The following is a 72089-nucleotide window of genomic DNA, read 5'->3' on the forward strand; positions in this document are numbered from 1 at the left end:
CTGTTCGGACCGAGAGTCGTAAGTTCAACTGCCACGCAATAGATGGCGGTGGTGGCATCTACATCTACAGAACATAGAGAATCAGTGGCATCTACCAGAGGTGGGACAAAGTCATTGTTATGCAAGTCCAAGTCGAGTCGCAAGTCATCAAATTCATGACTCGAGTCTGACTCGAGTCCAAGTCACATGACTCGAGTCCACATCTCATAGGTGGGACAAAGTCATTGTTATGCAAGTCCAAGTCGAGTCGCAAGTCATCAAATTCATGACTCGAGTCTGACTCGAGTCCAAGTCACATGACTCGAGTCCACACCTCTGGCATCTACATTGCAGAACGTGAAGAGCCAGTGGCATCTACATCTACAGGCGATTATACAACGTTTAAAGCCATTCCCCGTATTTAGTGTACACGCCTTATAACATGTTTGGAATCGACAGGAGTAAAGTTGGACTTGCGAACACATCGACTTACGAACAGACCTCTGGAGCCTCACTCGTTCGTAAGTAGAGGAGTCCCTGTATTCTGATTCTGTAATAATTATCCTGATTTGAAGCTTTCGTGACTGCAGGAATCCATGCTCTTTGGTTCTTTCGGTAAAGTCACGTAGGTAGAAAAATAAAACAAAATACAAATAATACATCACATTATTTAGTTTTATTTTTCTACCCACGTGACTTTACCGAAAGAACCGAAGAGAATTCTAGATTTGAAGCTTTCGTGACTGCAATGATTCATACTCTTAAGTTTTTTCGGTAAAGTCACGTAGACAAAAAAAAAGTAAATAATAAAATAATAGAAATAATAATAGTAATAAAAAATACATTATTTCTATGATTACCGCTATTATTTTATTATTTACTTATTTTTTCCCTACGTGACTTTACCGAAAAAACCTAAGAGAACCGAAGAGTATGTCTGAAATTATGTTGAATCAGATGCTGCTGAGGATGGGGGTGGGGCCAGTTAAGGGGGGCGGGGCCAGTGGAGGAGGGGGGCGGGGCCAGTAGAGGAGGCGGGTCCAGTGGAGGGGGCGGGGCCAGTGGAGGAGGGGGCGGGGCCAGTGGATGTGGGGGGCGGGGCTAACGACGAGGCGGGGCTTATAGGGGGGGAGGCGCGCGTGGGGCGGCCGCGACTCCACCATGGCCGCCTACTCGGCGCGCGTGGGCCCCTCCATCCTCAACAGCGACCTCGGCTGCCTGGCGGCCGAATGCCGGCGCATGCTCGAGTGCGGCGCCGACTACCTGCACCTGGACGTCATGGACGGGTGGGTTCGTGGCGATGGTGGTGAGGCGAGCGTGGGAAGAGGTGGCGGTGCCCTCGTTGTTGACGGTGGTCGTGGTTGGTGGTGGTGATGGAGTATGGTGATGATGTCATCTGTGATGGTGGAGTATGGTGATGATGGTGATTGTGGAGTATGGTGATGGTGGTTGATGATTTGAGTGAAGATGGTTGTGACGAGGAGGATGTAGTTGTGGTAGTCTTGAGTGGTTTATAACGGCCAGTTGTTTGAGGTATGTACTATAAGTTGTTTGAGGTATGTACTATAAGTTGAACTTCTTTCGCACCGTACGTAGCCAACTGTGCCAATCGGAGGTGCGGGGGAAGCACGAAACTGTGGTGATTGGCGGCGATGATGCTGATGATGGTGGTGGCGATGATGATGATGATGGTGGTGGCGATGATGATGATGATGGTGGTGGCGATGATGATGATGATGGTGGTGGCGATGATGATGATGGTGGTGGCGGCGATGATGATGATGGTGGCGATGATCATGGTGGTGGTGGTGACGATGATGGTGGTGGTGGTGGTGGGAGCTGTTCGCAGCCCGCGCGGCCTTCACTGACAATGACCGGAGCGCCATTTGCCCAGTCCGCCTTCGTTGGCCCACATCTGAGGATCACCACATCGCACTTGTTCAGTGCGTGGTGGGTTTAGAAGCGAGCTCTGTGTACAATGCGTTACTTAACAATGTTGCAAATGGCATCGGAGTTCATGCCAACATTGCTGAGCCTGTGCAGAACTCAAGCCAACGGCAGTCCGCTTGTTACTCCTCTCCAAGCTCTCCGCTTCGAGCCTGCGTGCTGTTTGGATGGGTGACCACAGGCTTGCCAGGTGCTGTAGGTCTGCCGGCCACGAGGCGGCAGTGTTGAGAACGACATGTGGCTGAGAATCCAGATTACAGTGAAAATTGTTCTGCTTTAGACCCATAACACAGTCAAACGTTTAGTTTTGCTTGCAATTACACGTTTTTTTTTTATTTATAAGGCAGTTTGGTTGTAGAATGTCAGCTGTGTTGTTTGAGTAATTTTGCTGTGGCTGTTCCACCTAATTACGGAAGCTTGTGTTGCCTCCGAAACGTCGTGATTTAATTTAGTTATTTTCATTTTTTTTTCATGTACGTGACTTTACCGAAAGAACCAAAGAGTATTGAATTGGTGATCAACATTGGTTTCTCCTAAATACCTTTTTTAGAATTTATGGAGAATTCCTCGCTGTGTATATGATTGTTGTATTTGATTTGTAAATAATACGTGTTGTCATTGAAATGCAAATCTCGAAAACATTATCCATATCTATCGCTGCAATGCCAGCAACCACAACATACTATATGGGTGTTTTGTGGACATTGGATAAATATTATCATTTTAAATGTCACAAATTATTTTACTTTGATTTTAATAACTGGGTTATTGACTGATTTAGCAAAGGGGTTCATATTGGATCAAGATGCATATTATTTGGTGTCAATATCCATCCTCATCGACGTTGACATGAACTGTACTTTGTTTATATTATAGTTGTACGAGACTTGGTATAACTCGTTTATATTCTGCTTGCTTAAGCCTGCTACATTATTGCACCCTGTGAATGGTGATCCTTTCATGCGCCCACAATGTGTCTTCATAATTAAAGGTGTGTGTGTGTGCTGGCACTCCTTATCTGCTCAAAGCAGGAGTGCTGTGGGCCAGCATGTGAGAGCTCTCGTGTCTTGTTTACCCCCTACCATCTCACTTGCAGGCATTTCGTGCCCAACCTGACGTTTGGCCACCCTGTGGTGGAGAGTCTACGCAAGTCGCTGGGAACAGAGCCCTTCTTTGGTAGGTGGCAGCAGCTTATGCCTTTTGATCCCCACATGGAGTCCCCCCTCGCCTGCCTGCACTCTCGTGACCTGAATCGGGCCCTCTCACCCGCTGACCTTAACTGGAACAAGGGCGGCGTTTAAACAATACGTGTCATTGATTTTTTTTGGCTCGCCACTGGAATACGAGGGAAGCGTACGACTGGAAATTATAACATCACGCGGTGATGTCAAAACCGAGTCTGCGAAGCATGCAATGGACAAAAGGCCTACAGAGGCCACCACGATCAATGGTTTTCTTCGTAATTCCACAGTCACTCAATCTATTTTGTACTATCTTTGAACGTTTCCATTGGTTTGTTCAACTGAGACTTTGTTTTTCCCATAGTTATTTTTCTCACATGCTGTAGATGTTTTGTTCGTATAGTTTATCCTCCCTGGGTAATACCATGTACCGCCTGTAACCGGGTGTTTTTGGGGAAACATGAAGATTAAAACCAGTTTAAAAATCCCATTTCTCAAAGCTCAAAAAACTGCTTACAGAGCCATGCCAACTCGTTGGCCGCATCTGCATGCTGCGTAGAAACATCACATGCCAGGCTGTTCCAATTTACTTGTTTGCTGTAGGGTAAATACTGTGGCATTGGATTGTGACTTGTAATGTAGCAAAAAGCAGTTCTGTGTAAATCATATTGCAAGCTGTGAATTGGCAAAATTTTATCTTTTTGGAAATAATGGGCTTTATTAAGAAAACTGATGCACCGGGTCAGCCCATCTCCGCATAAGCTTGGAAGGTAACACTGTGCTGGAATTAAAGTTATTCATTTAGGTAATGTAAATGTTTAATTTTTTGTATTTTTTTTGGAAAGATGCAATTGGAAAACACAGCAGAAAATATACAAATAGGGCAATTGTTGAAGGCAGGTTAGGATTGTTCTCGTGAAAAAAAGAGAACAAGAAGGGAATGGAGTGCTTTGCGAAAAACTGAATTGATTAATGAAAGTTACATACCAATGTGTGCTTTCGTTGCATGGTATCTACAATGATATGCACCAAAGGCATGGACTCTGACAAATAAAATCAAGCATACATGCTTCAAAGAATCGTAGAGAAGCGCATGCTTGGAATTACACTGAGAAAGAAAGTAGAACACACGGTGCAGGCAACGAACACAAATCCGGGACATCGTATTGACTGGTAAGACAAGTAAGTAGGCTTGGCTCAGGACAAGGGATGATGGCCACAAGCAAGGAGACTGGTGGAATATAATGGCAGCCAGAGCAGAGAAGAACACCAGATAGGACCGGCACCATGGAGAATGAGTGATGACATCAGCTCACAAGTGTTTGGTGAGATATACTGTGGCAATGCAGGCCTGTGAGTGATAGCGATAGTGTGGCTGTCTAGAATGTGTCCTTCTGGACTGCAGTCCAGGCATACTTCTGACGCAGGCACCACAAAAAAAATGATTGGGCTACATCGGCCTGTGTAGGCTATGTAATGAGAGATCCTTGTCCTTGATTACACTCATGGCGGTGTGTGCATGTTTTTGGTGTCTGATTTGTGTGTGCGTTATGTTGAACTTCTTTCGCCCCGTACGTTGCCAACGATGCTAATCGATTGGCTATGTATGGTGCAGGGAGACAAAGGTGGTCAGGCATGGTCCTGGCTACCCACCACCTCATGTGCTGTGCCGGCCTTCATAGGTGCTTGCTAACAGCATTTGCCCCAAAATTCTGTTGAGGCTATATTTGTTCTGTTGAGGCTATATTTGTCTTTGTGTTGTTTGTGTGTGTGTGGCATGTTTAGACATGCACATGATGGTGGCCCGGCCAGAGCAGTGGGTAAAGCCCATGGCCGCAGCAGGAGCAAACCAGTACACTTTCCACTTGGAGGCCATTCAGGGCCCTGGGCCACTCATCAAGGTCATCCGTGACAATGGCATGAAGGTACCCTGCTCATCCACACTTGTAGCTGGTCATGCTGACCCATGTTCACGCACTCAACTTTCAACAAAATGTCCCCTAACTACAGCCAAAAATCTTCACTTTGAACAATTTCAAAACGGATGAAAGGATTGTAAATAACCATTTCCACCTTGGTGGATGTCTGCTACGAGAGTTCGGTAATAAAGGGTTATTTACTTAAAAAGCGTAAGTTGTTATTTTGTACCGGGCAGACGCCCAGCGCATATGGCACAAACCAAATTAATGGGATGGAGCGTGATGAGTAAGGGGTTGTGCAGCTTTATCAGATCTGTGCTGTGTGCATTTCTGCGAGACTAAAGTTGGCATAATTATGATTCTGCTAAATGTGTCTGGTTTTTTTGGCAAAGTGTTTCATTTGTAAATGATTTACTGTTTAAACCAATACTTTAACCACGATGGTCCACACATGGGCAGTGTGTTCTTTTTTTGATGCGCAGCCCAGATGTTTTTGTTGTTGCAGAATCACGTACAAATCCTCTAACCAATTTTGCAAATTGCTAACGACTTTCAATGTGCATGGGCAGCAAAACAAACCCCAGTGAAAGTGGTACCCAAATTACCAGGGTGACTTGATGAGTCTAAATGTTCCTATAATCATCTCCGGAATCAATTGGTTGCACACTGGCTGCTGAGCCCTGTTCAGACAAAGGGCTTGCAGTAAACTGGCCTGCAACCAACCCGCCCCTATAGCCTTAACAGACTGTAGGGGCAAGTGCTGTTAGCGAGCACCTATAAAGGCCGGCACGACACACGAGGGGGTGGGTGGCCAACACCACGCCCGGCCGACTAGTGGCAATGTTTACACATTGCACCAGGTATTTATTTGAGGCTGAGTCGACCTAGGGGAGACCCAGGACCGGTTCAGATAATCGTCACCGGTGTTGGCCGTGAGCAGGATACGAACCCGGGTCGCCAGGTTCGTAGCGCAGTGCGCTAACCGCTACACTCCTGTTCCCCATACACACATACGCAGTCATGCCTATCAGCGTTGGTTGCTTTGCCTTGCAGGGAATTGGATGTTCACATTTTTCAGACCACTCCCAACATTTTTTTTTTGTACCTAGGTCCAAAAGTACGACGTCACGAAGTGGCCTCGCAAATATTAAATCACTTCTGTGCTTTTCCTACCGAACGTGGTCTCACATGGCATCGGGTAATATCACTTTTGTGAGCATGAAGACTTAATGTATATCATCCGAAAATTGGAAAAAGAACCAAAATTGGCAATTAAAAAATCTACATTTTTATCTGAAAGTCTTTGCTAGGAGGTGCAATTTGCATGTAATGTCGAGGCTACCATACGAAATGTTGTATGGGCTACTTCACAGGCGGGTCTGGCCATCAAGCCAGGCACCACTGTGCAGCAGCTGGCACCCTGGGCTTCCCAGGTGGATATGGTGCTGGTGATGACTGTGGAGCCTGGCTTTGGAGGGCAGTCGTTCATGGAAGATATGATGCCCAAGGTGAGCAGCATCTGCACACCCTGCACCCTCCAGATAACAACATCACTTGTATGTTTGCATTTGGAAGTTCCCCAAAGTGTATTCATAAGTAGAATGTAATTTTAAGAACTTTAGATGTAACAATCTTGCGAGAAGTGCAGGCTTTCTTTATTCTTCCCGCGAGGAAGATAGGCTAAATGAACTGGTGATTGCCAGTTATCTTACAATGTTCCGATTATTATGCCATCTGACAACCTATTATTGCCTTGTTGACGTTTGTTTATGAATAATAATACCACTTGAGAGCAGTAATGCATGAGTGCAAATACAACACATGGCCTGGGTGCAGTACGTTGTTTTCGTTTCAAAATGTAATACATGACGTTTGCTTTATGTAGCCTCCGGAGTTTGTAAAATATAGAGGTAGAGATTTGTATTATCATTGACACTTCTTTACCTAGGATAGCCTCACAGAGTGTGAAGACTTTTTTTAGGGGGTCCTGCCAAGTGTTCGCAGTACGGGGGGGGGGGGGGGGGCGGTGTTACGTTTGATGCAAGTTAATAATCGGCTGGTAACTTTCTGCATTGGCATGTTCCAGCTACATTGTCCGGTTTAGCACGGGGGAGGAATTCGAAGAACTCTGTGGTAACTCTTGCAGAACAGGGGGGTGACGTGCAAACTCCACACCGAATGGGGCCCAGAGTCGGGAATCAAAACCCAAGGGCTTGTTGCTGCGAGGCACGAGTGTGTTAACGCTGCGCCACCGCCCTGCCGCAGCGAGTAGATTTAGTTGGCAGGGGACTCGCGCTCTCTCTCATTTAGTGGGCGTGCTTCCCTTGGTCCGCAGGTGCAGTGGCTTCGCTCCCAGTTCCCGTCTCTTGACATCGAGGTGGATGGTGGCGTGGGGCCCGACACAATCCACAAGTGTGCAGAGGTACATGGTGGCGTGTGTGCGCCTGTGTGTGCGCCTGTGCGTGCGCCTGTGCGTGTGTTTGTGTGCGTGCACACGATTGCATGTTGCTTTGGTGTACTGTGCTACGAACCTGCTGACTTGTGTCTGAATATCTGAACTGTCCTGGGCCTCCTCTTGATTGACTTGGCCTTAAATGAGTACTTATTGCAGTGTATAAACGTCAATGTTGAGGAGGCAAAGGTGGCTGGGCTTGGCGCTTTCCACAAACAGCCTTTCTTGTGCTGTGGTGGCTTTCATAGGTGCTCGTTATAACAGCATTTGCTTCCAACAGTCCTTTACAGGCTGTGGGAGATTTTTGTATTTGTGCATGAATATGGCTAGAAGTGCCTTTTTTTTATTTGTACAATTTCAGGTGTGGTTATATATTGGCTACGTACGATGCGAAAGCAGTTGTACATACCTAGTAATTAGTACTTTGCACTACATTCTGTGCAACTCTAGTTCAATATTTTAAATCGATATCTGAACCTTACTTTGGCCTCGGCTTAACTCGGCCTACGAATGGGTACCAGGTACTGCACATGGTTAACAGTAATCATCGTGTACCTTACCACGCATCATCAGGCCATGGAATTGTAACTTCACGGAATCCCGAGCGCTGCTGACAGGCTGCCGCAATTGTGACTTGAAGCTCAAGCGGCAGACTTGGTTTCGTCGTGCCACAATCAGCCGTCGCACCTCAAGTTGGTCCTCATGGTCATTTTGGGTACCCAATTTGCACACGTTGTATTCCTCCTGTACGGATGTCTTCTGTACCACATGGGTGCCAATTTGCAATTCGGCGTAAACTGCCCGGTTCAGCCTTTGTCACTTTCTTCACTCGCTGTGTAATGATATTGGGATTACGACCATGTTTGGTCTGACCGTAGGTGATGTCCGTTTCTTCTTCCTTGAGATATCTTGATCCACTTCCTGACTTGGCATTCACTAGGCAGTCTAACAATTCGCCAATTATTTACAATCGATACATTTTAACTAATGGAGCCACAAGGCTGTACAAATTAAACCATGGCAGCATCCCTGAATATATTGTTCTTGGATATAAAGTATTAAAGACAAATGTGTGACGTTGGGCTGCGATGAGCACCTGCATGCGCTACGTGTGCACATGTGTGCATCTTGCAGGCTGGAGCAAACATGATTGTGTCGGGCAGTGCGATCATGAAGAGCGACGACCCGCGCTCCGTCATCAGGAACCTGAGGGACGTGGTGAACGAGGCCATCGTGAAGCACATGCTCGACCGATGAGTGGCAAGTCGCGCGATGACCCGGGCCATGCGCCGGGCTTCCTCTTGGGCTGCCAAACGCGATTTATCGAGTCATTCCTAATTGATACGTGAAAATAAATTTACTTTAGTTCTTAAATTTAATCGAACTGAATTTGCAAATGTACATTCCTTTCGGCTTGGAGCATAGTGGCAGATATTGTAGAAATATAAAAGTATTAAATATTGATTTTCGGGATTGATGTGACGCAAACTTGACTAAAGGAATTTGAAGCTATTTGAGTCTTTCAATGAGTGATTTTCTTTATTTAACTACATTCTTTGTTTTTTAGCCAATGTTCATTTAATTGTCCAATGGAATCTAAATTCAGCTTGTCTGAATGAATACACATACAGCCTCTGTCGTGTGCCAGTCTGCTACTTGCCTAATATTTGCTTGACCTGGAAAACACTTGTCATGGTCATCAGAATTAAAATCGGATACATTTTTACTCCTTCAGTAACAAATCACCCGTGATAACTGCTAATTTCCAAAGTTGAAGGGATTTTTTTTAGTTCGATGATATCCTCTTCCGTGGGTTGTTCTCCAACGTGAAGAGTTGTGCTGCTGTTCGTTTCATAAAATATTGAAAAATTACAACCACACCAGGTGCCAGCAACCTGAATTCTGTAATTTTATTTTGGCTTCATATTCTTGGTTCTTTCGGTAAAGTCATGTAGAAGGGAAATAATAAAAAGAAAACAATAAAATTCTCACGTTTTGATTGCAACACAAGCAATGGTCATCAGGTGTGAAAACCACAGCACTTTTTTTAAATTTTCTTGCTGTGATTTTCACACCTGATGATGATTGCTTGAGTTGCAATCGAAACGTGAATTTTATAGTTATATTTTTATTATTTTATTATTTCCATTCTACGTGACTTTACCGAAAGAACCAAGAATATGAATCCCTGCAGTCTAGAAAGGCAAAAATTTCGATTTAAAGCTATCAAGATGCAAATTTTTTTTCCATCCCGATGGAATTAATACAACAGTGTGGGGAAAAATGAACCCATTATTCCAGATCCTGCCACTTGTTACTGCTCTAAAAACCAGCAATCTGCCAATGCCGTGGTGTAGATATCTGTACCCCCAACACCTGTGATCACCTGTTTTGTATGAAGCCTCCAGCACAGTTGTCAGGTCTTTTCAGATGGGCAGTGAATTCTCCAAGCCAATTCGATGTTCATCTGCCGACACCAGATGAGAAATCTATGAACCTAATAAGTACAGCTGGTGTGACTAATCAATAAAAATGTTGATGAAAAAATTGGTTTTTCCAAAACTGCTTGCGTTAGGCCCAAAGAGATGCCATTCGTGGTGCTGCAAATACATTCCTGTGGAGGGAGCTGGTAGGAACGTTGGGTTGCTCGGTCAATGGCCAGGGTCAACGGCGGCGTGGTGTATCCCGCAAATATGCCCGACTGTGAGGGCGGGCACAAGCTGGCGTGAGTAGGTTAAACATTGAGTTTTATAAGGGCACCACGGGGTGACCAGCCCCTCCCCACCCAGCCCCTCACCACCCATTTTGGGATGCACGACGGACTGACACAATAATCCCCTGTGGGCTGGTGGAACCAGGAGGTCCCTACCAGTATAATCAGGGATGCTATGGAGCAACCTGCTATGGATCATCCTTGAGTATTGCTATGGAGAGCTCTGAAAAATGACTGTTGGAGAATGGGTCTTAGAGCAAATATAACAATGCTCTCTTTAGGCTAACCGGATCATGTTCACTCATCAATGCATCTTGATCTAAAACGCTAGTTTCCTGAACAATAAGCTTAGGTTGAAGAATTTAAATTTCACTGGGTGACAGAAGTCTTGGTACAAGGTGGAGTTGTATTAAGCTGTGGATGGGAGAGGCTGACTGTTCTCAAGGCTTTAGAGATCTCTTATGGGCACACCCACACTTGTCTGCAGGCGTAAGCTCGAAGCTCAATAACAGAGTAGTTTGAGACTCGTGCTCCTCTTGAGTGGGCTGCAGCCAAGTAGAATGGCAGGAGGGCCATGTGGTATTGGATGTCCTGTGTGCAGGCGTGTTCTAAATACTTCCATGTCAATGTCAGCATTTTGAGTCCACGTGTATAGTTTGTATATAAAACTGCACATCCCTACATTGGAATATCTACATTTTTTAAAACATTACCATGTAAGCACAAACATGGCAAAATGCTGATCAATGTAAGCCTGGGATACCTAAAGTCCTCGTGGGTAAACTACGGTGCTGTTTGCTGCTCCAATTGTGTTTCTGCAAAGCTTTGCATATTTACTTTACAGGAGTGTGTGTGCCCATTGCTAATCGAATGCATGCAGAAAAACTGTAAGAACAACTCCAACAAGAGATGGCTTTAAGAGTCGTGGTGTTTTTAATTATTTTTGTAAGCACAGTACTGTATACTGAACATTCAGGTGGTGTAAAGTCACAGAAGTTACAATGCCAGGCTCCCTGAGAGAACAGGGAGGTTATAATATATACATAACAATTACATATCCTACATATCTAATGTGGGTACAAATGCAAACTCCATATGTACAAAGGCAATGATTTTTCTACAACAAGTGACAATTTTTAAAAAATATCTTCCAAAAGATTACCAATTCTTGCACCTATTGAGTAAAATAAGAAAGATTATTCTACGTATTATACAAAAGGGCAGATATCCCTGTTGTGATATATGCAGAGCAAGGCGGACAGACGCTGTGGTAAATAGATCATTAACACACTTAGTGCACATTTCAAACCCCCTTAACACCCATCATCCCACCAGTCCCAACAACGATGGAAGGAGACAGACAACACGTGAAATACTTGGTCTAAACAAAAGTTTGGCAAGTAAGAGCTATTCAAAAGTTCGTCCAAGCAATTCAAACTGGATGAGAAACGTTTATTTTTATACTTCTCGTTTTTATTTGCACAGTATTGACATTTATATTTTTTCAAATGTACATTTTTCTTTTCATACATGGAAACAATCCTAAAATTGTGCATCGCGTCGGCTTCATTACAAACGTGATAGCCCCATCATTCCAGAGAAACAGCAGCAGCAGCAGCATACGCCGACATCATTGTCATTGAACAGGAGAGCCATGCACAGGCCTGCTGTGTACAGGTGCTGCTCGGTCGCTCCCTTGCAGGCCGGTTACAACCCAACAGAAAGAGACACAAGCGAGGCCGGCGTCAGTGCGAGTTTGTTCGTCTCCCCGCCCTCAGCACAATGGAGTTCCGTGACTTCCCATCGCCCGCTCTCGTGCGGCCGCTTGGCGTGTGGTAATTATTATCGTCGCCGCTCGTCGAGCCCAAGGAGCCTGCCGCGCTGCGACTCCTCGGCTCCGTGGCTTTGCCGTCGTGCAGCGGCTCCGAGGGGTCGTGCGGTTGCCGCGCGGAGGCGGAGCGCAAGCTGCGCTTCGCCGGCCTCCGCTCCTCCCTGGGTGGTGGCGCAGCGCCGTCCCGCTCCGTGTCGCACGGAGGTGGCGCTGCAGCGGAGGGCTCCTCGGAGTTGCCGGTGGGCGGCGGTGGCGGATGGCGATCGAACTGCTGTGTAGGCGCGGGCGAGGCAGAGCGCCGCTCGTCTCTGTGGTTGCAATCGCTCTCTGCCAGGGCGATCTCTTCTTGTTCGCGCAACGGGAAGGCTCTCTTCTCCCAAGGCTGCACCACCTGCAAGCAGACGCAGACACGCCAGCCCATTAGTGCCGATGTACTGGGCTTGTTTACCTTACCAATGTATGTGCCTTAATACTAGTGGCAAGAAAATCGCTAAAGGAGGACAAATGACTTTCTCGCACCGCTGGTAACGGAAAGGCCTCCGCTAGATGGAAAATGAGATGGCTCGTGTGTCACTGGATGTTGTCCAAAGTCCTTATGGCGAGACAGAGCCAAACAGGAGTCAAATAGTCATCCCTCGCCTCTTCGCAGTCCAACACTGCAAAGTGCTGGGCGTGTCCCTGGCTAGGATTACCCAGTGGGGTGCAGCTACAGGACAACCAGTGGACACTTGCTGCAAATGAACCTAACTGAATGAGGTTCAATCAGGGAGAGCAAATTCAGTGATATTTCATCCAGGCAAGCCAACCAAGATACACCTGTTACACAGGCAAGGCACACGCCGCAGGCTAAATGCTAGTCACCGGCACGCCACGCTCTCGTGCTTGCGCACACGTACCAAGAAGACTTCTTCGGAGCACATATCCGGCGTGGAGGAGCGCGTGGACTCGCAGAAGGAATCGCGGAGGCTCCGATCGGCGGAGCGGTGCTGCTCTGCGTTGAGCCCAGTGTGGTGGTTGCTGCCGCCTCCCGACACGGACACATCGGGTGACGGGGGCTGGGGCGTGCAGCGCCCCTCCGACGTACTCTTGTTGAAAGATCTGTGGGTGTGGAGCGGCAGAGAGGCACGCATTGGCAAGGCGTCGGGCCGTGGCAGCGTGGGTGAGAGCATGTCACCCTCGCAGCAAGGCCAACGTTTAATACGCGATCGTGCAACCAGGTTTCTGGCAACTGGCTGATGATGCTAATTGTAACTATAAAAAGCCCCCCATGATGCACTGCTGTCAATGAGGATATGAAATGCACACCATTGTATTGTGACCAGACTCCAGTACAGTAGGTGAGATATAATCAATGACGGTTTAAACATTTTCACAAATGTACTTTTTTTTACTTGTATTATTTGTGCGGAGATAAAACACGATGGGGGTAGTGAGGTTACGTGACAGGGTGAGCATTAATTGTTTTTTTTACTTAACAAACCTTCTTTGGGATGACTTTCCCCACAAGTTTATACAAGTGCAATGCACGCACAATGTACGAAGAACTTCCTTTGCACCGTACGTAGCCAACCGCGCCAATGGGATGTGCACAGACGTGACTGTGAGTTAAGAATGTTATAGCTATTTATTAACAGAGATAACAAGTTGCCGGTCACAATGGCAGCGCTCGCGATCGAGTCTCTACCGAGTGCGGCGGTGGATGGCGGGCGACCAGAAGCACCATCGCGTCTTCTCCATCTGCTCAAACCGGGCATGGCGATCGGCAAACGACTCGTCCGAAACGTCCTCCACCTGGCAGGTGACAGCACGAAGCAGCGTGTTTCTCTCTGCACATGACGCCGAGCCGGGCACGGGCTGACCGGCGGTTCTTGTACGGCCATCCCGACGGCTCTTTACAAGAAAGGTGTTGCTGGCGTTGCGCAATGTCTACAAATGAAATAGTTTAAACCATCGTAATGATCGAAAAGAGGTTATTTGGGTTAAATATTGAGTGAGTGGGTGGCCGGAGTGTTTGAGGGAATATTGTAGCAAAAATGTATTTAAAAAATATAATCCCCAAAAATAATTGCCCTCTGCTCCAACCTTAGCACCTGAAATGGGAATGGCTTGGCAAGAGGTCCACAACAGCCGATAGATAGTTGCTGTCACCACAGCCGGGTGATCAAATTACGTAAGATGCACAAGTACCTACGATTTTTACATGTGATTGCCTAAAATCAATGACATGTTCAAAATGTATCAATTTTTTCAAACATCATAACCAATCTGGGTACAACTCATAGAGCAATGGGAATGGTCACTCGACTGCATTTTGGTTGGAATGACAGCACAATTGACTTGAATGAGAAACATTCTTATGAAATTAGCATTAGCTCCGGAAATTGGCCTCTTGAAAAACTTCAGAGTAAATACATAATTTATTATTATTAATAAATCAAAAAAGAAAGCTGAAATAATTTGAGAGCTTCAATGTGTGATACCTCTTCAACTTCCTCAATGTCTGGCCCCTCATTCTCAAATCCCAGCTCACGCCACCTGCAACACACGACAGAGTGCTCGGGATCCACGACCAACGACCGCAATCCGCTCCCAGAAGCACTCCGCCACGGAGAGATGTGCCACCGTTTCGTGCGCTGACAAGCCCATCGCACAGACCGCTTCAGGAGGAATACTTTTCATTCGGAGACACCGCTATTACTGGCCGTCTGCACTCTAACGACGTCACAACGTGTTCCTGTAAACCTCGGACCCTGTTTTCCCATAGACAGTAGAAACGGGAGAAACATCACTTGCCGATGCGTTTTTCCTTTCATCGGCCGTATTTAACAGACTTTATTAGGTAAAAAAAATTCCACAAAAAACTCCTGAGAATAACAAAAGCTCCACGCCAAGTCACATCAAAAACCAGACTGACTCGGTTCAAATGCGTTCGGAATCATATCAGAAGATGCTTCGTAAATCAATTTTCTGCATCATAAATCGTTCTTGGTGGCATTGCATGAACGTCGTAAATGTGGACTGTTGTAAATCTGACCGTCGTGAATCCGGAGACCGCCTGTATATAACGTTACTTTTGAAAGCGGCCGCTTGCTGGAAATCAATAATTCTGCTCGCAGGATGTAAAAGAAAAGTCCTACTTTAAAGCGGACCCGTTAGGGGTGCTAATGATGGACACAGAAGGACTCACCCAGGAGTGAGAATCTCCTTGTACTGGATCTTCTCCACGTGGGCAAACGCAGCCATGGACAGCGGGATGACGATGTTGTTGATATCGAAGGAGTTCTCCACCCTCCGTCGCCGAGCAGAAGCCTGGCCACGCCAAAGTGAAACTTTAAGTACTTTCTCCCAGAGGGAGAGAGTCTCATAATATCAGTCACATTGAGAAACACGGCAAATGTTAACATCTCAATTCATGTTACTAACTGGCGACCTGTTGCACCTCCTGGAATAAATTAATCAGGCATAACAATCGTTTTAAAAAATAACCAAAAAATTGTTAATATTTAAGTGACCTGATGGCTCAGGGGGCAAACGTTTGTTTCGGGGAATGAAACTGATTTAAAAAGTGTTTAATTATGTTGAGAACTCTTTAGCCGCTATTGCAAATACAATACCACCTCACACTTTGCTCACTATTCTCACGGTGTGCACAAGGCAAATAAGAGTTCAAACCTGGCGGATATATATTGTCATCTGGGGGTCACGATTCAATTCTTCAACTAATAATTGTGTAGCCTGTATTAGCATAACGGTGTATTCACATACAATTTGCATAGGTTGTAAATGCTTTATGAGATTCACAATTTGACACGCGTGCCACGAGCACAAGACTTGAATCGATAAATCGTTGCATACCTACTCGTCTATATACGATCAACAGCACAATATTGTGCTTTTATAAAAGCCACAGTGTGCCGCAAGCTTTCCCATGGTCAAGAAAAGCCACATTTGGGATCGTTGTTGACCGCGTCCGAGACTGCCAGATGAAGGCAGCCGAGCGAGCGCCAGAGGCCTGGTGAGCGATGGCCACTGGCACGAGCAGGGCGCGGCACGGCGCCACGGTGCCAGCGCCGCGGCACCGTGCTGGACGTGGTCCCGGTGAGAGGGCCACAGATCCTCCCCCTTTATATCGCCTCGCAACCTACCGCGGCCATCTTCGCCCCACACGTAATTATGCCCTATACTGCTGGCACACTCCAAATGATTAAAACAGCCTCAAGGAAATGAGCACCGAGTGGCTCAGGAGGGGTTTATAATTGACTAGTGATGCCGATACAGCGCACTGCATTCGTGTTGCCCAACAAGGCCGAACTCAAACTTTAAACGTTGCGGATTTACTCTCTAACACACCGGTGTGCTGGAGTAGTAATTCATTAGCAGGTTTTGTTTATGTGAAAAAATCCTTACGAATTGGCTGTGTCGGGTGGCGGTGATCCAACCCAAAAAATGTTTACGTACTCTCCGGAGCATCTTCTAAATCGAAGAGGCGGGGCGGGGATACGATACAAGTGGCGTGCACGCCAGGGCGCTACCTGCGTGGACGTGGGCGTGGCGGCGGACGTGTGGGCGTACGCGCTGGCCAAGGGCAGCGTGGGTGGCGCGGGCGACGCGTCGGCCGGCACGGGCGTGTAGGCCTGGCGCAGCGGCGGCGCCGTCACCACCGCCGCCGTGCCCTCGGGCGACTCCCCCAGGGTGAGGCTCCGACTCCGCACCCCGCCACGCTGCCTCTTGCTGCCCGCTGCTGCGGAAAAAAACAGAATCATAGAAATGTTTATTTAGACTGCAGGAGGAATCCGATGAGCTGTAAAGCTCTTTCACAGATACCCAGTATGGGGCGGGTTAGCGAGTTACAACGGCACACGATACAAAAATACGATAAGAGTGCAGAATAGAAAAAATGGTAAGCAAGTCACTAAATAAAAGTAAATAAATTAATGCTAAATTTATTATACAAAAGTGCAGCGTCGCTCACCGGCTTGCCATCAACACCTCTACTACCCACTCTGTGTCCGCAAGGCAGTGACATTCTGGTGACCTGGACTCAGATGGAATTAATATTATTTAAAAGTAATTGCCTGATCCATATGATCCATATTTGTGTGTTGGGTTAGGCCATGTGGTAGTTTTGGGCAAAGTGGTAGTTTGATGCCATAATTGTCAATAACCCTCCACCACCCTACAAGATTTTTACGTTTACAAAGGTATTAGTCATGTGCCAATGCATTGATCAATCGTTTCTTAGGACTTTCCATGATCGAATTTATCATCGACATAGGGTATTGTCGGCTAAACATTTCATATGAAGCTGCGAAATATGTTGTCATTGGGTACGATCATTTTAAGTGAGCCACTATTTTAGCCATAATTTGTAATGACTGCACCCGCGGCAGCCAAGGATGGAAGACGTCGGAGAGTAGCACCACCGAGGAGATGGAGCGGTGAAATCAGCTTGTATGTCCGCGTGATAGGTGGACTGCTGCATGGGGATCGTGAGAGACGGCCGTAACTTGGGGAGGCCTTCATTCAGCAGTGGACCGACCAGGGATGATGATGATGGTGATGAATTATAATTTACTTACAGAGCTTAAGTATGCATAAAGGAAAAGGAGCCAATATTTGTTAGTCTAAATAACTGATGTGTAAATGTGTGTGAAACGTTGGAGCAAAGTTAGAGTGAACAGTATTGTTTAATGTGTCCACAACTAAAGGCAATAAGATGACAATCAAATAAACTTTTCCCAATGTAACCCTAACCATATGCAAAGATGCGTCAAGGACAACTCCATCTGTTCATATTTTGTCTCCTTGTTCTGTGCATCCAACACTCTTATCCGAGTTCATAACGGAGCCAGTTGGCAGATCACAGGAACACAATTATGGATGTTGATTCCCATAAAAAACGTAATACTGACATCGGTCCCACTCTGTGAGTCACTGGGTTTAAATGTCACTCCGATCCCCTAGCGCGCCAGGTGTGATGGCAAAAAAAAAAGCCACAGTGAACACAAACACAAAACCTACGCGGCCAGTGACATACCAGCGGCTGCAAGGGCTGGTTTAGGGGCAGCTACATGCCTCTTATAAAAGGGGGCTTCTGTACTCGGCCCTTTTTTGGGTGGTTTAGATTTACGACGGCGTGTGTGGGGCACGGCTCTACAAATCCCCACGCACCCCCCCCCCCTCAGTGGTGAGTCAAGGTTTTTATGACGTGCGAAAGCGTGGGCACACCTGGGGAGATTGTGCTCCGAGTGATGCCAACAATGTACAGTGTTTGCTGCATTGCAGCTTTCTGCAAAGAGGAGAGCGTTATACGATCAGGGTTTGAACCAGGATTGCGACATTCAATGTTTTGCATTGAACATAAATTCTGGGTCGAGAATTTTCAGCCGTCGCCCTGAAATTGTACCGAACAAAATGGGGTTTTAGACCGAGTATATTGCTACCGCTCTCGCACGTTCTGGTTGTACCCAGCGTCGTTGGGCACGATGTTCGACACTTCACTCGGCGCGCTGGGAGCTTCTACAGGACCTGAGCAGCTCGCGTTCCCCCCACGGTTACGTAACGCTGCCTCAATACTACGACGGAGGGCCACGCAGCGCAACCGCAGACACCTACGCGGCAGTCACCGATCCCCGTTATTTCAGAGGCACGCCGACATAAAGGCACCGCGGTGTCAATAGAAGATTTCCCCTGGGTGACCACACTGGTGATGTGTAGTTTTATCACGTGGAGAGGCAGACTAGCAGCGGATGTAAATGGATCGAGATGCAATACCCACCGAGGGGGCTGTGCCCAGAGCGCCTCCTTTTCTTGAAGTGGCCACCGTCCTCCCCGTCTGTATCCAAGGAGTCCAGCGGTGAAGGCCCTCGCTCCACACTGTCCAGGTATTGCCACAGCGATGGATCCACACATGCTTTACTCCAGTCGCACTCTGCAACGTGGGAAAGAGCAACCTTGGTAAACATAACTCTTTATCATTAAGTCAACACGTTTACTGAATAATTGTATTTAGTATGGTGTAAATCGTGCAAAATGCATCACCAAACAAGGTTGTATTTGACAACAAGATAAGCAGGAAGGCAGCCAGACTTGGTGCCAAGCAGTGCAAACTCTGTGGCCCTGTATTGGGACATTAAGACAACTCCAGAAAATGAGTGTGTATACGTGTAGGAGGAAATAAAGTGCCTGGAGAAACCCCACAGAACAAGAGAGGGGGATAACACAATCCCTGTACAGGTGAAAATTAACCCACTTGCTGTACTGCCAAACCCTGTCAAGCCAGGAGATTGTGACCTTGACGCCCACGGCCAGGAAACGTCACACATGCGAGACAAAGCACTTGTTGTGCTTCTCATACCAAGACACAATTCTCCCGTGGTGGCTGTCAAGACATTCCCTGTGGCTTGTCTATCAGACTGGCTCTACGACTCTTGAGCTAAGACACTGAACACTACGAGACCGTGGGCAACACCCATCTCCACGGGCGAACTGCTGCAGCTGCAACGACCATGGCGCGACACAAGTTCAGCAAGTGCCGAAAATGTACATGGAGCCACGGGACAAGAGTGCACGCACGTGCGGACACCCTGCTGGCAAACACGGCGGGACTGGCGAGCAGCTGAGCAGGGGACCGTGGTTGTAGTCTCGCCACCGTCGTGTCCATAATAAAGGGGTTTTTTTGGTTAGATCGCGTGAGTAAAAATGCCTGTCACTAACCCACCACTATCTGACGCAGCCAATTGGTAAGTTTGTCATGTAAACAAAACGTGGCAGTTAGTTATTGCTTCAGCACACCGATGCATTGCAGAGTAAACCCACAACATTTACAATTGGAGTATGTGACATTTCGCTGGCGATTGCAACCAGCTTTATCAGGCGAATTTGCAACGACACCTATCGTGCCGAGCGATAACGACCCAACACTTTGCCCGCCCCCCCAGCTCACTGGTGGTCAGCAGGGAGGCGTCAGCCTTGTGGCGCTGCTTGCGCTCGGCAGGGCTGCCTGGCGAGGCTGTCCACGCTCGTGGGACGCCGGTTGGCCTCTTGTTGTTGCTACTGCTGCTGGCTGGAACTTTGGGTTTGGGGTTCATCCGCTCGTGCCACTCGGCACGCTTCATCATACTCTGGAAGTGCAGGTGTAGAGGGATATCTGCAAAGGAGAAGTTAAGTTGCCTTCGGTCAATTATTTGCACTTCCGCCAAGTAGAACAGAACATAAAATAATAAATGTCAAGGGTTGAATTAAATGAAAAAGAACCAGGAATTGTCTTGGATGTCGTGCACAAGCAATAAAACATACATTTCACCACCATCATCACAATATGAAGCGCTGTATTGGCAGTGTGTTCAAACAGCATGCAATTGTAAAAACATTGCTCTTGAAGGCCGACTGGCTGATTGCCCTGAGATTATTATGTCATATTTTTGGGGATAAAACAGAACTTGTTTCATCATGGGACCTCCTTATATTTTGGTACTGGCAAAGGAGGTCCCATGATGTAGCTGCTCACCCCGAGCTCTCAATGTCCTGATAGTGCATTGTCTTTGTGCTGTTCACCGTTTGGCGTCCTCTGGTCTAACACCGTTTGAGACTAGGCTCTAAAGAAAGCTGCCTCTAGTGTGGACCAATCAGTTTCAAAGACAATGCATAAACTGTCAGAGCATGTTTTTTGTTTGTATTTTCACCACAAGTATATGTGGTTAATGCGGATGTGATTCCTTGCAAAAGGTTTAAGTTGGGTGTTTTAACTTCTTACAGAACTTGTTTGTTTATAAAAGAAAAATACAGAGCAGGCGGAGAGGTGTTCCGTGGCTAAGAGATCGGAGCTGCACCGCTGAATCAACGCAATTCTGCGTTCAGATCCAGGCAGCCACCTCAAGCTGGGTTCGAGGGTTGCGAGTTGGTTGCTTTCAGCCCCATCACCAATAACAGCACGTAAAATAGATTTCGTGGAACGCTTGATTTGGCTAAATTCCAACTTGTGAGAAACTAAAATCTCGATTTGACTGCCACGTAACAAACACGTGTCTCTGGAGCAGGGTGGTGGCGGTGCTGCCTCCCACTGTGAAGGTCAATTGAAGAGATTTTGGCCAAGCGGTTTAGCGAGCGAAGCGACAGGCGGACAATCGAAATGTTGCAAACTCTTAAATCCTCGTTGGGGGTTCACTCAGCCCATCATCCCTATGGGGCACATATACAGCAGTTTGATAAAAAAAACCGAGGAACCCTTTTAAACAATGGTTATCATATTAAACTACTTACCCCCCCTGCTATAGAAATGTAGAATTTCCACCACTAACTCACGGCTTTTAACAGAAGATGTACACCGACTCAATGCCCATTTCAACATTCAAACATTGCCTTGTAAGATTTTAGAAGAATTCTGCATATCCCAGTCTGTTCTTGAACACGTGGTGGGTAGCACAATCGGTATATCATTGGGGGGGAAAAACAGAGATTTTAGAAAGTAAAATTACACAGCGGGTTTTAATATCTGCCAGAGTAAACTTTTTTTTCAAACCAAAAATCAGCTTCCACCACGTACGTCAGATCTGTGAAGCAGACGGCGTGTAGTATTATAACGGATGTTACACCTGCAGTAATAACCAGGGCGGCCGCTGGATTCGAACCGCGAACCTACGGAACAAGTGGTGAGCGCCCTACCGAAGCCCCCACAGATACGTCCCACGTAAATCAAAACAGTACCAACCCAGAGCAATGCGGCAGCTGCAATCTCCTGTGATAATCGACCGCTAATATCCCAGTATACAGCTGGTAGACATTAAGCAGCCACCATTGATTTCAAGCCGTCCTCGTCGTTGTTAAGTTACGTGCACAGCTATGGAGTTCCCACGGTGTACGTGTTCCACAACAGATGAAGTTACGGGTCCCCTTTGTGGACAGGGGTGCGCGCATGTACTTCGGGCCTGGATCGGCGTTGCATAAACCCCCTCGTGCATTTCATGTGGATGACAGAAGCGTGTGAACGTAACGGAGAGCTCGTTGGTCGTGTCCGCTTCAAAGCTTCCCCAACTACGCACATCGGGGCAGTGCGATTCAGAATCGCGTCGTGATGGTGCCCTTGAATGTCACAAATTCAAAACTATATTCTCTGTTTTCTCATGAAAGACCATCCAAGCTTGCGCAAAACCCAAGACACGCCAAAGCAAACCTTCACAAGCCAGTAAATAATTGTAAAATGTTTCTGTAATAATGGAACCTCTGCTTCAAGCAAAATGAGAAATAACCTAGTAAATATTTTGCATGTACTCAATCTGTAAAACATAACTTAAAGTTGTCCAAGCCTGTACACAAGCACACGAATCACGACATTTGTAAAGAACAGTGCCTGAAACAGAAACATACATGAATGGCTGACATTTCCGGCAATGGGCACCCTTCAGAGCAGAAGGACTAGTTTTCAAAGCAGAAGGCTAGTGGCCAAAACGTCAGATTTCTGTGCTCTGTTACAAGGCAGCATTAATAATGCATGTGGCCAGTTGTTTTTAACTCTCCGTGTGCACCACTGTCGGAGTCCTTGCATATGAATCATTGCCCTGCCCAGCCTTTTCTCCAGCACGGCAGAGCAAGTATAAATGTTGTTGTTACTACTGCAATGGATAATAAATGAGGGGAGGCACGTTTGACAAGTGAGTAAATGGGGATGGAATAACAATTCTTGAAAGCGGCTTAATAATGTAAATGAGTTATTTTTTGTTACAGGAAATCAATGGCGAAAATTACAACGGCGGTAATTCATGTAGCGAATGGCAGTGGCAAAGCATCTGTTGCAAGGGACAATAAAGAAGCTGTGGTCTGCTTTCATGTTCAGCAAACGTGTTCTTTACCACATCAGAAGAGATGGAGTTAGGGTGCAGACACCAGGCAGAAGGGTGGAGAACAAGCACAATTGCCGATTGAAGGAACACATTTTGATATTATTGGTGACAATTGCCATCGAGTTCTACTGTATCACAGTGGATCCATTATAATCATCAACCATTAGTACTCAAGGTGTTGGTGTAACTCTTAGAGAGCGCAGGGCCATCACGGAGGTGCTATTTTCAGAGGCAGGAGTGACGAGGCGATGATTGCGCTGTTCTCCCAATTGAGTGATTTGCAGGTTGATTTTTAGCGAGTTGGCACATTTGGCCGATGGCGTCGGCACACACGTGGCCTAACTCTCTCTTTCTAACCGCGTCACGAAATCTCGTTTATAAAACCATGACATATTACTTTGTCTATTTAATGTACAACGGTGCTTACCAAGTGAAACATGCCGGCCAGATACGTAACATTTGCCCACCGCATTGCAAGGATCAAACCAACCGATGAAGCAGGGAGGCCACACTGCCCGGATTTTATTGACGTGAGCGGGAACCGTAAAGGACCACATCAATGCCAAGGTCGGAGTAAAAAATTGTCAATTTGCAGAATGACAACAACTGCAGACGAATTGCAGTCCGAGTAATGATGTATTGTTGCACTCTAACATCCGAAAAGCTGAAAACATCACTCAAGGGAGTGAATTGTGTTCTTTATCAATGGAAAGTACCCTGAAATGATGGTACTGGATAGTGGCCTCTATTTACAACAGCCAGACAAGATCACACTGAGATGAGCAGTCTTCGAGGGAGACCTGGGGTGACCACGAAGAGAAACTAAACGTAACGAGGAACAAACACGCGTGCAAATGACAGTGGAAGTTCGTAAGTGTGTAACGTACAAAACTACTTTCAATATTTGATTAATGATCTTTGTTTCAGAAAAAGAATAATTCAGTATGGAATGCCAAAAAAACATAGCATACTTTTCATAATCCAGCAAAAGTGGCATTTGGTTAATCAATTGAACACTTGGGAGTGACTTCTGCTTCCTCCATTTCAAATCACACGATGCTCCATGAAAGATGACGCAAGTGAAGCAAAATTTGATTGAGTGCAGAAAATACACAGCAAGAAGGGCAACAGGTGAAGAAAGGCTGGAATGTAAGCAAACTATTGCACACGCAAGATGCTTGGCCAAATTCTGTACGCACATTACAACATTAGAGACACACACCGGATCACATCTCAAGCGTCAAAGGATTTCCTTGTGAAACGGATCCGAGTTGGGTGTGACATTGTGCACACCCTGTAAATCACCAATGGACCCAGAGCACCAAGCCCGCTGACCTATTGACCCCGTGGCTCCTACTGCTGCGCGACCCCTAATGCAGCCCTGCACGGTGCGGACGCTGGGGCAAGACGGAGCGACGCACCGTTTGGGAGAGAGAGCACAGGGTGGGTGGATGGGCTGAGCACTGCTGCCCTCTCAGGCAGGGTCATGGTGTCCAGGTTCATGGGCTGCTGCTGCTGCGTGGTGTACGGTGACACGCACACCATGCAGCTGAGTGGCTGCTCACAGCTGCACCTCACAGTCACCGGCCGCTGCGCCTGCACACCCGTGGCATGGCACAACAGCAGCACAGCAATGTGTGACGAGTCAACTGGGACGCGCTACGTGTGTGTGTGTATTACATGTACAGCTTTCAAGAGAGTTGGCATCTCCTTACTCAATCGAGTGTAGACATCTGCTCATCGATGTTGGTAGCCCTGAGTGAGGGGTGTAAAGAACACATGGCAGCTTCCAGTCCCTCCATAGAACAACCACTTCTGCCTTCCAAAGTGGTGCTCATTTTATCAGCCCGAGGGTTGATAGGTTTAGTTGACCCCCCCCCCCGCCCGCCCCACTCCAACTCTCTGACTTGGATGTGAACTACCAACCATCTGCTTGTGAGTTGGGTGCACTGTGCCACCGGGCACTCATCATTGCTCAAGCAAGACGCGAGACCCAAGATGCACGTGCCAACTGAAGAATCGGCGTAGGTGCTGCCACAAGGGGAACACTGATGCACGATGATTCAGAAATTAGAATTCGAAGTTGCTTATCGACATGAACTTTGGCTTAACACGATGGTGGCAAGATAAATGTGCCGACTGCCTCACGATGTGATGAACCCACAGAGAGCATGCAAACTAGAAGTAATCAGTGCTTCAAATGGATTCTGCATACTTTGTCAAATATCAGCATTAATCTGGCCTTACTTCAGATGAGAAAGTTGTTTGTTTACGGGACATTGCTAGGGGTGCATGGGTCAGGTCGGATTGGACTTCATTCATATTCTTGTGTAATCAGGCCACATCTTCATCTCCTTGCACCTGGTCACATGACAGCAACATCCCAACACTACAGTACGACGACACAAAAAATGATGTTTTTTTTTACTATTATTTAGGTAACACAGTTATGATGAGAAATAAACTGCTTTCACAATATTTATTAATAAAATAAATGTGAATATAATGCCTTAAACTAACAGATGGCCAATTCCACTCTCAGATGCCCCTTGTTCTATTTAGCTTTTAAGTAATTAAACCGAATAATAAACACATTTAAACAGGTATTAATAAAAAAAATAAGGATTGTTTTTGTTAAACAAATTAAAATTAGCACACCCGCTTCGTTCTCTGCAATTGTAACCCACTTCACGATAATAACACTGGACATGCATTTGGCTCTTTTTTTAAGGTACTTAGCATCGCAATATCGATCCTTTTAGTGCATTATGGATTAACTTTTTAACACCACTACAAAGAATACTTGTAAGCCAAGAAGCTGATCAGCTATGGTCAGCCATAGTCTGATTAGCTGATTAGGATGTGACAATCTTGATTGCGTCATTCTGAGTTTCAGTTTATTTTATTCTGCTACACGGATGGTCCCGTTCGACTCGTTTCCGGGCTATTTTACGCGGGAGCTCCGTGGTGCTGTGAGCACAACAACAACAACAACGACGACAAAAATCTGTGAATATTGCACAACTGATTCTTTGTTCATCCGACCTGACCCCAGACAATACCATTTGAAATAGAATAGAACAATCAGATTATCACCCCATTGTTTTAGGAGCTTTGGTTAGGTTTGCTCACGATGGTTTTTTTTTCCAGACACACATTTGCCATTCGCACTTTTATCTACGAATTAGAAATGAACCTGCTTAGCCTCAGAGGGGCCTGTATTTGCAAGATCACAAGCTACAAGAGATGCAGGCACGTCCCGACACACAGAAAACGTTGACGATCGTCCAACCACACGGCAACCAAAGCTGACCACGGCAATACGGCTCGCTTTTAGAAGTGGCACAGTTCCGCTCACACAACTCGCAGCAGTTCATCACATCCGCACCAGCCCTGCATCCAGCTACACATACAAAGATCCCCCATATAGCCTTAACAGGCTGTTGGGGCAAGTGCTGTTAAGAGAGCACCTGTGAAGGCCGGAACGGCACACGAGGGGGTGGGTGGCCAGCACCATGCCCGGCGGACTTTGTCTACTTAGTGGCGATGTTTACACAGCACCAGGTAGTCATTTGAGGCTGAGTCGATCTAGGAGAGGCTCAGGCCCAGTTCAGATAATCGTTACTGGTTTTAGCCGTGAGCAGGAATGGAACTCAGGTCACCGGATTCGTAGCGCAGCGCGCTAACCGCTACTCTACCGCTCCCCACTAAGGCTTTACCACCACCACCACCACCTGTTTACAACTTTCCTCCACAAACTCCACAAGCTAGTTAATAACCGCGTAGGGTTTTGTTTCAGCGATGTTTGGGAACGCGCATCCCATCCCCGCCTCCTGCATCTGCACCACAAACCTTGCGGCTCAGGAAGTACGCGTCGCTGGCTCGCAGCACTCGCCGACGGCGCAGTTCCCGCAGGGGCCGTGTCCGTGCCGCCACGCACGAGGAGTTGCCGGGCGGGGACGGCGGCGCGGGGGCCCCACGGGACACCACGGCGGGGCGGCGCTTGGCGGCGTCGAAGCCGTCAGGCGGAGCATCTCCTCCTCGCGTGCAGCTCGACGAGCTACACGCGCACACACACGCGAGCACACACACACGCACACAGACGCACACACACACGCACACAGACACACGTACACATGTGCGTGCACACACACACGCACACAGACGCACACACACACGCACACAGACACACGCACACACGCGCGTGCACACACACACGCACACAGACGCACACACACACAGACACACGCACACACGCGCGTGCACACACACACGCACACAGACGCACAAATAAGCACACGCGCAGGTCCACCGGCCAGCGCAAGAGTGCAGATGTTAGCGGTTTGCATTCAAATCACAAACGAGCGAATTTAATCTCCTGCGTAATCACTGCAACAGGCATCTTCAGGTAAGAAGCGCCCTGACGGCCTCACGTTTTGATTCAAAACGATATACAACGCCCATGTAACGTCACCCACTCATTCTGTTTATCAGTCTACTCTCACATTAATTCCACCCGCTCGTGGCTAAATCCATTCTTATTTCTACACGGTACTTAATGGACGAACAAAATCGGAGCCAAATTGTGTCCAGAGATGTCTGCTTCCTCTGCTCACCGTCCTCACCAGTTTACCCAAACGTGTGAACACGCGTGCTGGCCAGATATTCAAAGGTTCTATTTGACGACTGCCCCGAACGTTTAAGCGCATCAACTCGGTCACCCTCGTTCAACCGCTGGAGGTGTGTTTAGCAGTGGGCATCCTCAGGGCCTCCCGACGTGTTCAGCATCCCTCCATAAAAACGGTGTGCAGAGCGGCCGAGGTGACGTGGAAATGCCAGGAGCCCCCCGTACGAGCAGAGCACGGGACGACAGGCCCTTCCATGCGGCGTCTCTACAACACCTGAGCTACAACAATGCCAGGCTAGTCCTTATGTTTTTACACACTTTTATTGAACTTGTCTGTTGCATAAAGAAAATGAAACATATTGAAAAGAAACCACCCACTGTCATTCCGCACATCAAATATGTTTAATTCTGGAGTCAAAATATTTGTTTTCTGCTTTTGAGTGCAAATAAAAGTGCGTGCTTGGAAAAACTATTTTTTTGCCAAGTTTGTCGTACTTAGTTTGTTGTCCTTCCCCCGCACCTCTGATTAGCATGGTTGGCTACGTACGGTGCAAAAGAAGATCAACATACAGTACGTACAAAAACTCAGGGGAGATTTGATAAAGTAATCAACGGACAGATATATCGTTTACTTGAGCCTGCCAATAAAGAAACTGTACGAAGACATTGGATCTTCAGCACACGTCACCTTGCGCGCGTGTCTTCTTGCGCAAACTGCCTCTGTAGTTTCACGTCCCAGTATTGCGTGGCCTAGAGACGCCGCGACACCGCGCACCATGCGCCTCGTACGTGTGCGTGAGTGCGTGGGGCTGCAGACAGCAGTGGGAGGCGTACCCGGCCAGAACACCGTTGAGCTGCGGTGGAGAAGGTTTGGGTTGTGGAGACGAGGCTGGGCTGAGAGGACAGGCCATGCCGCCCAGACTTTGCTTAAGGCGTGAGCTCTGTCAACACACAGCATTGGAGCACAAGTCAGAAGAAAAGTTACTTTGTCACTTGAACAAACAGAGACAAAGGTCCCCGTATAGCCTTAAACAGACTGTTGGGGTAAGTGTTGTTAGCGAGCAGCCCGGCCACCTTTGTCTCCCCAGTGCTGATGTTTACACACACTGCACCAGGTACTGATTTTAGACTGAGACCACCTAAGGGAAGCAAGGTACCGGTTCAGATATTCACCACTCTTACTTGGTCACGAGTGGGTCGCTGTATTAGTAGTGCAGTGCACTAACCACTCACTACCGCTCCCCACACCCACACACGTGCGGTGACTGTGCCATGCAGGTGGGGCCAGTGTGACATGCACCGTTGCGAAACATGGCTTTTACCAGCTCGTAAAAAACTAATCCACAGAGCCACGCAACTACAGCTCCACAGAGAGATTGACAAAAAACAATGGGCGACGGAAGAGAAGCACGCCACATTCGACTGACTGCGGGGTGGAGCGCGGGAAGCCCTGCCTGGAGCGCATCGGCCCATGGGGACCACACAGGACCCTGCGGAGCGAGCAGCAAATGCCCTAAGGGCAAGCATCATTGGTGTCGACGGAGACAGAGATACATTCCAACGAGTGGGAAGCCTTTCGTCAACACATTTATAGTGATGCAAATATAGTTGGTCCCATAAGTCCATTCTTCCCTGTACCATCCATCAAACGCACAGCAGTGCCACGCGTTAGCAACAGAGGTACTGACACAATGAGCCGTGTTCATATTTAGGCTTTCTGTAATCTGCTCTGCAAAGACCACAGCCGAGCTTGTGTGTGACAAAAATGCGGTGCCATCTGCTACGTAATAAGCCGAGGAGATGAAATGAGCAGATGTGCAACTTCGCTGACGCATCCCAAACGCCTTTGATGCAGCAGTATTACTCCTACAGATCACAGACTATGATTCACTCATGAAACACATTTAAATAAGTTACACATTTTACGTACTAAAAGGTTGTAAATTAATAAAACGCTGTATATGTTAAGGTGTAACCATCCCGCTTATATGCACCAGTAGCCTGATGTGCAATTTTTTACAGAAACATCATAACAAATAGGAATACAGTGAACCCATGAAAAGCAATACTGAAATTATAGAGCATATGTACGTAATACTAAATAGTTGCTTTATTTAGATGCTTAGAACAATCACGTGCTAATTAAGGCCCAGCAATTAATTAATTAATGAATTATCTAGTTACAATTTTACTTTAAACTTTCGTGACTACAGAAATTCATATTCTTTGTTTTTTTTCGGTAAAGTCACAGAGTTAGAAAAAATTCTAAAAATAAAGTGAATAAAAATAATTTTTAAAACAAAAAACACTAATGTAGACTGCAAATATGCTCACCAACTTAAAAACCAGACTACAGTCTACATTATAGACTGCCAGTACACTCACCCAGCTTAATAACCATTGCTACAGTCTACATTATAGATTGCCAGTACACTCACTCCGTTTAAGAACCAGGCTACAGTCTACATTAGTGGCTTTTCGTTTTCATTTATTAATATTTTTCTAACGAATATTCATCAAGATATTCATCTTTTTTTTGTCATTACCTGAGAAAGCATCGTTGAGGCTTCAACAGATTACGATTAAAGTGAGAATTGCCTGGAATTCTAAGGAAAATATATTTTAAATAAATGTTGAGGGTGAGAGGAAACATGTTTCCCAAGGGAATGCAACACAGGCTGGAACACCAACTCCCCACAAACCAGAATGCCTTGCACTCGCTTGCCCACGAGAACACCGCCGAGAGTCTCAACATTATATTTCAGGAGGGTCCTGCCAAGTTTTTTGTAGGGGGCATGGTGCCATGTGCAATCACTATTGAGTCATTTGCAGGTAATTTTTTTCAGCACTGGGATGCTTGACCGTTACACCAGTAATTTTGGTTTGTTTTGGCCATAGGAGGAAACCAAAGCATCCAGAGAAAAACCATGCAACACAGGGGACGGACAGAGAAACTCCACGCGAAAAGGCACCCGAGTCAGCAATCAAACCCAGGCACTTCTTGCTGCGAGGCACGAGTGTTACCACAGCGCGAGCAGCCTGCCACCCAAACTGGGCTACAATACCCCCACGACTCTCACACATGGGGTCTGAGTGCATGTTTGCTGTACATATTCCTCCAGAGGGTCTGTTTCCAGGGCGCACGCTAACAAGCCCTCAGGTGACTACCTGCTTGTGGAGGTTGCTAAGCAGCAGAGCGGGGCTGCCCCTCATTTCACCAGCGAGCGGCAAAGCGGGGGCGGCGCCAGTACCGGGCAGCCTCCGGTGCGGTCTCGTCACGTCCTCGGGGGCCTGGAGGTCTCCGAGCACCACGGGGCCCTGCAAGGAAAGCGTGCGCTGAGCGCCGAGCGGCCGCCCTGGCTCGACGAAGCCACCGGCCCGTCGCTGCGGGTCACCCGACGCACGTCCGTTCCGAACACAGCGGTGGCACCGTGCGCGGCGCGCCTCCGCGTTACGAAGGAAGGCGCCCGCGACCAAATCGCCCGGAATGCGCCCAATCTCGTCGGATGTCGGAAGCCGCGCGGCGTTGAGGCTGGAGAGAGCGTTAAGGGGGCGGCCACCATGCGCAAAAGGCCGTCGGCGGTGGTGTGGCAGGCGTTTGCCTTCGTAGGGCGCTGGCATAAAAGCCTCGGCAACTCTCGGCGCCTTACACGGCGTCTCATCTCGGGTGCGAATGCCGTCTCATTGTCGCGTTCTGACACCATGCTCCTACTGGACGTCTGTGAAAAAGAGCTTTAGAGCTCATCGGATTCCTCCAGGATAAATATTTGATATTAATCATTCCAATGCCCTGCTACAGTCATGCAAAGCGACCCCCCCCCCCCCCAAGTGGCAACTGTCCCTACACAGCACCAGCATATCAAGGGGCATTAGTCTGCCGGTAGGGGACAGACATTGCCACATACACACGCACACACACACGCACACACACACACGCACATACCTTGCCGATGCGGATCTGGCGGTAGAGCTCGTTGTGCTGCCGGATGCGGTACTCCAGGTCGGACACCTGCGCCGTGAGCCACGTCCAACGGCTCGCCACCATCGCGCGCTCCCGCGCCCACAGCCACGCGGTGCTCCGCCGCCTGCGACAGAGGGAGCCGCTCAGTGGTCTAGCCCGCTCCGAGGTACCCCACCACGCCGTGGCGCCCCACCACGCCGCGCGTTGCGACCGCACTGCACTGGCCAGACCCCAGCGTTGCCGTCGTCATCAGCAAAACATTATAAAGCTCGCTAGTTGTTTTCAGAGGCTGTGGTGTGCAGTATTCGGTCACTTGCTTTTAATTAGGATTTTCTGAATGTGTTATGTTTATTATATCTTTTCTAGAAATTTGTTACGTGATTTTATTTTGCCTACAAGCTCAATTTTATTGTTCATGCCTGTAAAGCACTACGTATTGCATTTTTTTGCACGAATAGTGCTATAGAAATAAAGTTTGATTGCTCATTCAATCAATGTTTTATTTGTTACGTAGAAAATCACAGTGTCGCCAGCCACCCAGCGAGTTCGCAAGGGACATCCGTGGTGCTGTCAGCACGGGAACACGGACCGTGACATCGGAGTGATCCGTACGGGAGAACAGGCAACGACGTAACAGAACGCGGTAGACGTTCAGACGAAAAGAGTGCTTAAAGGACAAAACATTACAATGTGAACAAACTAACCAGGCATATTGCACCAAAAACAAGGATGAGGTCATGATTGGGAGAGGAGTGGTGGTGGTATTTGGGGAGACTCAAAAGGTGCACATTTTGGGGAATGAGATGAGGAAATGAAAACCAAAGAGATTCACTTTTCTTGAGAACTCGTAACATAAACAATCGTTTTATTTTCAGATGGCCCTCTACAGCTACTGTGTGTTATATAAACAACGTCTCAGCGATGATGGTGGTGGTGACATCATATAGGGCAAACACTCCGACATACAGTCCACTTAGATGTTTGTGAACAAATAAAATAATTTAAATATTGGTATTGAAGCCTTGAATTTTTTTCACAATCCCATTATTTCCGAAAGATCTCTTGCACCACCATGCAATCAGCTGAAGTCATGTGCTTCCTTGTTATGAGTTTTTAATACACTAAGCAAATGCACAGCAAAAATAAAAAAAAGTTATATTTTGGAAAGTTGCCAACAGTGTAAGAAGACATATTGCTTGATCTGTGAAACAACATAACAATTATTTATATCAATTGTCTGTGAAACAACATAACAATTATTTATATCAATTGTCTGTGAAACAACATAACAATTATTTATATCAATTGTCTGTGAAACAACATAACAATTATTTATATCAATTGTCTGTGAAACAACATAACAATTATTTATATCAATTGGTTAATTGCGATGGAATCATACTGTTGCCAGTTTACAGTGCGAGTCGATTGTGCAGAACTCGCACATTCTGCCAGGGAACCGGTAATCTGCACCAACGCCGCTGGACATTTTACAGCACTGAAATCTAAGAAATACGTTCTGTAATTTGTAAAACAAAATTGCCGTAAAATAAATCATTAACCTATGCAACAACCTTATAATCAGCGCAAAGTTGAATAAAACAGCAAACTATCGCGATGAAGATGTTGCTTACATATGCGGTGAAAGCCGATCAACTTGAACAACGTCGGGAAAAAGCTAAATGTTTGTTAACTTTATTTTCAATAAAATGGTACAGATAACAAGAACATGATTCTGGGTGGGGGTGGCAGTCGATGTTGCGTCGCCAGCGGGGGACGCAACCACGTGGGGACAGCCCCCCCTCACCCCCCTGAGAAATCACATTATAGAGCCCTTCATTTATTTAATCCCAAAGCTTCAATTCACAGCCGTATAATTATCATGATTGTTCATCGGCCATCCTGTGCACGTGTCTAGGAAGTGCGCAGCACAAACCGTGTTGGTTGTGCGGCGTGACAGCCGAACACGCTGTGATGCCGTCAGAACGTCGCATCAGGCGGAGTCGCCCCCTGGTGGTGGCCCATCAGCCACAGCGGCCTCGCTCGCAGGCCCACGACGACGGCAAGAGGTGGTGACGAAAATATTTGTCGATGTTCATTTGATTTCGATTTAAAGCTTCTTTCGTGGCTGCAGGGATTCATCTTCTTGGTTCTTTCGGTAAAGTCACGTAGAAGGGAAGTAATAAAATAATAAAAATAAAACATAATAAAATAATTCTCACGTTTCGGCCACAACGCAAGCAGCCGTCCTCAGGTCTGAATGGGAAAGACAGCGCCATTCAGAGGCTGTCTTTCCGACAGACCTGTTCTTCACCCGAGGACGGCTGCTTGCGTTGTGGCCGAAACGTCGTGAGAATAATTTTATTATGGTTTAGTTTATTATTTTATTACTTCCCTTCTACGTGACTTTACCGAAAGAACCAAGAAGATGTTGATTTGTTTTTATTTGCCTGTTGGTCAACGATGACTGCGAGTGGACGAAGTTCACCGAGAATTTGGAACGGCAGTGCACTTGTGCACTGCCGTTGCAGTGCACAAGTGCAATAACAAAAGCGTGTCTGACTAAACGCTTGACTGTTTTAGTCGACTGGACCAAGAGAGTGGGCTACGTGAAATCTCCCGGCGATGACTCGACTACATCTCCACAGGTTGCCGTCGACTCAACTGGAACGACGATGAAACATGCCGACCGAATTAACACAAGAAGAGTCCCGTTCGCCTCTGCTTTCAACAACGAATGTACTGTCGCGGGAAATGATAGTGTCGCTGGTATACACACATGGCACTCACTTCCACACAGGTTCAGCAACGGGGCTATATTCGGATCTGTTAACGACAGGAAGAGGCTTCAACATAAGGCACCAAGTCACAAACGGGTACACACTTCCAGCGGCAAGTCAGACGTTTAAATATTCAATGTCGTTCATATAACGATAGCCACTTGAACATCTTAGACCTCTCGTCTCTCATGAAACGAACTCAATGATCCCCACAGGCATTGAGCACAGTCTCGGCAACACAGAACTGTACTACTGGGCAGTAAAAATAAAATAGTCCACTGCTGCTAAATATATCACTTCCACTAATCTGCAGCGCTGCCTTGGTTATTTCAAATAGCCAACTGTAGTTTGATTCCAAACAGACTTGAATATGCTGCTGCACAACTTACTGGAATCAAAACGAGTCCGTTTAACAGCAAACACTTATATTAGCCATTACATTTGGCAATAGGCAGGCTTGCACAATTATTCTCAAACATATATTTAGAAAGCCCTTTAAATTAAAGGCCAGGCATGAAGAACCGTGACATGTTTATGAACGCAAGTGCACATGCGGCTAACAAAGAGTCTTTAACGAATGAGAAAGGTTGTAAAAGTTACCAAACTACAGTAGTTTTACTGTTCGTTATAAATTAACTGCCGAAAAGAAAATAATAATAAAAGTTGGCCAGATAGTTACCGTTCTCAGTGGAAATAAATTAAAAGACGCTGCCCACATTTCCAGTGCGCTTTTTTATGAACAGTGTAGGGCACACGTGATGAGAAGTACTATTTTTAAATCCGAATTCTACCAAATACCTGGAGTGCTGTACCACATGCATCCCAATTAAATGGCGCTACCACCCGTGTAAGGCGACGTTTCCACGGCAATTTGACTTTATACCAATCCCATGCTGAGCCAGTCTGCATTAGTCTACGCTGTACTATCCCAAAGTTAGTTTATTTTTTTACGAGTACAACATTTTCCACCGTGGCTTCCCACCCTCAACTCCCCCGTGCCCCCCCAAACACAGCTCTGAAGTTGATTGTCAGTACAAGAGGCTCCAATGGCCGTGTTACCATGTTTCTGCGTTGACCCTGTGACTTCATGACTGTCTGAGGGTGGTACGGAAAAAATGTTGTGGCTCCCCGAGGAAGGCTAGTCGAGCGGTCCCAGTTGAAGTGTGCCGCATGGCCCACTTGGAGCCGTTGGGGTCTAGTACGGACGGACGGCTGCTGATATTGACCTGCTGGACATCTGTGAAAAAAGCTTAATAGCTCAATGGATTCCTCCACTATAAATGAATATTATTACGTAAAGGTGTTTACAATACTGTTTATGAATTCCCTGCTTGTCCATCTTATCAGAAACAGTTTTCTCAAGCGTCTGCCATCTGTCAAAATTATTCCTGGACACTTTAACTGTCTTACCTGTTCTAGCTATGTTCTTGGTTCTTTCGGTAAAGTCACGTAAAAAAATTTTTATGTAACATTTTAAATAATAAAAATAAAATTATGAATTGAAAATAATAAAAGCAAAAACCCACGATCAAAATAGTAAAATAAACTGTACATTTAAAATGAAATAAAAATTGGAAATAATAAAAGCAAAAAACCCACGACGTTTCGATCGCAACACAAGCGGTCTTCATCAAGCGGAGAGAAGACTGCTTTGTGTTGCAATCGAAATGTCGTGGGTTTTTTGCTTTTATTATTTCCAATTTTTAATTTTATTTTTTTATTTTTATCGTGGGTTTTCTGCTTTTAGTATTTTCTATTTCATATTTTTTTTCTATTTACGTAACTTTACCGAAATAACCAAGAATATTAATTCCTGCAGTCACGAAAGTTTTAAATCAGAACCTGTTCTTGCTGTTATCAATCCACAATGACATTGAAGCATCTCCGACGTTAATCTGAGATTTTCACGACTTGATTTCTGCTCTTTCATTCCCATTTCAAAATGTCCCATTGCCCTGTTCAAACATTTCGACCACCTTCTGCAGCCCCCCTCTTTAATACTAACCATTAGCACCGTCATTGTCCAAAGTTCTCTTGTAGAATTCCACCTGCCACTCATTTCTTCAGTCTAAAAACGGACATCTTGCCTACGTCTGCCTCTTCCACAAGCTACATTCCAATCCATCACCGCAAAGTGTCCAATCTCTCTCCATTATCAGTTCCTCCAGATGACTGCACTTCATCCACCTCTTCCTGCCTGTAGTCTGAGATGGGCATGCGCATTTGAATGCTAATGACAGGAAGTGACGTGGCACTCAGTCAGTCGTATGATTTACGGATGCCCTGGGGGAGGGTTCCTGTGTGGCAGATGTCGGTTTCTCTGTGAAGGGGGAATGCGTGGCGTTGAAGAAGAGCACAGGCTGAGCTTGGCGGTGGATTTTGAATTGAAACGTTAACCTAACAATTACCAAGAATCCTTCCCCGAGCCATGGAGCAGCCTGCGCTCGGGAAGGTCTTCGTCTCAATGTTTGCGAGAGAGACGAAGTAAAAACCACACTGATGCACACACGGCCACACGCTTTCGGACGCAACTCCAGCTTCCTGTGAGCGGGGCCCGAAGGGACCACGGGACTCATGGGAACGCACTGTGGCACGGGATTCGGCTCAATGCCAGGATTGAGAGAATGTGTTTGCCCTCGTCTGTATTATGACGAGAAATTACTCAAGGATTAACGCTGATTTAATACAGAGATAATTTCAAGCACAGCACACTCTCATGACTTCTGCGAAAATCACAGGGAAAATCAAAAGGCGAGCTCAATGTTTTATGAATATCAATAAGAGAATAAAGCTTTCACAGTGCCTTTCATATAAAATCATCAATAAGTGCTTTATAACATCATCAAAACATACAACTATGACTAACAGTGTAAACAGGAAACGTCAATAAAACGTTGAACTGCTCAAACACAACCTGTACCAATCAAGAAAATGCAGAATTAACCAAGTAGGTTACTATACATTATTTAAAACACCAATGAATACAAAGTTCCTGACCGACTTGAATGAGTTCTATATTTTACAGCTACATTAACAGTCCACTCCTAGTGTTGCAAACCAAACACACACACACACGAGCCTTTAAAACACTGCAGAGCTCTGCTTCTGCAAACTCACAATCCAATCCATTATCAGTACTTAACCTTGTATCTTGCACCAAGCACTAGATAAATATGACAGCTATAACGTTGGTATAAGGTACTACCTTGAGATTTTATCCTTGAGTGAATCCAAATGCACACCAGCATCAACATAGGAAACCCTTTTCAATGCCATCATCGTCTGAGATAGCAGATTGTTGAGATAAGGACATGCCTAGCCATTTCAAAAAGTTAAACCAACGTTTAAAACGTATAAACTGAACACATTCTTCAATAACGCTGTGTTGAGTTGGTTGTTCTGTGCTTGTGCACCGTGGCTTGTGCAACACCACCACACAATTTGTTTGAACCTAGCCTTCCTGAATTTAAGAGAAAGTGATATGGTATGACAATATTAGAAAGGGCAAGTGCCCAATTACCACAGTATACTTTCAGCAATTTACAAGACACTGCATCAGAGTCGGTCTGCATGCTGGTGCATCTGCACCCGACTGCAGGCACCGTTTACCTGACAAACAAGTCGCGGCAAACCAATTGTAGATGGATTCTCGTGTTCTTAGGTCTCGGCTTGTTTTCTTTATCCAATTTGAACAAAGGTACAATATGGAATAAAAATCTAAAACCATTTCGCTTTTCCATCGTTCGGTCTTAACTTGCACTTTTATTTCAATCAACTTAAGAAAACACACAATAAGTGCCTAGTCATGCTTCACGATTTAGTAAATGGCTATATAGTATTGTACCCGATATGTACCGTCAATCCAGAGACTACCTCGAACTCTTTGCTTCGTTCCCTGTTGATGTGTATTCGGAGGACTGGGGCCAGAGTACATAACAGACGGCAATCACCCTTATGTCATAATTTTTGTTGAAAATAATACTTTTTGTAACTGAGTGAATATGACAGTTCCGATATTGAGCATCATAAAGTCGTGAGAAATCTTACCAGTCGTCAGTACCACTCGTAAGAGTATTGTGAAATTGTGCCCGAGAGGTTGTAGTTGCATGCCTCCAAACGTGCCATATACTTAGGCCACTCATTAAATTTTGTATGGCGGCTTGGAATTTGACCGCAGCAGTGTTAGCTCAGCACCCCTGGCATAACACTTGCTTCATAAGCCACAAGGCTACCTCCTCCACGTTGAACATGACTTGAAACCAATATATTCTGCCCATATACTCATGATCAGCCAAACTTGAGACTATTACCCTCGGGCAAAAGAATTCCAGATTCCATTTGGCTACATTTCAACAACAAAAAACCTCCCACTGCACAACCAATTTCTGCACCGAGGATGCAAAGAAACACTGTGTACAGCATTCGTGTTCTGCTCTCTATCAACCTATACCCGTTGCGCAAATTTTACATGAGACAAAACAGTCCATGTGCTTGCTTTGCTACCTCTTCGGCTCTTTTAGTCCAGTGTGGCATTTCGCTTTACAACTGCAAAATGTATTGGGATAATGCACAGATGTTGATGCTACACCAACTTAAACTGGCATGCACAGACTAATCTGATAACACACAGGGACAACGTGATTGCTTTGTGTGTGGCTATTGTGGGTATGGTTGTCTTTGTGAACATTTTTGGGAGCGGCAGTTGCGTTGGCGAGTGCACTGTGCTAGAAGGTGTATTTTTTTTTATCAATATGTGAGGCTGACCTAAACCTCGTATGAAATGTAAACGAATGCTGAAAGAGAGATAATCTGTTGGCCTGGTTCTCTCTCAGGACACCTCTAGAAGGCCGAGGCTTGATGGACATCTGGAGTAATTTGCACGTTTGTACACACCTACACAAGAACCATTCCAGCTCAATGTATTGCAAAAGCAATCTCAAAAGCACCTTGCTAAATTACATCTTGTTTATGTGTGTGCCATGTAACTAGAGGAACCAATCTTGTAAAGTGTTTATAGTTATGGGTTTATGTAATATTGTATTTCCCGGCAAATTCATTGTATTGCCTGTTTTAGTAAATAAGTCAATTCCTGAATGGAAGCAACACGTTCACTTTACGCAAGTGCACATATTATTTTCATATTTAGATATGAATGTGCAGATATAACATTTCCAACTGTTGAGTGTGGAATAAACAGACTGGAGCACACAGCAATCTGCCACTGAGTATCAGCATCTTTATTTAGACTGCAGTAGGAATCCGATGAGCTCGGAAGCTCTTTGTCAGATGCCCAGTAAATCAGCTGAGGCGCCCCCCGTCGTTCCTGCAGGTCTCTGCAGTCAGGCGATTATTCATTTGGTCTTTTCACAGCCATGATAAATTCACTGCCGGATGAAGACCTCCCCAAGTCGCCTCCATTTTTCATGGTCACCTGCTCTTGAGCTTCTCATTAGTCCATCTCTGCAGTCTATTCTTGGGTACCTTTCCTCCTCTGACTGCCACTCATTAATCTGCGTATAAGTTTTCGAGTACACGTGTTCCCCTCCATCTCTTCCTGTAATCCCAAGTGTGCGTCAACCATCGGTCAGTCACAAATGTACGTATGCATGTTGAACTTCTTTCGCACCGTACGCAGCTAACCGTGCTAATCGGAGGTGCGAAAATGTATTAAACACAAAGGGCAAGTCAGGCAAGGAGATCCTCCCATCAAGAGCGTTCTCAGCAAAGTGAGAAGTTATTACAACAATAAATGGTAACAAAGCACAGGTAATTATTAAAGAACTAAACAAAGAAGGCTGCCAAGTGGAACTAAAGATAAATATAAGCCAAGTGATCGGTGCGCACTAAACCTGGACTCGACACAGAAACTGTTATCAATCTGGCAACTGATATGTCAAAACCTATCACAGCACTCAAGATTTTTCCCATAATGCAATTTATATTAACCGTTTGAAGCAATGTTTTATACAAATTACGCCAACTAAAATGAAATGGTAAAATAGTTTATAACACATTACCACGTTATTAAATAGTTTTATCAATTACTTGAATGTGGGGCCACGTGGGAAGCATTGGAATCCAACATTTTACTCACAACGGTCATGATGTTTTGATCCGGTTGTGAAATGTCATGGGATAAGTCTAGCGTTAAGGTCTAGCCAGTAGGTAGGTATATGATCGTTAATAAACTGCTTCATTTACCATCACAAATTATATTTTCCACATTTGGTAGTATTTGCTTATGATGCTTTCATCATAAGCAAACACTACCAAATGTGGAAAATATAAACAAGTTAGCAGACACATTAAGAAATTTGAACATGAAATCACTTTGGTATTGCCTCATACATACATAATTACGCGTAATTATATTGAAAGTATAATGCAACTGCATGCCTAAAAAGTTACAAAGTGCAGGGTGATTGAAATTAGACTGCATTGCATTTATTCAAACCTATTGACCAAAATGATGTTATGTTAAAATAATCACTGTAAACGTGGCATGCACTGGTGACCCATATGTTCACCAAGAAGGGAATTTAATTTACACGTGGTTATAAAGTGATATCTTGTGAGCATTTCAAAAACAACTATCGTGACAATTTCTATTCATCGCGGTTGTATTTAACCATTCAAAAATGATGAACCCAAGTAGATGGACTTTATTGAATGGCATTACCAAACTAACAAACCGAGTTACTGATGTAATGACTGATTCAAACGGATTCTTCCCCTCAACATGCATACATGTAATAGTATGCCTAAAAATAGTTTATGACTCATAGGTACATATAATCTTGTACTTCGACAGTCCAAATATCCGTATCACGAGAGCATAAATGCAAAAAAAAAGAAATGATTTAGGAATCAAAGTGTGACCCCGAATCGTGGCAATTCATAGTCTCTTGGGGGGGAAATGTCACATCCAAATTAGTTAACGCAGCGGCTCTCAGTGATCGTTCTGGGGTGCTGGGAGGGAACCGCACACGTAATTAGGGGGTTCGGAATGGTGAAAACTCTGCAATGGGGGGGGAGGCAAACGACGGTAATGCAGGGTCTATAGAGTACCTACCACCCACGTTCACTGGTCAGCACATGCAGCCCTTGCTCATTGACAAGCATAAAGTGCCACTCGTTACCATGCCGTGAAAAAGGGAGGGTCCCTCCACTCAAGAAGGTCTTTTGTCCAAAACGGAGTTGACATTAATTGAAATGTATACACTGCAAACTCGATGTTGCAAATATTTCTCGAAACAGGAACATTATTAGGAGCGTTAATTTTATTCAAAAGTTGAACTGTCAGAGTTTTTTTTTTAAATGGAGCCATATCCCAACTCGGCACCCCAAGGCCCCACTGTCTCTATCGAGCAAACGCGCTTCAAATCGAAACTTGTTGCTACTCACGACCATGTGATACACATCATCCGAGATGTGACGTCAACGCTCACAGAATTGCACAACACGCCAGCCACAGCAGTGCTGGCTTATCCAACTAGCAAAAGTAGCATATGCTACGGGCCCCACACTTTCAAGGGCCCCACGCTAAACGCTTTCAAGCTATCAATTCCGGTTCAGTGATTCTGCATTTGCTCTATTACTATAGTATTATACTGCCTTTAACTTTTATGAACGACTGGGTGTTTAAGGTTAGCGATTTGTCGTATTATCTGGCTGTATAGTAAATGAAAAAATACAATTATTTTACTATGCAAGTAGATCATTAACGTGTTTTAATGTGTTTTTTAGGGCCCTTTTATAACATATGCTACAGGCCCCACACTAGCTTAGTCCGGCACTGAGCCACAGTACCCTACAGTCTCTCCTCTTCCCCCTCCCCACTCCCCCCTCCCCCCTCGCCTTCTTGATTCCTCTTCCTTCCCCCCTCTCCCAATTTCCTTTGTCTCACTTCCTTAATGGCCACCGCCATACCTCTTCTTAAAAACTGCTTTTAGCACAGCATGTAAAATAACCGGCACTGCATAGCATTGTGACGAAATATTTACCCGGAATGCAACTGGGTTTTTATAAAGCCCTCTCCTTGGTCAAATACAAACACATTAATGTTGTATCGTCACATTACAAAACACGATACTTCAATAAATTCCCAACAACCCTTATGTTCTACATACAATCCTATGCAAGGTAGAGTGGTGGTGCAGCGATGAGCAGATTGAGATAGAAACCCAGCCATCTGAGTTGTATTCCTGACCACAGTTAACGTGAGTGATGACGGATACCAGCCAAATCCTCTAAACGCACGTTTATAAATGTGGAGAGAAGAACCGGAGGACCCGGAAAAAAATCCGCGCGACCACAGGGACAGTCATGCAATCCCTAAATATACAGCAGGCATCAAGGTCGAGATGGAACCCACGACCTCCTGTATACTAAGTGACGGAGTTAACATTTCGCCACCGTGGCGTCCTAAACCGGTCCTGGGCCCTCTTCGCCAGCATGGTGAATGATGGTAAATTCACCTCCATGACCAATCAAGTGTCGGGAAGCCATCATCCAGCAGTGGATGAAGAAAGGGCTGTGAATATTTGTTTTCTACCCAAGCAGTGTGACACCGGTTTGAGAAGGAGAAATAAAAAGTGTTGTCAATCTGTAATAGCGGCCTATAGTGCCTCGACTGTGACACGACTACCAGGCACGTACGTGATGGTTCACTTCCGAAGACATTTCCAAAAAAACAATTGCAAACTACTGATTGTATTCCACCTCTTTTGTATTGTTTCTCATTTTTATTGTGTGTACAATCTTGACACCATTAGAAAAAAACACAACATGAGCATAGAAATTGTATTAAATGTAAATGCATTCTTACATGCACAATCCGAAACACGCATCAAGATAAAAAATGATCTATTGTATTGCATCATTACATGCCTAATAACTGCTCTAAGTGTATGTATATTGACTTCTTTCATACTGTACATAGCCAACCGTGCTTATCGATAGCAGTCGAGTAATAGCTACTCATCATCTATATGATCATACTAAATGGTCGTCGCTATGAGTGAATTCAGACTCAACATTGTAATCACCAACTTTTTTGTGGTCGATCACTCAGACCTTTTTGAAAATGGGCCCAAACAGTCTGCGTTTTGAAGGCAGGAAACCCCTGACAAGCCACACACACACACCCAGACACCCACACACCATCGCGCGGCGCTTTCAGATGCGCTGCTGCGGCTGTCTGCAATGAACTTCCTTCCGATATTAGGAAGCCACTGGAGCCATCCACTTAAATCTAGATTGAAAACTTATTTCTATAAAACGGATTCTTGTGTTTAGTTTGCTGTCCTTCCCCCACTCCTCCGATTATCATGGTTGGCTACGTACGGTGGGAATTAAGTTCAACATACACACACGTACGTACATGATGCTGATGAAATCACGGAGCTCTACTTGCTACAACTGATGCACGAAGCCGCTGCCCGGGAGGTATTTATAGGAGCTCAATACCCACAGCCACAACACGAACTTAGGGCCTCAACACTGACCCACAGCCTCAACACTGACCCACAGCCTCTACACTGCGACATAGCCTCAACACTGACACACAGCCTCAAAGCTGACAGTCTCAATGCTGAACTACAGCCTCAACATGGACCCACAGCCACAACACCAAACCACAGCCTCAACATGGATCCACAGCCTCAACACGGACCCACAGCCACAACACCAAACCACAGCCTCAACACGAACGCAGGGTCTCAACACTGACCCACAGCCTCTACACGGACCCACAGTCTCAACACTGAACCACAGACTCAACACCGACCCAAAGCATCAATACTGAACCACAGCCTCTACACTGACCTATAGCCTCAACATGGACCCACAGCCTCAACACTGAACCACAGACTCAACATCGACCCAAAGCATCAATACTGAACCACAGCCTCTACACTGACCTATAGCCTCAACATGGACCCACAGCCTCAACACTGAACCACAGACTCAACATCGACCCAAAGCATCAATACTGAACCACAGCCTCTACACTGACCTATAGCCTCAACATGGACCCACAACCTCAACACTGACCCATAGCCTCAACATGGCCGCACAGCCTCAACACTGAACCACAGACTCAACATCGACCCAAAGCATAAATACTGAACCACAGCCTCTACACTGACCTATAGCCTCAACATGGACCCACAGCCTCAACACTGACCCATAGCCTCAACATGGCCGCACAGCCTCAACACTGAACCACAGCCTCAACACTGACGGTGTTATTAGAAGCACCAGGCACTTTTTCAAATCAAGTTTCATCACTTTATTGTAAAAACACATCTTAAAACTCCCAAATCAAACGTCGCAAAAAAATAAATATCTGAAAAAAATACCTAAAATGAAGCGCCATAAATGGTTGAAGCACCACAACATGGAAAAGAATATGTCAGGCAGCAATCGGAGCGGAATAGTGCGCACCCTGCCGTAGTGGCGACAGTGCTTCACGGGCCGTCCACATTCGGCTCCTTCAATCTTGGAAGCGAGCGATGAAACCGAAGAGTCACAATTTGATTTTGGCACAAAGTCTTTTTGACGTTTCCATTGAACCCCAAGAATCAGACAACCACTTCAGTTTGCCAATTCTCACTAATTCCAATGAACACAATACATTCCAGCCGACATTGTTCGGTTTAAATATTAGGGACGCAATGATGCATCGATTAAAATGTATTTATTACACTAACAATACATGAATCGTGCTGGTAAGAATGTAATAATTTCCATTGCTATATGTTTGTATATATTGTATCATGTGATCCACACAGCAACTATATACGAAAAGAGGTCCTCATTTTGTAGCTGCTCACCCCAAGCTATGAATGCCCTGATAGTGGCATTGTCTTGGTGCTGTTCGCCTTTTGGCGTTCTTTGGTCTCACACTGGTGAGACTAGGCCCTAAAGAAGGCCGTCTCTGGTGTAGAGCAATCAGTTTCAAAGACAATGCCATATATTATATTTATCAGGGCATGTTTTGTTTGCATGTTCACCACAAGTATGTGTGGTAATACAGACTTGATTCCTTGGACAAGGTTTATATTTGGTGTTTGAACATGTCAACACCTGTTTTATTGCCAGAAAGGATAAAATCTAGCCTTATTTTTTCACAGCTTCCATATGCACCACAGTGGAAACTAAGATCCCTCCGAGTGGTGTTTTATTCAAGTTTAAATATTTCACGAATTATGTATCCTTCATTTTACTGAAGCTCCCTCTCCTGTACATTCAGCCAAAGGCCCCATAGATTAGAGCATTCACAGATATGCCCTTCAGACTCGTGATGACGACAAGTAATTGGTATCGACAGAGCGAGTGAACGAGCAGTCACACGCCATGGCTCTCTGTAGGCGGTGGGGTGAGAGGAGCCGCCAAGGCCTGCTCCCATGAAGGCGACCGCACTCTGTAAGCGCCCCGGTCTCGTGAGAATCTGATAGCAATGCAGGAAGTATGCTGTCCGTGTCCGGTCACACAGAGACGCAGACGGTATATGAATGTTTACCATTTTTTTAAGTGCGTGATGAACGAATATTAGAGGAGAGGAGAGTCATCACATGGCCAGTCGCTCAGGTATGGGGGAAGAGACAGTCTCCGTTAAAGCACCTCAATAATACAAGATATTCGTGTACTGCTCTGTCAAACCATTGCTTAATGAAGGCCTTCCCACACTGTGTCCATACTTCACCATGCTGGTCAAGGGGGGTGAGGTGCGGAATCCAGGAAGGGTTCACAGATATCATCTGCCAATAGTTTTCAGTGTTCCGGCAAATTGAATTCAGGTCACCGGTGTTAAAGCTCTGCGATAACAATATACACCACCGACAGTCCACCCACGGCACACAAAGGATGGTCCGCAAATAGCGCCACAACACAGTATGGAGGAGAAATCATTGTTCCACCTTATCTCCAACACTGGAAGGATCAGGGCAGTGAACTGTCTTTAATCTATCTAAAGTAGGCAATGTCATCCATACCATTCTCTCATTGGAGACTAACCTGTTTTGGGGGTTTATACCTTATTTCCTCATATTATGCTGACGAGCACCTATAGTAGCCATCAAACTGTTTATTTAGCATCTGTCTGTCACTCAATTGATCTTTGAATTTGTGAGCATGTGCAGACAGGTAGCAAAAAGTGAATTCAATGGATCTGCAAAAAATGGGATTCACTTATTAAAATATGACTACGACTGTAATCAGTTGAATATACTGTATTTTGTTTGGCTTAAAATCGAAAAAGAAAAAAACTTTTAGGTGTTTAATTAGGCGATATAATGTAGCATAAATGTATAACTGTAACGGCTAACATTTGATCCTGCTCAGCCAATCAGAATGTATTTAGGGACCAGGCGAATTTAATATGATTAACATAGATCGGAGTCAGATGCCACTGGGATCTGATTTGAGTAGTCGTACTCGATACCATACAGCCACAGTGGTTAAATCGTTTCTGACGCAGACAAATGAAGAAACGCCAACTGAAACTGCAATTTCTAGAGACTCGTACGCCAACCACTAACAATGAGACACATTGTTCGGTGATACTGCATTGGCGATGGTGCACAACCACAAACAACACATTCATCAATACTCTTTGGTTTTTTCGATAAAGTCACGTAGGTTAAAAATCAAATCAAATAAATGAAAACTAAATTAAATCACGACGTTTCGGGCGCAACACAAGCGTCCTTCTTCAGGTGGGGACAACTTAGCGAAAGCACAACCGCTTAAGTGTGTGTCAAATCTAGAACATTCATCAACAGCATTGCCCGAACAGTAAAGTATACATTAGGTGACGTTTTGGGCAATGATCCTTCTTCATTGCATGTTCCTACTAAACGTCATTGCACACAACAAATGAATAATGCCATGAAATTTGAATGTTGTCCATTATAGTCCTGAAAGCCAAATGCTTCACCTATTAACATCATCCGTCACGCACAAACGGTCCGATGAATATATTCGCGTATGCCCCATTTTTCACATTATTTTTTACATTTATTATACTTTGATAGAAGTTGTTGTAAGTGCCAACGAAGGGCAAGGCTGATAAAGGTCAAACAATGTGGAAGCTACAATCCAGAGCTATTCGCTGGGGGCAGCCGCATGCCCAGCCCCTCCAGAAGCACAATCAGCTGACCGCCTGCCTGTCATCATTCTGGCTGCAATTCTACGTGTTACCCTACAACTACATCGCATATCGTGGGTGTTGTTTATACTTTTTCCCACGTATTTTAAAGCAAAAGTTGGGTGTACGTCCTATAACCCCGTAGAGGTGTGTGGCCAAATTGACACCAGGCGCAAGTTTGTGGAGCATCTTAATTTGCGGAGCGTCTTACAACCTAGAGAATAGGGTGATAAAAAGTAGCTTTAGGAATGCTCCCAAGCTTTTGTAAAATGGGTCAGTGACACACACTGCGATATATTTCGCAACCCCAATAGACAAACTGAAACATTTTCACATGCATGTCATTTTTGTTTTTATATTCAACTCGTTTTAAACGTATTCCTTTTGCAGCGACTACACTTAGCTAAATAAGGAGTTAACTTTAAGTCATTACGGATTAGGCTCTTCCTTCGAACACACCAGCTTAAACGCTGGCAGAAGTGTTTCGTAAATTAATTTCAGATCATTGTTTTGTAACTGTGCCACGGCCATCAGTTAGTGAAGATAGGTCCACCAATGGGAATGCCCTACCAACACAAGTGACACCACCACAGGGACGAACTGCAGGGTATTATATTAACATATTTACTCCCCACCACCGCATCCCATATTAGGATGAGAGGCTTTCATCGTTTCCAGCTTGAACATACTCTCAAGAGACTGTACAGCTAAGCCAAGTAAAAGTAACAAAGCTTAATAGTTCACTAGTTACAAAGTTTTGCCATTAAAAGAACATTCACTCACATTACACCATCTGTTATATATGGGACTTTTGATCTTGCGTATCACGTATTTTCTCGTGTTCACTGGTGTCGGCGATAATGGAATAACCTTGCTACACACTTGAGAACTCATTTATTCAAGGGTGCCGGCTCAATGACCAGGCATCATCTCAGTCTCTGAGCAACCCAGCCACCTCAGGACTATTAGGTTCTTGAAAGCCGAGCAGGCCCCAGTCTCTCCGTCCAAGGTAACTGGAACATGCACGAGGTTCGTACCCCTTTTAAGTACACGTTTACGATTTGTTATTCTATCCTGGTGTGTTATTGTATCTTCATCAGAGGTTACCAAGAATCGACCAAAAATAACCCATTGTTTAAAAAAACCTTACCAATGGCAAGGTGACACCAAAGTACGTTGTGAATATTTAGACGATAACCGCAAATGCAAATGCATTGCCGAGGTATGGAGTGAAGACGCAGCCAAGTCTCGCTGCACAGACATTGGTGCTGTGTGCTGCACCCAGTGCAAATAGTTCTCAGTGCAAAATGACATTCATTCACGTGGCTCCGAGGAATCCCATTGCCAGGAGTAAGAGGCTATGACTGTGTTGAAGCCATCCTTTGTACAGCATTATTATTTAATTGATTTATTAAGTGCAATAACAATCACTTGCATGTTTGTCAGAAATTTGCCAAATGAACCGAGCGACTTGTGATTTTTTTAAAGGAACGCTAAACATACAGCGGGAGAGTAACACCCACACACTCGCTCAGCAGGTGCGAACAGTGAGGGGCGGAAAAAGACTTACACAGAAACATGGTGGGAGGACTCACTATTATGTGGACGGAATTCAAATTCACACTTCACACACAAGACCATTTTACCAGCATCACCTATCCTCAGAAGCACAAACCAACGAAATTAAACAAGAACACTGGCAAAATATGAAACTCATCCACAGACGATCTATCCAATACAGAACTGGAACTCAAACTACGGCCACACGCCAGCATAATGAAAACACAGGAAAAAGCTGCACGGGCTGATTATCATGAGTGTTGTAACACATTTGGAACTGAGAATGAAAATCCGCATAGCAATGCGAATTACTGTATACTTTGAAGCGAGGTAAGGATACTCCATGGGGTAGTCTGATCAAGCAAAGATCACACAATGGACACGCGGCTCAACAGGAATGTATACCACAAAAACAAGCAAATTGTATTTATGGAACATCACCTCTTAAACGCACCATGACCATCATAGGGCAATAGCAATGAACTGCCAAAACACAGAATTTATGGCGCAGGATTTTATACAGAATTCGTATTGCTCCACGACAGGTCACGTGGACCCCCGGTACCTGTGTGGTGCACGAAGACTGGCAGCAGTGGCAATACACTTCTCAGTCAGCAGTCGTGCCAGTTATGGCAAACCGTCAGCAAACACTGCACCTACTATTTCTCAATTGCTCCTTGACCAAGAATGGTGAGGATTACATACATATCAAGTTGTATTGACCCACCGAGCCAATCACGTGCAAAAACACCCTTCCACCCTCGCGGCCAAGTACAAAGTGCAGAGCACGAGAGGTGAAAGTACCAAAACGGTGCAATGCTCTTCTCTCACGGTAACACTCCCACTCGAGATGGGGAAATACTGTACACCAAAACTTTGAATTGACAGAGAATGGTTATTATCAAATAGATAAATACACACCACTTGACGTGGAAAATACGCGTCAGTTCATGTTCACTTCGACAATTAAAAGGACATTTTAACACTTCCTGCAGCTTGTCCAAACATCACTAAAGGTCTTTTTTATGCAAAGTGGTCTCCATTAATGCGGCGTGTATCAACAGGGTCATGAAACGGAGTACTGAAACAGCAGACTGTCCTTCACGGGACACGGCAGCCTCCATCACAGTCAGCTCGGAGCTCCACGAACTGCCCTGCCCATAGGCCCCGTTTACAACAAGCACTCGAAACATCAAACACTGCGGCCGGTACACATTTAAAAACACACAGCTCAAGAAATATTGCATTACAAAATACAAATAACGTCTAGAATTTCGTTTTGAACAGTTCTTTTTTAATTGGAGACTTTTTTCAACAGAGTAACGACGACACCACACAATAACATGTGCTGCTTATGCAACCGCCGTGGTGTTGTGCAATCACAAATGTGGCAGTGGTCGCTCTCTCTCTCTCCTCAGAAGGTGCTGGAACAATTTCCCGTGAGATTCAGGGAAACACCCAGAACTCAAAGCTTGAGCGAGCCCAGGACCTCACGGGTGGGCTGCCACTATGCGGTCCAAACCAGCCACGACTATTAGTCCTATTGGCTGGACTATGAACTCACAACCACTTTCGGGGAGTAAATACTTTATTTCAGAATCGTCTAAATATTTTTTTTTTATATTGGAGGAATCTGATGAGCTATCAAGCAGTTTTTTCACATGTCCAGTAGGGGACGGGTTAAAACGTTACAACGATAGGGGTGAAAAGTATAGGAAAGATAAACAAATTACTTTAAAAAATATATACAAATTAAAATAAACGATGTTTATCTTACCAGGTAAAAGACCACTGAACCATTATGTACTTGACGAATACGAATTAATTAAGTTAGAACCCATTCATTTCAGATGATCACGCAATTAATTGGCACACCAAGAAAGTGAAACGAATTTGACGTCACCTCAGGTGGTAACGAAAAGTGGTACATCTGGTCTGGGCGCATGGACGACATGAACATGGGTGGCACTGTGCTCTTTGAAATGTTGCGCATTCCAACTCCAGTCAGCGGTAAACCAAGTCCACCATCAGTCTGGGGTCGATAAAATAGGTGTCATGTTGTGGTAATTCAACAGTGGCCATCCGATAAACCAACTCGCCCTCACACCATGGAATGTGGAATTTGCTCCACTGGCTTCGGGTGGTCACGCTCCTTCCATTGTGCCTTTGATCAGCGAGTCACTTCTGAGTTTGACACTCGACAACACAAGGACCTCTGTGGGTGCCCCCCCCCCAAGCGCTCAGATTCAAGACCTCGGAGGTGCGGCGAGTCGAGTGCTCTAACATGGATGTTTGGAGACGTTTTAGAGGAACAACACAATCACCGCGTATTTCTCTACAATCGTGAGCTACCTTGAACAAAACAAATATACTCGCAAACCTAATTTCCCCGTGAGCTTCCATGAACTGTGTAATTTGTACACATGTGGTGTGAATGTCCATTAAAGTGGCTATATTTATTACATATTCGTGACTTCAACCTCTAACATCAACAAGCGTGCCGAACGGAAAAAAACTCATTTATGGGGAGTTTTCTGCAATAATACACAAACATCAAGGTCATCGGGTCATCATAGCCAACGTCACTCGTGTCACCAAAATGCACCATCACTTCCTCCCATTTGCTAAAATCTGCAACTATCGCACAGTCAACATCCGACCTCAAACGTCTTTTCTTTGAGCATCAAGCTTTCGTGTCAGGCTTTTAAGGTCTTCCCTTTGGTGGCACCCCAATGACCACCTCTCTGCCATGTGCCCTCCAGCCTGTACACGTGCCCCACCCATCCCAACTCTCCTCTTCCTCCTCATACATGCACAACTCCTCCCCCCCCTCTTGCCACAATATACTCTATACTTATCCGATCCTGATATGAAATGCCTGGCATTCTCTGCGCGCATCTGCATTCGTAAGCCAGACGATTAGTTATTTTGTTAAAGTCCAACTTTCTCACGCGAATGGTATAACACGCATTTCCACTGCCTAAAACAACCAGTCCTAGTTCAACCATCGTTGACTTCTCTCCTCTTCTAAAGTGTTTTATATAGCACGTAAAAAAACACCCCAAGCCAACACAAAGATATTGATCTCATTCTCACAACCTCCCCTACTATACACATTACACTACCCACACGTACAAAGCCTTCTGCTTACTCCACACATCCTACCCCCTCTCTTGCATCCATCTTAAAGCCCCGGTGGTGTCCTGTCACAGCACCTAAATCTGTCCAAACCCACAATGACAACAGGGCCTGGCTAAAAAACCTGCAACATTGGGTATGCTCATTCAGCCTCTGGGGTGCGGATGACCAATTGTAAGCCCATGGGGGAGGCCTGCACTTTGTACTCCACCAAATGTTTTGGTAACAACAAAAACATAACTCCAGCAGCACAACAAACACAATGGGTGACACTCACCTGGTTAAACAGAATAAACATATACCGTGTTAACGTACACACACTGTCACAGACTGTCACAGACACACACACTTGGCACACAGCAATGTACAGTGACTGTCACTGAACACACCGACACAAATGATTCATGAACACAACTAACATCTGTACCGTGTAACATATGAAATAAACAGCTCATCGGCCCCTTCCTGCTGAAATGAATACACCCTAAATTTAAATCCAAACAGTAGTCATCACATCTGGTGTCTCTCCTCCCAAGCACACACAAAAGCTTGTGGTATGTGCATAAAATGTATTTTTTCAAAGACTTGACACCCAGGTTAAATCAGTGGGCAACAACTACACGTGTGTTTTTAAAAGCTAAATGGTTTTAATGAGTGGTGTATGGCCTCATGCGCACACACACCCACATCAGATAAACATGGGATTACAGTATCGCGTTGTGCATCGCACTGGGCCAGATCCCCACACCCACTGTGAGAACCATTCCCCCAACAAGGAGGCAACGAAGACAAACGAAATCAGTCGCAGTGTGTGTGGGGGTCTGACACTCCACACACTACTACTAGCATGCGATTAACATGCAAGTGGCTGTCAACTACTGCATATAAACCAGTGACAGCAGCGACAGATAGGGGGGGATACGCTTATGGAAAGCATGCCCCTGTCCAAAGAGTTCCAATACCAGCGTGTCATTTTGGGGGGTTTTATGGGTGGAATGTTTAAATTAAATCGTGCCACATTTGCGGCACGTCCGAGGAGTCCTCCTCTACAGAATGAGCTTCAAAGACCGAACTAGCCATGCCCATCGCTCGTCTCAAGGCTTTGGGAGTGATGCTTGCGATACAAACTCTGGCCCGATCCCATCCAGAGGCACGCTGGTCAACAGGTCCCATAGAGGTCCACCACTGCGAGGGTTGAAGCTCCTCCGAGCAACAATGGGATTCAATCACTGATATAACAATGCTCTGCAGTTAGTGTCCTGAGCAGACGGGCAACAATCAAGGCGATGCGGTGTCGCAGAGGCAGACATATAGAGTCATGGAGAGAGACAATGTCACACAGACACACACTGACACACAGGGACATGCACAGAGACACACACTGACACACAGGGACATGCACACAGACACAGTCACACACTGACACACAGGGACATGCACAGAGACAATATCACACAGACACACCGATACACAGAGGGACATGCACAGAGACACCGTCACACAGACACACACATTGGCACAAAGAGAAAAGCTCCTGTGACAGCCACAGAGACACTCACACACAGAGACACATTCACTCCCTCTCTCACACACACACGCATGCACACACATGGTGACGCACAAGAGACACGGGTACTCACAAGGCCGAGCGAGGCTGTTCGGGCTGCTGCTGTTGTTGTTCGTGTTGGTGGTGTTGGTGGTGGTGATGGGCCCGGCCCATCCACGCCCCCACGCCGAGGTCGCCAACCCAGGCGCCACCACCACCACCACCACCGCCGCTGCGGCTACCCTGGTGGTGGTCGTCGCAACAGGCGTCGCTCTCGTCGTTGTCCACCTCCTCGGTGTCCGTGTCGCCACCCGAGCTGCTCTCCGTGGCGTCCGAGTCCAGCGCCCTCTCCACGTGCCGCAGCGCGGCCGCCAGGCTCCTGGGCACACGGCCCAGCTCCCCGGCCACACCACGCGGGGCCATCGCGGCCGCCGCGTCCACGGCTCGGGGCGGCCGCTGCTGCTGCTGTAGCTGCTGCTGTACAGGAGGAGGTGGTGGTGATGGTGGTGACGGAGGCTGCTGCTGCTCGGCCAGGAGGTCGCGCAGCTGCTGCCGCGCGTGGCTCTCGGTCGCCTCCGCCTGGGCGAGGCGCAGGCGCTGGGCGAGGCGCCGGGCTCGCTGCTCCAGAGCCACGAGCCTCTGCACCGACGACTGCAGCACGGCGGCCCGGGGGGAGGAGGAGGAGGAGGAGGCGGCCATGGGACAACCCCCCGGCGGGGCCCGGCCACGGGGCGGCTCCCCGGCGGCCGTGGAGGCCGGCGCGGCGCGGCCACGGTGCGAGGCCACGGCGGGGAGGCCCCCCCCGCCCCCCGCGGGGCCCGGGGCCACTGCTGCTGCCGATGCCGCTCCTCTTGCTACCGTCGTCGATTCCGAAGGGCGCCCGGTCGCATCGTCAGCTCCCACACAGCCACACGAGCAGCCGACGCACAGCGCCGATGGACAATCGCGCGCTGCCCGCGGTCGTCAACCCAGCGACCCACCTCCCCGCGCGCAAGCGGGGACCTTACCCGGTCAGACGACGACACAAGCAGCCAACAACAACAACAACACCACCCACCCGCCCGGTCGCCCCAACACCCACGCAGCCACCTCCACCCCGGGGAGGCAGCAGCTGTAGCCCGGCACGCACGGGAGGGAGGGCACTGGGGGTGGGGGGTGTTTAGGCGGCGTGAGAACGCCGTGAGAACGGCCCCGCGCCGCCTGCCCGTGGGCCGCACGGCCGCCCCGCTCGCATTGTCGCACGGAGTAAAAAAAACCACCGTGCGGGCGGGTGGTTTTTTTTACTCCGTGAGCGCCGCCGCTGCCGCCGCTCACAGCCCGAGCCGCCGCCTCCTCCTCCTGCCGCTCCTCCTCCTCCTCCCGCTCGAGCGCCGCGAACAAAGATAGCGAGAGCCGCGCCGCCAACTCTCGCGAGAGCAGCGGCGGCGGCAGCAGCAGCGAGAGCGCCCCGCTCCCACGCAGCCCCCCCCCTCACAGCCTTTCACACACCCCCCTCCCCCCATCGCTACGCGTGACGTCACGAGCCCCACCCCATCCTCCAACACTCCCCTCCCTTCCCCCACGTGCTACGTCACGAGCCCCACCCCATCCTCCAACGCTCCCCTCCCTCCACACGTTACGTCACGGGCCACGCCCCTTTCGCACGCCACCTCCCCCAACGTCTCCCCCCTCCTCCCCCTCCTCCCCGCGCCCCGCCCCCCATCCCCCCCGCCCAGCACGTGCTGTCGGTGTCAAGGCGTTCGTTCTTGACGACGTTTCGGGCAATGGCCATTCGGTCTATAATGACGCAACCACTGCCCCCCCCCCCCACAACGTCGTTGACGAGTGTGTCGAGTCTTTGTTGAGTGTGCCACTGCACCACTCACCAACCCAGCAGCGGCACAGGTAAAGCTCTTTCAGTGCAGGATGCCCAGGCGTCTTCCGTGTGTTCACACGAGGGGCTTTTTTTTACGCACGGTGCGAAAGAAGTTCAACATACATATAGTACGTGGATTCCAACGGAGTACATTTGTATATTTTTTTCAATTTGGCAAATGTGTACCATGACGCTGGCACACACCACGATGGCGTGATCTTGCCATTGACATCACGGGATATTTAATGTCCACTGTGGTCCGTATTTGAATGGCAAATACCCACCGCAGTATTAACCAGGGCGGCGGCTGGAATCACACCACAGACTTCTGCAACGAGCGGCCCTGTCACCGCCCCAAGTCTCAAGGGATGGAAGGATGATTCGATTAATTGACAAATACCGTATCGACTTTTTCTGGCTCACAGCAAGTACTGGCATCGGTAATCCGGTGCGTAGCGCGCAGAATGTATCTCGATTCCTCGCCGAGGTGTAGTAACAATGCTGTCCCCTCGTTATAACCCTCAATAAATAAGCGTACAATACGTCGTCACATTGCTGTACCTCCACGTAAACAAATTGTATACGCGTCTAAAAACATTGGAGGAACCCAAATGTATGCATGTTGAACTTTTTTCGCATCGTACGTAGCCAACCGTGCTAGTCGGAGGTGTTGGAGAAATTGGAACCGCAGCTGACTTGATTCTCAAGGGCAGAGCCCAGAATTCGAGGGATGTCGCCTCTGCATACTGAGCACGGCAGGGGGTGACAGGCTGCTGCTGCTGCTGTGCTGTCAGTTACACGTTGACATTGCCGGGAGAGCCCAAGGATAATGAATGTGCGAAACACCAGGGTCGTTAGCATCAACATTTGGAGCTCATAGGTCGAATAATGTCGACCGATTCTCAGCGATGGATGCAAACCGCACGCCGTGCCGAGCCCGAGGTCCACACCGCAGCCGCATTTGAATTGCTGACTCGGCAATACCGGCCAAACATCTCACACCTCATTGCTCCTCGAAGGCACTGGCCACGCAACCAAAGCTACGAACCATATAGCACAACCATAGAGTCACACAGATATATTAAGAGATACGTAGAAACCCACAGGGACACACAGATACCCATATAGACACACACACACAAGCTGCAGTGCGACAGCGCAACCCAAACATTTGACCTTATATATTAAACTAACCGTAGTCTGGGCTCCTTCAACAGATGAGTAATAACAGCCAGACTACCCAACTCTCTCCTGAAGCCCTCTCGTCGTGGCCGGCAGACCCTGACATTTGCATGTAGCTCATGGACGCATCGTCGCTGCCATACCCCGCAGATGAATCACAGAATTTAGTAATAGGTTTTTACCCTTTCAACTGGTACTAAAACTGACACCTTTATACAAGGGATCATGTTTGCAATAACCACAACACAAGCAGCCAAAATGCAAACAAAAAGAAACAACTCTGATAATCATATGCACAAGGACATTGCATATCATTATCATTATCAGAGTTGTTTCTTTTTGTTTGCATTTTGACTGCTTGTGTTGTGGTTATTGCAATCATGATCCCTTGTATAAAGGTGTCAGTTTTTGTACCAGTTGAAAGGGTAAAAACCTATTACTATATTTTGCCGCTGGTAAAAGAGATCTCAGTGTGAATCACAGAATTGCCATCACCTCGGCCGCGGGGGCACCGTGCGCCCTCGCCGCCAGGGGGCGACCGCGTGCACATCTCAGAATCGGAAATGTTTATTCATTTATACTGCAGGAGGAATCCGATGAGCTATAAAGCTCTCTTTCACACATGTTCAGTAGAGGCGGGTCAGAAGGTTACAACAAACAATACACACACGCGATAAGAGTGAAAAGTATAGGAAAGGTAAACAAGACGCTTTAAACATATACAAATAAAACCAAGCTATTTGTATCTTACCAGGTAAGGGTCACTGCGCTATTAACTTCTTTTTCAGAAGCGACTTGGCCACAAATTATAGCTCAACAAAGTGGCTTATCAAGTGTAAATTTAGAGCAGCAAAATAATCGAAATAATTTCAAAGCACGTTTCTAAATGTGGTGGGAAATCCCGGAGGACCCGGAGAAAAAATCCACGCTACTACGGGGAGAGAAACACGCAAACTCCAAATATACAGCAGCAGGCCTCAGGGTCGGGGTCGAACTCTCGGGCTCCTGCGTACCAGACGTTCGCCTCTTAAAGAAAATACCATGAGTGGTAGTGGTAATGCTTGCGAAGAGATGAAGAGGGCAGTGGTGACAATGATTTGTAAATGCAGTGCACTGTCGGCAAAATAAAGGCAGCACAGTGGCTCGTAGCCAGAAGTTCCTGGGTTCGATCCCTGGCTCAGACGCCTTGGTGTGTGGAGTTTGTCCTTCCTCTGTTCTGCATGGGTTCCCTCTGGGTTCGATCAGGTTTCCTCCCGTAGCTAAATAAAAAAAACACATACAACGTAGCTATGTCAAATATCCCAACACTTAAACGAATACCTGCAAATTACTCAATTGCGATTAGAAACAGCAGCATCACTCCTGACTGTGAAAACTTGACAGGACCCTCCTGAAAAAATATAATTGAGACTCGGTGAGCCTTTCCTGGCTAAACAAATGCAATATTACTACGAATAATAACAATCATAGATACAATGCATGCATCGCTCTCCCGATGTGCGTTCACATCGTACCGGGTGTTGTTCAGCATAATGTCCGACGTTAAGACGATGAAGAGGGCAGTGATGACAATGACATGTAAATAACGCGTAGTTCCTTCCTATGATTTACTGTATGATTGGTTTTCATAACCAATTGTCATCAAATTGGTGTCATAGGAGAGCATGTCACTTGGCAGCCTCGCACCCGCACGAGGACTCGAATCGAACCGGCGACCAGTGGATTTCAAGACGTCACGGCGTGCGAACCATTAACACCACGAGAGCATTCTGACAATTGGCGCGAGAGTTGTTTTGACAGCGCTCACGGTGACCACTCACAGGCACAGAGGACAGCGCTGTCAACCCGCGCTCCTGGGCGGAGCTGTGAGCTGGCAGGATCGTTGGGACCGTGATGATCGTGGTCCGTGGAGAGAGAGAGAGATCTCACGGTCCCACGGGCCGCATGGTGGAGATTCGGGGGGAGTTCGGGTAATGGGAAGGCGATGTGAAGCATGTGTCTCACAATGCATCGTATGCGTCCGTTTAACACGTGGTAGTTGTAGGCTTTCGCAACAAATATCCATAATAAAGGTCTTCTTTGGGTTAGATCGCGTAAATATAAATGTGTCGTTAAACCCGCCACGACCCGATACAGCCAATTAGTAAAGTTTGTCACGTAACCAAAACGTGTCAATTAGTTACGACTTCAGGACACCGGTGTTTCTGAGAGTAAACCCACAACATTTACCATTCGAGTACGAACTGTCGCTGGTCATTACAGCGAAACGTGGTGGCGGGTTTAACGACGCATTTATATTTTCGCGATCGAACCCAAAAAAAACCTTATGCATCGCATGTATGTTGAACGTCTTACGTAGCCAATCGTGCTAATCTTACGTAGCCAATCGTGCTAATCTTACGTAGCCAATCGTGCTAATCTTACGTAGCCAATCGTGCTAATCGGATGTGCATCAAAGAGGGGCACGACAAGCCTTTTTAGGTTCACGATCATCAATGCATCAATACACGCGGACATATGCGCACACATACATGGTGGACAGACAAAGAGGCAATCGCCGGTTTTCTAAAAGGGCCACGTAAGCAATAAGTAGCTTTCAAATGTTAAACTAAATACACAAACACAGGACTCAAAATCATCGGTCAAATGTTTCCAAGCAGGACTCTAGTGCCGATCAGGCTTTCCTGTGTAAACATGGAGGTCATTGATAATCCTTGATGCACAGGATGTTGTGATTGCTCAGCATTATTTTATTTACAAAAAAAAACTCGACACGTTTGCCAATAAAAAATATAATTGGTGACGTTTCGGGCAACGTCCCTTCTTCATAGCGCAAAATGGAGGCCACCACTGCCAACGCAGCATCACCAAACATCGTGCATTATTTACCGTGCTGTGCACGGGGTAGAAGCATCTGCCAACCTGCCCTCTCGCGGTGGCCGCGACAGGCGACATGGCGCCCATCACCACGTGCGCGTGTGCACATCGTCACATTTGGGCAAACTGGTTGGTGACACGCTCATTTCTAGAACTGCGCGCAGCAACTTGCAGCAAACAAAGCAAACGTGACACAAGAATGCTCGTGACGCATTGTTCTCAGGAATGTTTTCTTGATTTATAATGTATTTTAATACTGCCGTTCGGAACTATCGATGCGTTGCGTGACTAATTGTTTCCCATACAAAAAAAGAATGCCCGCTAATGACCTTAAGTGCGTGATAGAATCGGTTAGATTGGAAATAAGCCGGTTCATGACAACGAGCAGAATGACTGCGAGTTTCACATCGTGGCCGAGCAGCTGAAATCGAGGCATATTTGCGACGTGAATACTAAAGGAATGGCTCCAATCCTGAGGGGCACACAAGCTGCTAAAAATAAGAATGAGGATATCACTTCTCGTGAGCCGAATTACTATTTTCTGTGCGTCTCGAGTGAACGAAAGGCCACGCCCTGCCCCTTCTCGTATGAGTGCTCTTTTAAAAAAAAACAAAATCGCAGAGAGAGCACATTTGCCAATCTATACATCTGAATATTCCGCCGGTGTCAGCCAAACGTGAGAAGACGCCAGGTTGTTATTTTAGTTCACACACACGCGAAAGGCGTAACACGAAATGCCCTGAACAGAAAAGGATGCCTATTGAAGGGACTCTCTATAGCGGCCTCTAGTGGCGGCCCTTCCGACAGCAGTGGCGAGAGCGAGCAATTGCGGGGCCGACTGAACCTTGCCATGTGTTTGTGTTTACCTTCTCTCTTATTGCACGGCCACTACACGAATCCCATTATACTGGTAGGAACCTCCTGGTTACACCAGCCCACAGGGGATTATTGTGTCCGTCGTGTAGGGAGGGGCTGGGTGGGGAGGGTGGGGAGGGTGGGAGGGGCTGGGTGGGGAGGGTGGGGCTGGGTGGGGGGTGGGAGGGGTGGGGCTGGGTGGGGAGGGGCTGGTCACCCCGTGGTGCCCTTATAAAACTCAACGTTTAACCTACTTACGCCGGCTTGTGCCCGCCCTCACAGTCGGGCATATTTGCGGAATACACCACGCCGCCGTTGACCCTGGCCATTGACCGAGCAACCCAACGTTCCAACCAGCTCCCTCCGCAGGAATGTGTTTACTGCAAATGGAAAGCGTCACCACGAAACCCACCGCACGCGCTTAGCGCGTTGCTGCTGCTGCTGCGTGCATCCTCGGGCTAAGGCCACGTCACTTGCGGCTCCGTTTTAATGCGAAATCGAAGCCGGTGCACGGATCCTGTGCGTAGTGCGACGTGAATGCGCACATCGCTCGTCGAGTCCATCAAAAGCACCAGATTGGCCTCAACGACAAAGGGATTCGTTACAAATGGTGCACGGGCTCAATGAGAAGTATAGCACATGTGAAACTATCCCGAACTTGAATACACATACAAGAAATGGCACTCGAAACGCAAACGGATATATGAGACGAGCAGAATCAGGCTCAATGGAAGATTGGCACAGTCTGATTCACAATCACTGAGTCCCAATAATCCTCAGAATTAAAGTATTACCAGTGTTATTCTGTCTGAGCTATGTCTGCTGTACCCTACACATCTCAACAGTGGCCGTGTCAAATGGCAGAGGACACGACACAGAACACCAAATGTGGAACCATCGATCAAGTAACGACTTGCCGGACTGCCTACGTCACAGGAGTGGTCAGCCCTGATGCCTCTTCCAGTGCAGTGTTGAGAGTGGCACGGGGATATGAATGTTCACATGAAAGTATTTCAGAAGCAGTTTCATGAAATCTCACTTCCGTAGTCCGTTCAGTAGCTCCCAAAGTTCTCCTGATTTGTGAGGAGGGTTTCCAAATCGCTACCTCGTCTCATGCCATCGTGCCGCGAGTACAAAACGAATGCAACTGTGGGGATTCATTTTGGTTTATTGAGGATTTGTGGAGCTCTAAATGGGCTTGTTAGACACCAGTCCTAACACGTTACCACAGATAATTATTTCAGGTTTACTCATGATAACATTCCTGCATTATTAGAACGCTTAACTCACATTTGAATATACACCGGTAAATGCGTTTGAGAACACACGCTCCATACCTCCTAAAATAGATACACTTTTAATCTCGTAGAAGCTTACATAACCAGTGACACCTTCATCACAGCATGCAAATAAAAAACGGGTAATTTTATATGCCTTCACTAAAGGCTGATATGCATCATCTACTACTAATAAAAAAACAAAGTTAAATAGAGGACAGCATACTTTCAGATGCACACTCAAAGTGTATTGAGTGTGCATGTACTCACAACGTGACTTTGAGTGGTAGAGGTGGTTATGTGTCACTGTGATTTTATCACCAATTAGGTCCTTGGCTGTGTCCTTTCACAACTCTGTCACTCGGCAAACAAGCATCATCCTGGATCTCCCCCAGCCAGCGGAGCACGGCATAACGTGAGGACGTGGCCGCAGAAGCGGACACCACAGAGCTAGTTCTAGTCATTCTTAATCTCGTCAATACAATCGGCCTCTCTTACCCAACCATAGTGGAGCTCTTTAATGGCCGTTATTGAGTGGTTTGTGCCCATCTATCATCTGCAAAATATACAGTGTATTCCCTCAAGGTGGTTGAACGTGTTTCACACAAAACACCAAATGTATCGCCATGCGATGTTGGAGTGGGACTGCGTAATGTCCAACAACATGGGTACAACCCAAAACACATCCGATAGCGATACATTCACAACCGCAAACACGCACACAGTAACAACATTTATATTAGCCGTTGCTGGACCATCACTGACTGTGCTGGACCATCAACGTACTATACTGAAGCGCCTGTTTAAAATATGCATACGTTTTAGTATTTATTTTTCTCCGAATAAAATTGTGCCTTTGATATCATGAGACAATAACAATTCCATTTGTAACTCTCACTGTGAGCAGTGACAATCGCGTGATGGTGTCAGTGAATTGCCTCCAGTATAGATGCTGTAATCGAACTACTCTCGAATCAACTCCACGAGGTCTCCGATGTGCACGAGGTGACAACCTTGTCCGTGTGTGCCCTGCGAAGAGTGATTGTGGCATGGCAATAGAATCAGTGTCCAGCACTCTTATGTTGAGGATCTGGTGAGAAACGTATTTGAACATGATGCTTTGTATGCAGTCGTTAGTCAGCGTGCTGGCGAGACCTCCCACTCGCTACAGGCGGCAAGCCGGTTTAATTGTTGGGTGCGTGCCCAGCCTTGCACTCGGAATCTCAGCGGTGCCGGCTTCAAGCTCTGAGCGACAGTCCTTGGTCAACTCGGAGATCCCATTTGGTTACAAGACCCTTGTCCGGATTCAAACCGAGGATTTCGGCAGCACTGACGAGGAGGCAGTCTACATTTACATTGCATCTCGGTCAACACTACATTCTATCTCTCCAAGTGGCTTTTTAGTTGCGGCAACTGAAAAATTACGTAAACTTCATGTTCTCGTTATGTCCTCCACAGTGCACTTGAGACATGGGGATTACGATATGACCAGTTGCTGTAGATCACTGCTCGACTTGTCACTGCTGGATGACATTGGGGGGCAGCGCCGGCGTGGTTGCGTGCCCGTGCTAGAATGAACACCGTGTACAGTAGCGCAGACAGATAGTTATTATTAAAATAGTCAATTAGCGGCGCTCACATTTGTTTTGGCCGATTGCTTGAGCTTTTTAATGACAGCACTTAATACGTAGAAATAATAATCCTCTCGGTGAAACGAACTGAAGAGTATAATTACACATTTTGGTGTGGTGCAGCTTATTAGTACTGAGCGGAGGTTTGTTTTCTCCAAGCTCAGCAGGTTACTGATAGAAACAATTATTAATATTGTGGTCTCACCGATTTACACTTTCCTACCCTTCACTTGTGTTTATAATTAGGCATTTCATGTAAACCTCAATGTTAATAATGATTATCTCATATACAAACATTGTTAATATATATCACGAATCAGGACAGGAGAGCATTGCCAGGAAATAGGTTGTAGGCAACGTGGAAAGTGGTAATAAATAGTCGAGCCATCGGGTATCAAATACCACAATGGTGCAGCCCATGGCTCAAGTGATGGCGGCAGCGAGGAAGTGGTCGTGTTCAGTTCGAGGTCACGGTGACCCTTACCATTCGCCCCACGGTCGTCCTCTAATGCTGCACTCACTCTCACCGGTCGTCTCGCGCAGTACAAGCTCCTCCACATCTCCAGGAGTGGCGCCAGACAAACCACGTTCACCATTAGGCAGATGGGGTGGGGGACCTCCGCAATCCAAACATCAACTCGAATCCACACCTTTAAAAACATCAACGACGCGAATTGACATGATAATTGCCAATTCATCTCTGTCGTCCCTCCCTTGTTTGTGTCTCTGTTATATCATCAAAACGTCTCACTCCATCTGCTCTCCTGTCGATATCTCGCCTGTCATCTCACTCGGAGTTTAGACATTTAAAGTGGAGGGGCAAAATTATTCCTGCCGAGGACCTCCAATTGGCTGGCACCATCACGGCCTGACCCTCACGCACATCCACCCACCCCTTCTCTCAATAACCACGTCCTCACAAACTCACTAAAACATCCTTCCCTTTTCACAAATCAGTTGCTATGAAGGCAATTCATACACATTTCAAAGGGCAATTCTCTAAGCACTCCCTGATAATATAATTTGATTTACTCAACTTTGGTTTTCCACGCCCTTAATTAAATTGGGTAATAGAGATTCACCTCCACATTGTACCCCGACTTCATCACTAATTGGCTTATTTAATGCGGCAGCGCCGACTCTGCCCACTGCACAAAAAACACCACCAAAGCACACGACGTCAGCTGCCTCAATAACTCTTCACGGTCACGTGATCTCGTGTGCCGACCCGGCCCACCGTGGTGACGCCAGCTGATGGAAGCAAAATACATGATCACAAACGATGGCGGAGTTGTGCTCAGAGTCCACTATGATCCACAGTGTTCCCTTCATCCAACCAACCCTGGCACCGTCACCCGGTTTAAAGGAGGCATACAACCACACAAGGGCGGGGTGGGGGAGGGGGCTTATCCTTCGGCAGGGGGGCCCTCAGCCAATGCCAAGGGGCAGCAATTTAAGCCTGGGTTGAGATGTTAACTATTGCTCTTAGGTTTTTCGGTAAAGTCACGTAGGTAAAAAATAAATACAGTAAATTTAGCTGTGACGGTCCCACATGATGACGGAGGCTTGTGTTGCCTCCGAAACGTCGTGATTTATTATTTTATTTCTATTATTATTTCTATTATTTTTTATTTTTTACCTACGTGACTTTACCGAAAAAACCTAAGAGTATGAATCCTTGCAGTCACAAAAGCTTCAAATCTAGAATGCAAACTATTGCATTAATGATGCGCACAACCAAGGTGGATCGAGCCATACCCAGCGAAGGATTGATCTGGACAACTCAATGCTCTGTGGTCTTGCCGGCTCACTTGGGGGGTTGCTTCAATCTCACAGCCCAGAAACGCATGCAAATTCCTGCACTGTTGAGGAAGTCCATGCCAGACTCAAAACCATTAATGATAACAGCCCCTTTGGCCACTGCACTACACACTTAGAGGATTCAGGCGAATTTGCACATGCAGGGTATGGGCCAACAAGCAGGCTCGTCTTAACACGGAGTTAAATAGTGCAACGATGTTTACGATGTGCGCAAGTACAATAGTCTGCGGCAATGTTAACAATCCATGCTGCGCTATTCCTCTTCTCTTGATCTTCTTATCCAGCCCCTTTACAGAGGCCGCTGCTTCCACACGCTTGTAGCGGCGGCAGCAGCGGCAGCAGCAGCAGCGGCAGCGGCAGACCTTCAATTGGCGACCACCGTCATCACCTCCTGCTGCTGTTCTTTCCGTGACTTTCCTCTCCGTCCATTGTTTTCTCCATTGTCCTCCACTCGTTTCCTTCCATGAGCCGTGCCCGTGCCATTCCTTTTGCTGTTTCAGTTTCATTTATTAGGTGTAGCCCTATGAGCCATGAGGCTCTTGACTCGGGTGCAACCGCAACAAACTAAACATGAAAAAAGAACATCTTAAAGTGACGACACGCAAAAGAAAAATCCAGGAAAAAACAGTAAAATCTTCCAGAAAAAAGCATCGTACTTCAACGCTGTGTGCAAAAATCCAAATGGGATGCAAGTCGAACAATAACAACCATAAGACAATTTAGATAAAGTTATCAGGCTAACTCCGTACTTCAACAAACATCGCTTAACCATACGTTTTCGAAATCACCAAAATAAAGCTATAAAACAATGTAACAGTGATCATAGGAACTGTGATTCAAATTTATCAATAAACGATATCCATACCATGGTCGACCAAACTTTGCAGCCAGAGCTGGCAGTTTGGTGGCATTCTTCCGACATGACCAATAGCATAGCAGTCTGTTTCACAATTCTTTATCGTTCATTCCATCTTAAAGTTATTTTTGTGTGTATTTATTATTCTATCGAACCTTGCCACTCCGAGTGCATTTGTAAACATGTCATTTGTATAACTAGCAGCATGTTTCACTCTTGTCTTCCTAACGATTTTGATCCATAAAGTGCTTCTGTTAGTACCAAGATGAGGTACAGTCAAATTTTATTTTGTATGTTTCCTTTCACGTCTTATTCAGATGTCCCAGTTTATCCAGTTAAAGTCACGTGCAAACTAAAATATGTATGGCTTCCTATGCACAACTTTGAAATTAGCTCGAAGATGTGTATTGTGTTTGAAATCAAATCATCAACATTGTCAGGGATAATTAATTTATTTGCAGAAAAATATCAGTAAATGTTATTATTGCAAATGTGTATTAGGATTATGTAAGGGGATGCTGATGATGAAAATAAGATCCTTAATTATATTTACCTTGTGAGCGTGCACATTCGTATGTATCCATAATGCCTCATACTCTTTATTTAACTGAATAAAAGTAATTATTTACATCCCTCGGTTATCTCACTGCTGGATGAAAGCCTTCCTGCACCGAGTTCTTCACGGGTTGAGTACGGCAAGGTAATGGGGTGCCCAGGAGCGGCTGAAGCTGTCGTGGCCACTTACCACTGTGCTAACCACTGTGCCACCGCTCCCTCATGAGCTCAGCCTGAATAGTCAGGGCAGGTCAACCACCTGCTTGGCTCTCCTGCCCGGTTTCAGTGTCAGGGGGTGGTGGATCGGTCATCTCATTCAGCTGACATGTCAAGAACGCGTGCGTGACAACAGCGTAACACTCGGCTGTTGCAACACCGGCGGGGGGACACGCGTGGTGAAACGCCGCGATGGGTCAGAGAAAGTATCGCAGATCACGAGGCATCAGCAATAATGCATGCAACAACGCTGCACTGGTTAAGGTAAGCTTTATTGTTTAGTGTCGTCGTTTCACAACAGTGCTGTCTAAAACCAAACTTGGACCCATTAAAACATAGAAATTAACGTATTTTAACTAGTATTAAATAAACAATTGAATGGTTCAATCAAGTTTGGTCGTCTGAAGAGAGTGAACGTTTCCAGCTGTTATTCATGTTAACTTCCTCTGCGATAAATAAATTAATGCGTAAAAATTACACTCGACGTGCAAACATGTGACTTGTACACGTGATCGCACGCGATAGGGGACAATGAGTCTTTCTAAGTGTAGATACACACACGCAAGTTAAAACTGGTTGTCAAACTTTTACTGGCTTAATACTGTGTTTTAGTTCTAACGTAACACCTGCTTCACGTCGCTGGTCACCGACACGCTCCGACTGAATACAGCTGAACTCCTGCACTACGATCTACCCGACGGAAACTTCGCCAGGACTTTCGTTTTGAGCCAGCTAACCACAGTCAGCCACACAGACCCCTGCCGTGACTGGCATGGACACAGCCACCAAGGGCGGCCTTTTTACACTCCCTCCACGAACGCTCCGTCTCGCTCACCGGGAGGAGCGGGGCCGGGCACTCCGCGACACGACACCAGCCCTCTCGTTACTGCCGCGTCCACGAGGGCGGAGACCCACCGAGGCCTCTCCCTGGTGCTCTGTTCGGGCACACCGTCTAGCCACTGCCTTAGGCACCGTACAACCCTTCGTGGGGTTCTACCACTCGTGCCTCTAAGCAGGTGCAACGCAGTTTGGTCCACAGGTACCCAGGAAGCTCTAGACCCCACAGGTTTAGCAAACACGGCGGGGTGGGGGGGTGCCTCCCTCTTTCTCAGTAATCTTCCCCTTCGCGAGATTCTGAAGCTATCATTCCAAGCCCATCTAGGAGGCTCCCCTTTACACGCTGAGGGTCTCCGAGGAGGCAATGCCCTACAAAGACCTCTTTCCCTCCGGGCCCAACTCCTCCGATGAGGAACACTCCTCTTCCCTGGGCTATTTAACCCCCTTCTGCAGGGGAGGCGGTCATCCTCCCGAGTCATCCCACTTGCCCGTGACCTTCCTTGTCTTGGCCTCCTGTGTGGCAGGAGGACCCGAGGTGCCCGGGGCCTTGCCCACACACTCAAGGGAGAGCCAGACGTACTCTGGCCTTGAGCCCTTTTAACAGGAGGTTCAAAATCTCAGCCGTTAGCCCCCGCCCCCTCCCCACTGGTCTGCCCAAACCACTAAACAGGGCCCACAGGGTCCCTCTGGTCAGAATCTCGCTCTCCATGGGACTCGAAATCCCATTGCAAGTGCTGCGCTGGGGAAGTGCTGCGTGAGCGTGTCTCTGCACGAGCCTCCCCACGTGCCGACTCCACCCTCCTGGCCGACAACTTTTGCGAGGCCTCCACCCAGCGCCACCATCCGGCCTCCGACAGGGGGCCACACTTCCCCGCCCCACCACCTCCTGTTTGGGGGGCTGGCTAGGGCCGCTTGCGTTCCAGAGGTTCCCTCCCCCAGCCCCTGCTCGGCTCCCTGGCGCGCTTGACACCGCCGACGCCGCTGTCCGACGAGCGGAGGGGCTACCGGTTGTCGCGCCGCGGCGAATTCTGATTTTGATTGGTATAACCACGAAGACAATTATGATGAAAGCGTGGGCGGTTACGATCACATTAGAGATTTGATCATTTCCCGGGGAAAGGGTGCCCCGGTTGGCTTAATTCTGCTCGAATTAGAATACTTAATGCAGTTCCCACTATTCGTGCTCAGGCCCCAAAGATGAGATACAGGGTACCGATGTCATTGTGATTAGTGGAGAATAATCAACAAATCAGGGTCACTGGTAGGATGGCCGAACGTTTCGGGGCTGCCGCCTCACCTGGCTACTCACCCATGAGCGGGGGGCTCAGCGCGGTTGCCCCTGTGGGGCAGCCACAACCTGTGGGGCAGCCACAACCTGTGGGGCAGCCACAACCTGTGGGGCAGCCACAACCTGTGGGGCAACCACAACCTGTGGGGCAACCACAACCTCGGGAGCCGCGTGCAGCACCGCTTCTCTGCTCGCTTTTGCCCCGCGGAGTTTTGGCAGCAAATTCTTCCCCACCCACGCGCATTCAGGGCGCTGAATTGAACACATTCTGTTGAAAGGAATGCTGCCAACGCTGCACAGCACTTTCACGCCAAATCAGCCTCAATATGCAGCGCTGTGCTGCTTATCAGCGGTCCTGGCGGCAAACGATTACCTGCAGGGCGTCTTGAACGTGTTGCCCATCATAAGACTTCTTTTGAAACGACTCGCAGATGCTATCTTTTGAGTTTTACTACAGAGCTAAAAGAACACACTTTGCCGAGCCCCCACTCGCAAACTCAAAACACGGAGCAGGAGGTGGTGGAGGGGTCACGTGGTGCGGAGGGGTTTCCCCTCCGGGCACTAGAAGTTACAATAATAACAAATTGATGAGTTACAATAATAACAAACTGATGAGTTCAAGTGTATCCAATTGGAGCGTGTCGGCGACCACCGCATAAAGCAAACCATGTCCACGGGTGGGTACGCAATGACTGTTAAAAGCACTGTAACAAGCCTGTACGCCCAGGACATTGCACTTAGGTTGTGAAGTTACAGTCTGTCCGTACGACAATGGCACAATGTGATGCGCTGCGACACGGTGACCTAGTCCCCGGCTTCCATCTTGATGTGTGGTGGTTCTCCAGCAAGCACGGCCGAGGGGACCACGCTGCTCCTCTGCTTCCTCAGCCCCTTGCTCTCATTCTGCAGCTTCTGCCGGATGTAGCTCTTGATCTGAGTGTCCGTCTCCATTGGGAAGAAGTGCAGCACCACCCCTGTGAATGCATGCATAAGCCAGGTCACTGCCTCCAGTCGGTCCGAACCAGGCACACTTCGTTCTCTAATTTTGTCACCCTTCCACCGCGCCTCCGAGTAGCACGGTGGGCTACGTAAGGTACAAAATAAGTTAATATTTAATTATGGCTGCATAAGCAAAGGAAAATAACAAGGCAACCGCACAGACCAGCAAAGAAGATTTATCCCACTTTTCTAAGAATCCTTCACAGATTACCATAAATAAGTTATTTGACACTTTTGAATGGATCAAATGGCCAAGTCTATAAGATATTTTATAATTTAATATTTAATGATCAGTTATGCATATCATTCTATTTGAGGATGTACAGTGCATGAACACTGCAAGTGCTGAGCAAAATCTAGTGTGTGTCAGGTTGCTTCCCCAATTTTTGAAAAGAATTTTACGTGGGAAAACTGCAAAATGTAATTTCTCAAGTCTATAAATTTTGGAAATAAAATGTTAATGACATTTTCATGCAGTTATAAATACATGCTATTGGCAGTACTGGAAGACAGTTAAATACTTGACTGATCGCAAAATTATCTCTCAATGGGAAGAACTAAAAAGTACAAAACACATTTTCAACGTATGCTTTGCCACGCAAGTGTTTCTAATTAAAACACAAATATTTTTTTTTATTTCTTTGTCCCAGTTTTACTCTAATTGGGCTATCAGCATCACGTGATGAGTTGAAGACTGTTTAGAAGTGTCGGACAGCAGTGCATTACTTTGCGTTCAATGACTACCTGTGGAAGAAGATGTCACAGAACTGATTCTGAAATCTTAAGTGTCCGCTTATGCATGGACAGCTCCCCAGATTTGAAATCAAGATCTCAGCTATGCCAGCTTAGCACTGAGACGTCTAAGCCCACTGGTCACCTCCAAATATAAACATTCTTAAAATCACTTAATGTTTTTTCCACTTTTAAATTTAGGCTCACAACAATAAATATAAATGTAGTGCAATCCTCGGCATTAACACACAAATAGGTAGAGTGTAATAAAATGAAATAATTGTGACTTTTAGTTTATCCCTGTCTTCAGATGAACGTCTAGTTGTAGCTCTAGTCAGATGCTGCCTTAAGTGTTACAAAAACAAATACCATCCTCATGCATGAACGCACATACATAAAAGAAGAACAGCTTGCATTTTTGCCAATTAACATCACCATAGTTTCAACGGTAAAACAAAAGTTCCAAAGCGGTTGCAAAACATTTTCTCAATTAGGGAATGCCACCGGCATAACATTGCCTTGATTAAAGGCAGACACACCATATGGAAACTCATTTCCTGGCCAGATGGATAAGGTGCCACACCAATGAATATTGCGGCAGTGAGTCAAGTCGGCCCATCATATGAAACTATTCTGTGTGATAAGGACCGGGCCTTTCACACAGCCCTTGATGACAGATTAGCTTCATTACAATTTAACATCCGTACAAAACGGGTGTTTAACCACAAACATAATTTTTTTTTAAACTTGTTTTTACAATGGGACGATCTCTTAGGACACAATACGAATGTGTCGCCAGTCTCAACTCAAACCTTTCATTCATAAAAAAAACACTTGTCCAATATTTGCAATTGTTACAGCCAAAGTACATTCCATATGAACCGTCTGAGCTGCACCCTGTATTTATGTATTCAGGTGAGCGATGTGTGATGCTCATGCGCACTGCCTGGGCCGTCTTGTTCCTGCCCTCGCTCCTGTTCTGGACGCTGTATGTGTGCATTGCCATTGTACAACGTATTCTGTTTACGTTATAGACTTAAACGCGTGTGCTATGTACAAGTCACTTGATACCCTGGACACTCTTGCAAATGAGATTATCCATCAAGCAATTTTGCACGTAAAAAAAATTGGAATATAAGTCTAGTTAGTATTGCCTTTGTAGCTGGCATTTTTAATATCCTATTATCTTTTTCTCCACATGCAAAATATGGAACTGTTGCGATGGAACTGCCTGCCCTGTGCATCCACTTCACTGGCCTATCTCGTGTACTGGGTAAGGCGGTATGCAAAATTACAATCAGGTTGAAAGAATCGAGTCGAGTCACCACGTGCTAACAAAACTTAGTCATATAAAATGTTCTGCCAGGATACGAGTGATATTCTGGAACAGTTGTGCGTATGTGAGCACACATACACAGGCCAATTGCACTGCCTGCTGTCACCATTCCACAGAGGTGCGGTTTATTTTGTTTCAACTTGTTAAGAC

The 72089-nt window shown here is 46.6% G+C and overlaps 3 protein-coding genes across 6 annotated transcripts in view; 1 reads left to right on the forward strand and 2 right to left on the reverse strand.

Annotated features, from left to right (window-relative positions):
- Positions 1-1089: 1089 nt before the first annotated feature.
- Positions 1090-8990, forward strand: LOC144934618 (ribulose-phosphate 3-epimerase-like). The gene is made up of 6 exons (XM_078860628.1): positions 1090-1265; positions 3023-3102; positions 4893-5032; positions 6400-6534; positions 7362-7448; positions 8613-8990. The coding sequence occupies exons 1-6, from the start codon at positions 1141-1143 to the stop codon at positions 8733-8735; spliced, it is 690 nt and encodes a 229-aa protein (XP_078716754.1). The 5' UTR covers positions 1090-1140; the 3' UTR covers positions 8736-8990.
- Positions 8991-10949: 1959 nt separating this feature from the next.
- On the reverse strand, positions 10950-54993 carry LOC144934617 (KAT8 regulatory NSL complex subunit 1-like). Of its 3 annotated transcripts, none has more exons than XM_078860626.1 (14): positions 53717-54993; positions 31431-31572; positions 30656-30805; positions 28322-28428; positions 26713-26920; positions 24282-24456; positions 19968-20171; positions 18801-18953; positions 16555-16760; positions 15210-15331; positions 14503-14557; positions 13707-13813; positions 12919-13120; positions 10950-12413 (listed from the first exon to the last, which is right to left on the reverse strand). In XM_078860626.1, the coding sequence occupies exons 1-14, from the start codon at positions 54319-54321 to the stop codon at positions 11937-11939; spliced, it is 2913 nt and encodes a 970-aa protein (XP_078716752.1). In that variant the 5' UTR covers positions 54322-54993; the 3' UTR covers positions 10950-11936. The 3 variants fall into 3 exon arrangements, with proteins under 3 accessions (XP_078716752.1, XP_078716753.1, XP_078716751.1); XM_078860627.1 differs by having other exon boundaries at positions 16555-16763; positions 24282-24375; positions 53717-54992; XM_078860625.1 differs by having other exon boundaries at positions 16555-16763; positions 53717-54992.
- Positions 54994-67015: 12022 nt separating this feature from the next.
- Positions 67016-72089, reverse strand: part of BEND6 (BEN domain containing 6) — a 22040-nt gene continuing 16966 nt past the window's right edge. Inside the window, exon 5 of one of the 2 annotated variants that reach the window (XM_078860629.1) lies at positions 67016-69846. In XM_078860629.1, the coding sequence (XP_078716755.1) occupies positions 69677-69846 (170 nt within the window). In that variant the 3' untranslated portion in view covers positions 67016-69676. The remainder of the gene's footprint in view (positions 69847-72089) is intronic. The other variant, XM_078860630.1, reaches the window with a different exon arrangement.

This window comes from Lampetra fluviatilis, chromosome 10, assembly GCF_964198595.1.
Source record: "Lampetra fluviatilis chromosome 10, kcLamFluv1.1, whole genome shotgun sequence".
Classification (NCBI taxonomy): domain Eukaryota; kingdom Metazoa; phylum Chordata; class Hyperoartia; order Petromyzontiformes; family Petromyzontidae; genus Lampetra; species Lampetra fluviatilis.

Coding starts and splice junctions, on each gene's coding strand:
- LOC144934618 (XM_078860628.1), top strand. CDS start 1,141: ATGGCCGCCTACTCGGCGCGCGTGGGCCCCTCCATCCTCAACAGCGAC. Junction 1,266..3,022: donor CACCTGGACGTCATGGACGG/GTGGGTTCGTGG, acceptor TCTCACTTGCAG/GCATTTCGTGCCCAACCTGA. Junction 7,449..8,612: donor CAATCCACAAGTGTGCAGAG/GTACATGGTGGC, acceptor TGCATCTTGCAG/GCTGGAGCAAACATGATTGT.
- LOC144934617 (XM_078860625.1), bottom strand. CDS start 54,321: ATGGCCGCCTCCTCCTCCTCCTCCTCCCCCCGGGCCGCCGTGCTGCAG. Junction 20,172..24,281: donor TGTGCTCTCTCTCCCAAACG/GTGCGTCGCTCC, acceptor TCTCCTTTGCAG/ATATCCCTCTACACCTGCAC. Junction 16,764..18,800: donor CTCTGGGCACAGCCCCCTCG/GTGGGTATTGCA, acceptor TTTTTTCCGCAG/CAGCGGGCAGCAAGAGGCAG.